This window comes from Adiantum capillus-veneris, chromosome 6, assembly GCF_014529385.1.
Source record: "Adiantum capillus-veneris isolate H3 chromosome 6, ASM1452938v2, whole genome shotgun sequence".
NCBI lineage: Eukaryota > Viridiplantae > Streptophyta > Polypodiopsida > Polypodiales > Pteridaceae > Adiantum > Adiantum capillus-veneris.
The window spans coordinates 14,032,973-14,105,061 of NC_140936.1; the positions used below are offsets into that span (position 1 = coordinate 14,032,973).

At 41.2% G+C, this 72,089-nt stretch overlaps 2 pseudogenes; one reads left to right on the forward strand and one right to left on the reverse strand.

The window, feature by feature from the left end:
- Positions 1-27,522: 27,522 nt before the first annotated feature.
- LOC147455171 (uncharacterized) lies at positions 27,523-29,858 on the forward strand (annotated as a pseudogene).
- A 1,364-nt stretch (positions 29,859-31,222) lies between these two features.
- Positions 31,223-40,656, reverse strand: LOC147455172 (uncharacterized; annotated as a pseudogene).
- Between the last annotated feature and the right edge of the window lie 31,433 nt (positions 40,657-72,089).

The window sequence follows — 72,089 nt, forward strand, 5'->3', positions numbered from 1 at the left end:
GAATTTGAGGCAGGACCTCAAGCAGATCTAGAGATGCACTCATATTGGGGAGACAAGGGATCCATGAGATATTGGGATAGCCAACCTATATCTCTAAGAACTTTGCCCTCTTATATGGCCCAGAATATGAAGCAAAGTCGGATGTGAAAGTTGTGCCGCACAGAAACTCTCAGCAACAAGGAAGGGGATGGACTCCCAGGGGTTGATAACCATCTTATCTACTCCAATGACTTGTACCATTACTCTCAACGAGCTTCTCAAAATAATACCTCATATGTGGACTACAATAGAAAAATGTCTCGAAAAGTTTGGGGTAAAGGATCCTAACTCACAAATGGAGGAAGGAATCAAAGAATCATAGAAACCTCAATTAAACATGCAACCGGTACCCTTAAACAAGGTAGGAGAATATTGTGAAGGGGAAGATGGCAATACCATGCTCCTAGTTGAATTAGAAGGTGTCACCACCATGGAAATTCTTGACAGTGGAGCTAGTGTAGCCATCGCGACAAAGGATGTATGGAAGAAATGGGAAAAACCAGCTTTGAGAACCACCAGGATGAAATTGCAACTTGTTGATGGTTATATGGAGAGACCTAGGGCTCCTAGAAAAGGTAGTGCACCTTGCAGAATTGAGTACGAGCATACCTTTGCAATAGTTGACTTTGGCAAAAAGAATAACTAGGACATAATACTTGGACGACCATTCATGTGACAACTAAAGATGGTCCAAGGTTGGGGCTATAATCATATATACCTTAGACACATGGATACTACTACGAGAATAAACCTTAAAGACCATAGCTACAAAGATGTGGAATGAGCCCCGGTAGAGGAATTTGATTCTTCTATGATAGTAGGGTCGGAACTTCCAGTTTGGCTAGGTAAACTAAAGGAGTTGTGGATGTGTGGGGCATCCAATTGTGGAAGCCTAGAGTGGGAAGAATGTATTCTAGAAAGAGCTATTGAGGATATAGAATACATTCTAGAACCTTTTTCAAAAGAGTCCTTCGAACCTTTAGAATGGATGCATATTCTAGAAACCTTAGATGTGTGCGCTATTGTGGAGGAACCAACCACTAAGTTTTGTGACCAGGATGGTTATGATGTGGTTCCATACTACATGGTTGATTTAATAGAGGATGATGAGGATAATCGAATCTTAGGACAATCAAGAAGTGAAAACAAGGAAGAAGTGTATGGGGAGTTGCTCCACGATTCTCCAGATCATCCTCTTGAACAAGATGATGATGCAGATAATGAATGCTCTGACAGCCACAGCAAGCTAGAGGAAATGATACCAGATGATAGGTTTTATGATTTTCCAAATCAAAAACCTAGACGTCAAGCACACTACAAAAAAAAAGAAGACAACAAACAAAGCTAGGATAACCGAATGCCAAAAACGACGAACCAAATGGAAATTTTATCTCTGGTAAAAGCTAAAGACTACATTAAAAATGAAATATCATGCCAATTCTCTCAAGATCTAGACTTTAGGACAAAAGAAAGTCCTAGGAACGTGAAAAAACAAACTCAAAAGTTGAACTCAAAAACTAAATCAAACAAATTGGAAACAGGACTGAACCAAATAGGAGAACCAAAATGGACAAATGTTGAACGTAAAAAGAAGTATCAAGAGCTCAAGAAAACTCAAGGGAGGTATGGACAACTGAAACAGAAAACGGGCCCTGATGAAAAAGACAAGAGCGACAACCATCTGGGTGTACCTTCCCATTACAACAAGTTCATTATTCAAGATCGGAAGATAGTCTTGACACAACCCAGATGAGAACGACCGGAGAAGGAGTCATATGACAGACCGGAGGATGCAAAGAAGATTGACCTAGCAGGACCTGAGGAGGCACCGCAACCCGTCTATAGGGCAACTGATCTGAGTCAAGAAGAGGAAGTGGAGCTTGTCAGCCTTCTTCGAGAATATAAGGATGTGCTTGCATGGTTTTCTAAGGACTTAAAGGGAGTGGATCCGACAATTGTCAGCATACTATCCCTTTAAAACCTGATGTAAAGCCTAGTAGACAAAGGCCATACACATACAATGACACCTTTGCTAAGCGTATCAAGGAAGAAATCGATAATCTAAATGAAGTAGAGTTTATCTATGAGATAGAACACACTGATTGGGTATCTCCAATCATTGTTGTGCCCAAAAAGAATGGTAAACTCCGAGTGTGTGTCAACCTCAAAAAATTCAATGCAGCCATGGTAAGGGATAATTATCCCTTACCAACAATCACAAACCATGTCCTTGAACGAATACTAGAAAATATTCTTTCTTGGATGGATTTTTTGGCTACAACCAACTTGCAATTTCACCTGAGGACCACTATAAAATGGCATTTTCCACAGAATGGGGCATATTTTCATATCGAGTCATGCCATTTGGGTTGACAAATGCACCTACAACATTTCAAAGATTGATGGCACATGATTTCAAAGAATAATTGAGGATCTTCTAGAAATCTATGTGGATGACCTATGTGTACACTCTCTCCTAAGAGAGGAACATACAAAACACCCCAAAAAAGTATTTGAGAAATGCAGGACATATAGAATTTGTCGTAATCCAAAAAAGTGTGTTTTTATGGTGAGACAAGGACAAATCTTGGGACATATTTTCTTGAAATATGGCATATCCACAAATTTGGATATGATTAAAGTGATCATCAAAATGTCTAAACCAATCAATGCAAAGCAAGTACAATGCTTTATGGGACATTGTGGTTATTATAGGAGGTTCGTACACATGTATGCAATCGTTGTCCAACCTTTGTATAGACTTATAGTGATCTTTGAATGGACAGATGAGTGTGAGGAATTATTTAAGAGATTAAAATATGCCCTCGTATTCGCTCCGGTGCTAAAGATACCTGATTGTGAATATATCTTTCATGTCCATATTGATGCGTCTTCATTTTCATAGGATGTATTATGGCTCAACCATGAGAAGGAACCATGGATTTCCTAGTCAGCTATTCCAGCCAACAACTAAATAGTGCTGAAAAGAACTACACAACCACCGAAAGAGAGGGGCTTGGAATGATTTATGCTGTTAAGAAATTTTGGCATTATCTTCTCGCAAATAAATTTGTGTATTTCACAGGCCATCAAGCCCTTTTATACCTTGTCAACAAACGATGCAACACAGGGTGAATCGTAAGATGGTTCATCATATTGCTGGTGTTTGACTTTACGGTAGTGGTTAAAAGTGGAAAGATGCATCTCAGAGCAGACCACCTTTCTCGATTACCAAATAGAGAATCTCTAGAGGGTGTGGATGATGATCTCCAAGATGCATATCTCTTCAATATAAAAATGGTATCTAAGTGGTCCCAAGATATCGTAAGCCTACTAATTACACACGGCATAGAATTTGACAAAATTGACCAAGACCATAAACGAAGAACGATCAGCAAGCTAAGAACTTTCAATTGATTGGCAGATGTTTATATAACCTATGATCTGACAGTATCCTACGCGTGTGGATAAACCCTGACGAATACAAAGCCTATTTGTTGAAAGAGCATAAATGTGATTTGACATTTCATTGTTCATCCACAAAAACTTTCCAACGCTTGCGACAATTGGGAGTGTATTGGCCAACTATGCGTGTTGATGTTCATGATTATGTAACTAGTTGTGCCAAATGTAGATCAAGCCCACCAATAGAACATGCAACATTGTTTCAAATAACAGCTATGCTCCAAGACTTGACAATCAAGAAATTAAGGGCAACACTGAGGGCTGTATGGGCAAGTGCAGGGGCACATGGTCAATTTGTGCAAGCCATGGAAGCACAAATCACCACCCTCCAAAAGGAATTATGGTTGGAGCAAAGACAACAAATGCATATGGCAGAAGGATATCTAGCCGCGGAGGAAAGAATGAAGGCTAAACACAAAGAGCTTCAAAAAGAACATGAGGATCTTAAATGACAAATGGCTACACTGCAAGAGATGTCGGTAGACCAAGCAGAAGAAGCTACTAAAAGAGATGTGCTTGCTCAACAATGACTAGTAGAATTACAAAGAGAAATAGCCGAAGCAAGGACATAAGACATGGAATCAAGGCCCAATGATCTAGGGACGAACACCAAAGATGAGCCCATGGAAGTTCCTGAGAATGCAGAAGATCTACAGCACCAAGAAGAACAGATAGAGACACAAGAACAAGAAGGGCAATTGTTGACTGCAGAGGAGGAGACACGCCTCCAAATTTTGATAGAAAAGTCCATAGTGGAGGACCAAAAGGCAGCCTTGGAATGGGAGACAATAATGTTACATTCTATAGGAGTCCAAGGGCTTTCCACAAATGTGCTTAGGGAGGATTGGATGCAACCTATGCTCGCATATCCTCTCCTAAAGTATGAAGTGATGGTGTTCAGGAAGAGGGTCGAAGTAGAAGCAACGGAGCTATTTTATGATGGAGATGTCAAAAATACAGAGACTATAAAGAAATAGTGGATCCCAACCAAGATGGAGAAAAACTTCGCTCCTCAAGTACCCAGGATTTCTAAAGTACTTGGTGGAAGCCCCAAAAATTATGAGGGATGACCTCCTATTTTGCCCAATCCCTCGTGTATGCACATGGGCAAACCATTTCAGAATCGTGAAGAGACATCCCAACTGGCTTAAGTACCCCTCTTTGCCACCACCCAAGGAAGGAGAGAGAATAAGTGTCTCTTATATGGTAAAAACCCTAAAGGGCGCCATTAAGACTTTCACTGGCTCTCCTAACTTGACGTGTGTGATGATCAAGAAAATCTGCAAAAACTTTACTAGCCAGCATTGAAGTGTTGGCAACGTCCAAAGCTATAGACTCAACACTCCTATCAACGAGTGACATTGTCACCACAATGACATATGATTTGTCAAAGTAGCTATCTCTAGAGGTATTACATCTGCTCTATCAAAGGATCATGTTCTTACCAAGCTACCACATATGCAGGCTTTTGAGGAAGCCTTCTACACCGGGTTCTTTACGTATGATAGCAAAATATTCGGCCCCACAGTCACCTTGGGAAATATAAGGTATGATTCATACTTGAAGCTGCTAAAGCCTCAAGGATTCCATTGACACAAAGACAGCTTCTACTAGAAGCAAAAGATCAAAATCCGTCATGTCAGGCATGACATGAACGCAGAAGGGGGAAATGTTGACGGGCAAACACAGAAGGAGATTTCCTAAATTTTTGTATCATTAGTTCTGAAATAGAATGACAGTTTTGTAATATTTGAGCGACCAATATTCTTTGTGGGAACAAGCCTCTAAGGAGGTGTAACATTTAATGCACTAGTAACTTGTGTGTAGCGGAAAATGATAACATAGTGAGAGTTTCATTAAGAACAAGCTCCTATTGAGCATAGAGAGAGTACTTAGTTTGAGAAAGCAACATAGCAATTTACACCTAGCTAGTTTGGCATAGACAATACTTAAAAAGAGAGAGAAATAGAACAATTGGCACCAGTTGAGGACCGAATCTACATGGAGCCGGTCCCCCCTCCATAAAGGCTTTTTATTATATCTTCTCCCATCAAAGGAGACTTTTGTACAATATAATATCTTGTGTTCCTTGACAAAACTCGTTGGTGCAATGAAGACGGAAGCTTCATGCACCAAATTATGCTTTAAAAACACACCTAGTGTCTCTAGCCTCAGTTCCAAGACCTCACACACCTTCAAAAATGGTGAGAGCTAGTAGGGAATGAGGAAAGATTGAGAGGAATAAGATGTATCTTATGAGAAAGAGGTATTTTCCTCACATAATCACTCTAATAGCATAGCTTAGCTTAGTAATTAGCAGCGGAGAGGAGATGAGCATGCCATTGAATCTTGGATCTTGGTTGGATTTACATTCCATAGCCAAGAGTTGTTGGTGTAGGCCTCTACTTCTCAATGCTTGGAGAAGGAGATGGAGTTCTTGCTCAACACATAATTTTTGTGTGTGTGTGTGTGTGTGTAGCAAAGTGCGTTTGACTAAAAATGTCAAATCTCTCTCTACTTGGTCGACCCATCTTCTAAAAAGCTCTTGCTGGCTTCTATAATGGCTATTGCCCACACAGGAGAAATAGGCAGTACGGGAATGATTACCCGCAACTACATTATATGAACATCAACGCACAGAATGACAAGAGAAGGAAGTACAAAGTACACAGACACAGAACAACCCTTGCTTCATTCATCTGTAATCCAGACACAGACTACAATAGATGATGCCCTGAATATCATAGAGATTGGTTAAGTTTTATTAAAAGACAGGTATGCCCCTCCATATACAACCGCTGCTCCAGCGCAGATCGAGAACGGTGCACACTCCTGTCCCATGATATCCTATGAAGAACTGCCGCTCCGGCTGCCGCATACCGCATGACTGTTGACTCCTGATCCACATTGTCCAGAGGACCGCAGGACCGCATGTGTGGCTAATGTCGTAACAGCTAGCATGCACGGTGGATTGCGCGAACCCACAATCAGCCCCTCCGGTTGGAAGGTTCCAGTGGTTGCTTTGCACCCTGCTCTGGTGACGAGGAAACATCAATATACCCAAAGCCCCAAAGATCTGCAGTATGGGCTCGATAGACCTCATCCAAAAGACGTGGATCTATCTCAATTTGTTCTGGCCAGGCAGCCCCAGGAATAAACTACGTTGGCAAGGAGATAGATTGAGGCGGCTGTGGCAGAGGAGCAAGAGGTGTATGCAAGGGATAATAACGAGTAAGGTAGCGATTAAGAGCAGCCCAAAATGGAGGGCAAGGTGGGAGACTGAGAGAAAAGGAATGAGCTAAGGTCTCCACCCAAAAACAGACCTTGCGCCTCTCCTTACAAAATCGATGAATCATTTTCTGCAAACGAGAGACATGAGCCTGGGCTTCAGCACAATCCTCTGTAGCTTGTGCTCAATCAACAACATCAAAACCCTCTGGAACAACACTCTTACCTCTGTCAGTGTTGGATGACTCGGGTTGGTGCACCACAACCTGCTGAGTGGGTAGCTGTGCTCCCACCTCAGCAGCCAAGTGTGTGCTCCAGCTTTGTAATTGATTATCTAAAAAAGTTCCGAGATCCTCTTGCATCTCCACTGCCAATGCATCCAAATCAGTCATGTTGATCATTACATCGCCAGGGTGCGAGGTTAAGTAAGAAGCTAGGCTATGCTATGTTCTCAACTAAAGAAGTTCTTGTTGAATAGACCTTACAAACTCAGCATTAGCCCCTCTTAATCTTTGTATTTCTGCCCCTTGCTGGCGAGTAGTGGCAGTCAGCTGTTCATTCTGAGTGTTTAACTCGTCAATCCGAGTCTGCGAAGTCGCTACCTGCGCTTCTAGCTCATTGACTCGTCCCTCTGTGGCTGGGGCTGGCCAGGCCGCACGAATAGACTCTGCAAGTCTGCTCAAAAATGTGCCGCATGCATGTAATTGGTCAGCAGGGGTCGCTGCTGCCATAGCCTCCCAAGGTAGCGCTGCGGGGAGGATACCTCCCGTCGAGGCAGCCGCATTCGTAATATCCGACGTTTTCGGTTGAGCGGGGACGTCCGCAACCGTAGAGATCATCCTCAAGGGAGTCGTAGTGCTAACTCTTTCCTGCATTTGGTGGCGCCAGCGAGCCACCGCAGAATCTTCCGCAACAGGAGATGCAGTTGCTGGAGGTGGTGTTGAAAATTGCTGCTTCTCATGGCCGCGCTTGCGGCTTGCTGAGCCTACACCTGCAATGGCCATCTCGTGGGCTCCAGAGGATACCACCACCATCGATGAACCAAGCAATTCCACAGTACCCACCTGTTGCTGATGTGTTTCCCTCTCCGCCGGCACTGCCAAGCTTTGTGTTTGTGACAGAGGAGGATTACTGCCTTGGACCACCAAGCGATCATCTTCAAAGTGGCAAAGAGGACGCAGGGCGAGAGGAAACACTTTTCTCAAAGGAAAGATCAATGTGATCAGTTGGCCCACCTTTGTATTGGTTGGGGTACCCCTCCCCAGCTGTGGCATCACTCGTTGGCACTCTGCCAACAATCGCTCTCTGACCACTGCTGCCCAAGCTACTGGCCTAAAGTTGGCCGAATGCAGCACATTTCTAGCTCGGGTCGAAATAGTATACGTTTTGGCCTGTAGCCAAATCGCCTCAAGTAACCACCGATATGCATCCCTGGTTGCCACATCTGACAACCCTGACAGTTTATACTCCCCTTTGACCTTCAAGCCAAATTCCTGCTCGACATCTGCAACATGGATCACATGGGAGGCTCGCACCACGCCATCGTTCGGTAAACAACAACATCTTGAGATTCTTTCTGCTGTCAACTGTATCTGTTGATTGTTGAGGACCACCATATCACTAGCCGCGAGTTGCTCGATCAAACGTGCTGCCTGCGGGTACACTGGGAACACACGCAGCCGCAAGTCTTGCAGCCATGCATCCACTCGTCGAAGCGCGAGCTACTGCACGGGAGTGAAAGGGACACATTGCAGAAGAGAAGCTCTCATGGTGGCGATGAGATGCAGGAGCAGAGAATAAAACACTAAGAGCGCGCGACACACGAAACTAGAGAACCACAATAAAAAACGTCTGCATGCAATAGTAACCCTTCCACAATGAGTTCCCAAAATAGGGCGATCCACGGTGTCGCAACCATCATAGATCTTTTCCCGCTTCCCAAGATTGCATGCAAAAGAATCCCCAATCATGATTAAGGCGGCTTCCGGCTCTTGTACCGCAGCAAAGGGGCACTGAATCGTGGTAGGTGAAACATAATGGCGTAGTCTGAAACCATTGACCGGCACAGAAATAACCTCCCCCCACAAATCCGCCAAATAAAAAGAAATAGGTCCGCATGCTTGAAAAATCCAAAATGGTCCTGACCACCTTAATTTAAGCTTCCCCGGCATCTTCCCGAGACGGGAATTGAAGACAAGGACCAGCTGTCCTCAAACAAATTTCCGTGCTTTCGGGCGATCCAACCATTTTTTCCGCCTAGACTGTAGATCCTGCAGCACCGCAAAGCTCTGCCGCTCTTCGCCAGTTCCTGCAAAACATCCAATCGATAAATCACGGAATCCTCCGGAAGAAGCCAATCCGCAATCAACATCTGCAAACTCGGAATCACATGCTCCATCGGAGTGATTGCCTCCATGCCAAATGCTAACTTAAAAGGAGTCAATCCTGTTGCCACTTTGTAAGTTGTCCGATAGGCCCATAAGACAGAAGGAAGTTTCACATCCCAATCCGTTCTATTCATATTCACTAACTTTGTCAAAATTTGAATCAATTGTTTATTGGTTGATTCTGCTTGCCCATTCGCTTGAGGATAATATGGAGAAGATTTCCTGTGCAATACAAAGTAAAACCGCAGCATTCTCTCCATCACCTTATTCAAAAAATGACTTCCCCGATCACTAACCAGCTCAATAGGGCAGCCATATCTAGAAAAGATATCCTTATATAAGCATCCCGACACGGAAATTGCAGTGTTATCTCTCAAAGGCCATGCCTCCACCCATTTGGTAGCGTAATCCGTGGCTGTCAAGATATACTTATTCCATGTGTGAACTGCCACTGGTTTAAAAGGACCAACAAAATCCAAACCCCACTTTTGAAAAGGCTCCAAGGGCAAGACTGGTTGAAAAGGCATTCTCGACCGTTTGGTAGGTTGCCCCAAACGCTGACACACATCACACTGTTGCACATAGTTTCTCGCATCTTGAAACAATGTGGGCCACCATAATCCTGATTGGAGAACCTTTCTAGCTCTAATTAGTGTTGCAAAGTGACCTCCGGCAATACCCGTATGTACTTCCTCTAGGACTGCTTCCTGCTCCTGTGGTAGCACACATCGGAGTAACACCTCTGCCACCGTGCGGTAATAGAGCTTCCCCTTAATGATCTTGAAATTCCTGCTTCTAATAGCCATATGTTTCCTCTGATGGATGGTCAAGAAGGAAGGCATGTTGCCGCTGTCGAGAAAATGAAACATCTCCTCATACCATGTCCATGGAATGCTCGGAATGACCCTTACGTGACTCGGGACGGTAATATCTTCTGCAGCGACTCCTGTTAGAAACAGAGATGCATCCGAAAATTCATCAGCGACCCCCGTCGGCGGCTCTCAGAGTCTAGCCGGGATAGGTAGTCAGCCACCGCATGCTGAGCCCCTGGCCTGTGTATGACCTCAAAGTCAAATTCCTGCAACAGAAGCACCCATCGGGCCAATATTCCCGTCAAATCTGTTGCCTTACCACGTATAACAGAGCCGAATGGTCCACATGGAAGAAAAACCGTCGGCCCAACAGATAGTGTTGGAATTTCTTCACTGAATAAATCATCCCTAAACATTCCCTTTCCGTTACTGAAAGGAACCATCCTTGACTTTGTTCCTGCATCAACACACTGCCAATAGCGCGATCCGAAGCATCCACGAACACATGAAAATCCTGCCCCCAATTCGGTGCCAGCATAATCCGAGCTTTGGAGAGCTGCAGTTTTAATCTTCGAAAAGCCAAATCACATTCCTGTGTCCATTTGAAATCTATAGCATGAGTTGCCTGAGTAATCGGGATTGCCAAATGCGCGACAAACCGCAAATGCCTCCCATGCCATCGGGCTTGACCCAGGAAAATCTGGCACTGTTTCTGATTCCGCGGTGCAGGCGCTTCCATAATTGCGGCAATTTTATCCGGATCCATAGAAATGCCGTCTTTAGAGATGATATGCCCCAGGAGCCTGCCACTGCGAACAGCAAATGCACACTTTAAAGGATTCAAACTGAATTTTATCTCTCTGCATTTCATAAAGCATAACCGTAATTGTTGCAAATGCTCCAATTGTGCTCCAAAAACACTGAGATCATCCAAAAAAATCCGCATAAAATCCGTCAAGTAAGGCCCAAAGATTTGAAACATATCCCATTGAAAAGTGGAAGGTGCATTCCGCAATCCAAACCACATTACTGTGCAGGCAAATACTCCCCATGCGGTAATAAAAGCTCTTTTTGGTTGATCCCGCAATGCCATTCTGATTTGATTATATCCACTAAAGCCATCCAAAAAAGTATACATCTCATGTCCTACTACATCATCCAAAATGGAATCCAAAAACGGGAGAGGAAAAGGATCTGGAACAGTAGCGGCATTCAATTTCCGATAATCCACACAAATTCGGATTTGCTTATTTTTCTTTGGTACTACCACAATTGGATAAATCCATTCCGGATTATCAATAGGGGTAATAAAACCCACTTCCAACAGGCGATCAATTTCCAATTTAACTTGCTTTGCTACATTCGGATTCATCCTGTACGAATACTGCTTCACGGGCACCACATCCGGTTTCAGATTGATCGTATGTTGATAAAACTTAGGATCCAATCCCTGCATGTCCGCATATTCCCATGCGAAAACATCCTTAAACTCTGTTAGTAATTTGATCAAATCATCTCTAAAACTTGCTTCCAACTGCTTATTAATGTATATGGGCTGCGACTCCGCTTGCTCCCCAAGAAAAACCTTCTCTAATTCATCTTCCTTAACCCTTGTAATTTTTTCCATTTGCGCATCAAATGCTCGTTCTTGCTGAATCACGTCCTCTAGTGACTCAGGACTTGGAAGCACCTATTGTTGGGGCTCCCCTATTCCTCCTGGAGTTCCTGAAACCCCCACTGAATGCCCTTTCGGAATCAGAGAAATATCCGCAAGGTATAGAGAAACTAAATCCGGATTCGCTTTGAGAAATTGTTCCTCTTCATCCTCTTCTAATCCTTCCACCATATTAATTGTTTCTGCTATCACCGGCCATGCTTCCTGAACTGGTTGTAGGCATGTTCCCAACATCACACGCACTTTTCTTTTACCCTTCTTTACTGTAAGCATATTTGCTTCCCAATTATGTTTTGCCCTCACTTGTCGTAACCAGGGTCTCCCCAAGATAATGTGATAATCCTGATTATGATCTTCAATATTCAAAACTACTAAGGAAACAGCAAAGGACAAGCCCGCTACATCCAAAACAATACCACGAAGTAAACCCACTGGTTGCACTCTTCGTTGATCTGCCATGCGGACTACAAAGGGTGCAGGCTCCCAATCACTGAGACCAAAACGCTCACATGTTGCTTGGGTGATAATGTTTACCCCCGCTCCTCCATCCAAGAGTACCTTGTCAATGTATGTGCCATGGTATCGAAATGAAAGTTCCGGAATACGGGTATCCGTGATCCTATTCGTCGGCAACGGGGCTGAATCATCATCCTCGCTTTCAACCTTCCCAATGGAGACTTCCCTCAGCTCAGTGGCCGTTTGTCGCAGCAATGAATTATGGAAATTCGGGACCAATTTCAACAATGAACCCAGAGGTACATGAATTGGTGACGTGAGAACCTCTTTCCAAACTGAATTCCACTCCTCCTGTTCTTTAATATCACCCTTAATTCCAGCTTTCCCTTCCCTTATTTCTAGGCCTACAGTGGTTGGCATAGTCGATGGTCCTACTGTCTTTACTGGTGGTGCGGATTGTGGCAACCAGGACACAGTCTTTTTTCGCACCTCTTCCTGAGCCATCCAATCTGGAATTTTCACATCGGGAGTTGGAACCACATTTTTACCCGATCGCGTGATTAATGAAACCGCTGGGTCAGACTCCTCCAATCCTTCAATCTGAACCATAGCCACACTAGGCTGTTTCCCTGCAGCACGTTCCTGCTTTTTCCGATCGTATTCCATAGCTTCAGTACACTCAGATCGCCAATGACCATCCCACAAACAGAAAAGGCATGTCTTGGGGCGATTAGGATCTCGGCCACCTCTTCCGCGGCCTCATCCTCCCCCTTGACCCCGTCCTCCTGCTTGACCTTGCAGAGGCGGCTCTGGTATATGAGCATGAGCCATCGCCACAACAGGCTCTTGTCCCTGCCCTATCTGTGGTTGTTGCCAGGTAGAAGAGTCCCCTCGTCTCCGACGACACGGCCATTGAAATAACATTCCACTGTATTATGAGTATTGGTCGTGCAAATCGCACACCACTTCTGATTCATTGCACATTCCTGAGCAGCATGGCCCGGATTCCGACATTGGGTACACCATATTTCCTTCAGACTTTTAGCCACTACAGCCGATTCCGTCGATCCGGAGGATACACCTTTCCCGTGACGCTGGGATTTTTTCCGTGGTGTCTCTTTCGATTCTTTTCCCGAATCGCTGTTGCCTGAGTCCGAGGAATCAGATCCTGCGGATTCCGACTCCGAACTATCACTGCCACTGTCCTGTGACTTCCGATGAGATTTCTTTCTATCTTTCTTCTTTGACTTCTTTGGGTGTTCTGTATCCTCTAAAGCCTCTCCTGCTACTACAGCCGTAGCAATTACAGTATCCAGTGGAGTAGTTACCGTATCCACTGTCGCCATAGCCGTTCTGAGATCCTTGTTGAGCCCCCGTAAAAAATAGTCATTCAGTACTTCTGCTGCCGGTCTTTGTGCCTGAGGTACCGTACCCTCAGCAAAAGCATCCAAAATTTTGCATCGTAATCCTCCACTGGCAATGACTTCTGCCGGAGCGTTCGAAGCTTCTCCAAATGTTGAGGGACTGTCTTTTCCGTTCGAAACCTTCGTAGAAATGCTATGGATCCATCAACATACGTCTAGAAATGATCATTAGGATATTCGGACAACCATTTTGCAGCTTTCCCTGAGAGTGTAGATTCAAATACTGACTGTTGATGGAGAGAAATCACCACCCTAGGATGATTCAATCCATAAGCTTTATTGAATTGGCGTAAATGTGCATCCGGGTCTTCACTCGAAAGACCTCAAAACCGACTATAATTAATCTAAGGATGAGCCATCACTCCTTGCCCAACTGTTCCTCCTCCCCCCGGAAAAAGTTGATGAGCACTAGGAGGTGGGGACAGTGGCGGAGATACTCCCGGACTGCTTACCGGAGACGGTGGTGGAGCAACCTGTGTGGGTGAGGGTGAACGTACGACAGGAGGACATGACTGACTGCGCGGAGTACGTCTCTCTTGCCGCAACCTCCTAGCACTCACCGGGCTTGGTGATGGAGATACAGATTCCTCAATCTACGGTGAAGAAAAAACAAATTCATCTGAACCGCCTCTCCTCCGACGTCTTCCTACAATTGGAACCACAGGGTCAGGCGGACCCTGCGACCTAGTGCGCATGCATATTCATCGCAGGCCGTTCATCATGCATCGTGGTCGCCAGATGTAATGGCTATTGCCCACACAGGAGCAATAGGCATTACAGGAATGATTACCCGCAACTACATTATATGAACATCAACGCACAGAATGACAAGAGAAGGAAGTACAAAGTACACAGACACAGAACAACCCTTGCTTCATTCATCTGTAATCCAGACACAGAGTACAATAGATGATGCCCTGAATATCATAGAGATTGGTTAAGTTTTATCAAAATACAGGTAGGCCCCTCCATATACAACCGTTGCTCCAGCGCAGATCGGGAACGGTGCACACACTCCTGTCCCATGATATCCTATGAAGAACTGTCGCTCTGGCTGCCGCATACCGCATGACTCCTGACTCCTGACCCGCAGTGTCCAGAGGACCGCAGGACCGCATGTGCGGCTAATGTCGTAACAGCTTCCCATTGGCCCCTGCAAAGCTTAGCCAATAACAATTTAGAAGCATAATTGATAGCCTTGTGACATGTGTCCCCCTTTTCCCTTTTGTGAGAGCTTAAGGTAGTTAAATAATTTATTTAAACTCTCACTGGACCTTTTTGTCTTCTGACCAATTGGAATCAAGCAAGCCATTGGGTTGTTGGATGCTCATCGACCCCTTGGTAGACTGTCCAATAGTCTTCTAGGGAGCTTAATTTCTATTGGTTCTTTTATCAAGAATTTTTGAAATTGACTAGACTAATTTTACTCTAGCCTAATCCTCATTGGTCCACCTCTATGGCCATCCAATAGGATTTGAGGGGAGACTGGGGGCAAGTGGGCTAGCAGCCTTCCATGTGTCCATTCTTTCCTTTGGGTAGAAATTGGGAGTGTGTGTGTGTGTGTGTGTGTGTGTGTGTGTGTGTGTGTGTGTGTGTGTGTGTGTGTGTGTGTGTGTGTGTGTGTTTCTCTCTCATACCCTATCATTAGGGCTCGCCCCCTCCTTCCTAGGGATGTGGGAAGACTTTTTATTCTTCCCATAACCATCCAATATTGCCCCACCTTGGGCCATTGGACTTTTAATTAGTTTTTGTAGCTTTAGCCTTGGAAGTCTTAATGGAGTTGAACCTTAGGTCGTTTAAGCTCCATTGATGCACATTTCTCTTTTGCAAACTATCCCCCTTTGGATCCCTATTGAGACCGGTCTGGCAACCTTACCAATATTCTAGCTTTTACTCCTATGTGGTACCTCCCCATATTAAATGATCAGTTTAACATGAGAAAATCATTTGGGAGAATTAGATATAAGTTTTTATGACAGGAGGAATTTTATATAAGCCAATTTTTGTAACCCTAAGCTGACTTTTGAATTAATCAAAGTTGAACTTGAATGTGCGTTGTGTTTGAGAGAGAGAGAGAGATTTCTTCTCTTACTACGTGCTCTATAGAACCCCCATTGTGAAAGCAACACCTCCACCTCGTTAGCAATAGCTAAGGATTCAATCCAATGCCAAGTTTGCACGATTTCGACATCATCACGAAGCGAGCTCCTATGAGCTTCTGGGTGATTTTTCTTGCAAACCATGTGTCCGTTTGGTGATTTTTCCATACCTAATGGTTCACGGTGAGTAGATCTACAAATTAGGATCTTAAAAATCAAAAAGTGGTGACCTATATTGTGTTGCCTGTCTTTATACATGATTATTGCACGAGGTGGTTTGAGGTGGGATGCCAAGTCACAGTCCATAGGTTATTGATCTCTTGATGAGGAGAGTGTGTCCTATGAGTTTTGTGACATTTCAAATGCGTTTGGTTTAGTTTTTGATAACATGAGCATCGTAGGTTGAGTTGCTTTCGTTAGTGCATAGAACATTTAGATTTGATTTCCTCGAGTAGACATTGTCATAGAAGGTCAAGAAGGTGCTTGACATCCATCTTCTTGTTTCCATGCGCCTATGGGTTAAGCTTCGTCCTTAAATGACATAGAGTTGTTGTTTTTGTTCTTGCTATTCTAGCATTCTCTCGCGGCGTATCTGCCAACATTGGCACCGTTGCCTATTTAGAGAGGGTTTTGGACCACTGACCAAAGTTATGAGATATCAAAATCAAAGATGCCTTGAACTATTTTTATTGGAGCTATGCAGACATAGGGAGAGCCTCTTGAGGAGACCAGACAATAGGAGACACTCAAAGAGGGAGATCATTGATTTCTTTAGACTACATACTCAATATTCAGATGAGCAAGCATCACAGCAGACTTCAAAGTTCACTTGTACCAGAGGTACACTGACTGACAGGGCCACTGAGCTTGGGGAGATCCAGATGCCCATGACTACAAGGGTCATAGCGATATCAGTGGAAGCTGCATCAGAGGGTTCGGTCTGTTCTGGCACGACATGGTAGATGCCCAGTCAAAATAGTCATTGTGGAGGACATTGATCAAGTTTGCCAAAGATTGATGCTAGATATCATAGGATAGGATCTCGATTCCACCATCTCAGTCTTTCATTTCATCCCATTTCATTTTGCTCCATTTCACTTTAGCTTAGTTCAATTTCACTGTTTCAGTTTTCATCTTTCAATCTTTTACACGGACATTGTATCAGATTCACCATTTGTAAACTCTTTTGTCTCATAGGTCACTTTGGCCATTTGAAAATGTTAATATATCATTTCATTTCATTTCTCCTTGACCAATTTAATTATATTCAAGTAATTCAATAAGCTAGAAGCAATCTTGCAAGAACATCTCTTTGTTTGATTGCAAAATAAGGTGTGGCCACCCAAATGGGGATACAAGAATTTTAAGGTCAAATATGGGCCGACTCAAGTACACATTTTTAATCAACTAGGAGCTTTCCTAGTTACTCTCTCTTCTTGGTGGAGAGTTTGGAGAATACCATGGGTGCACAATTGCTGTAGTACTTCACCTTGGAGGGATGGATTGCCCAGGGCTTGTTGAAGCCTAGAAACAAAATAGGTTACAAGCATAGGGGCATCATTGATTTTTCTATCATTAGCAAAATCAAAGCTATCAACCTTCATTTCAATCTCTTTACCCTTGTAAGCAACACTAGCAAATTTTAGGTGTAAATGTTTACTTGTACTTTGGCACTTCAAGACCTAGTTTCTACTCCTCTTTACCTTCAAAGATAAGCACTCAAGCATCTATACCCGTGGCTCAAATATTATTAGTTGCAAGGAATAGAAGAGAGGGTTTAACAGAGCCAAGACATCACCGATTCCTATTAATAAAATAATTGCTCAATAATGGTAAATCCATAGGCAATCCTCGTAGGACTCCAGCATTAAGACCATAGCTCTCACGGCATCGACATTAACTGCATAAAGTAGGCGTGCTTCAAGGATGAAAAATTCCCTATTCTACTTACTCTTTTGCAATTAATAACACCAACCATTTGTAGCAAGCTTGAAGACCTCTCTTCTTGAGCAAGAAAAGAGAAACCAATAGCTCTAATACCAATGTAGCATTTAATGCACTAGCAACTTGTGTGTAAATGATAACATAGTGAGCATTTCATTAAGAAAAAGTTCCTTATGAGCATAGAGAGAGTACTTAGTTTGAGAAAGCAACATAGCAATTTACACCTAGCTAGTTTGGCATAGACAATACTTGAAAAGAGAGAAATAGAACAATTGACAACAATTAAGGACCGGATTTACATGGAGCCGGTCCCCCTCCATAAAGGCTTTGTATCATAGCTTCTCCCATCAAAGGAAACTTTTGTACAATACAATTCTTGTGTTCCCTGACAAAACTTGTTGGTGCAATGAAGATGGAAGCTTCATGCACCAAATTATGCTTGAAAAACACACCTAGTGTCTCTAGCCTCAGTCCCAAGACCTCACACACCTTCAAAAATGGTGAGAGCTAGCAAGGAATGAGGAAAGATTGAGAGGAAGAAGATCTATCTTATGAGAAAGAAGTATTCTCCTCACATAATCACTCTAATAGCAGAGCTTAGCTTAGTAATTAGCATGGTATAGGAGATGAGCATGCCATTGATGCTTTGCTCTTGGTTGGATTTGCATTCCATAGCCAAGAGTTGTTGGTGTAGGCCTCTACTTCTCAATGCTTGGAGAAGGAAATGGAGTTCTTGCTCAACACATAAGTTGTGTGTGTGTGTAGCAAAGCGAGTTAGACTAAAAATGCTAACTCTCTCTCTACTTGGTTGACCCCTCTTCCAAAAGGCTCTTGTTGGCTTCCCATTGGCCCTTGCAAAGCGTAGACAATAACAATTTAGAAGCATAATACATAGCCTTGTGACATGTGTCCCCCTTTCCCCTTTTGTGAGAGCTTAAGGTAATTAAATAATTTATTTAAACTCTCATTGGACCTTTTTGTCTTCTTGCTAATAGGAATCAAGCAAGCCATTGGGCTGCAGGGTGCTCATTGGACCCTGTTGGACGGGAGCGACTCACACACCCATGAAGTGCATGCAAACACTACCTAGATCAACATAATGTCAATCGAGGACACAGATGACACGATACGCACACGGAGGAAATCTCTTTAACTTGTCAGGTTGAGACCATCCTACACATACAACACTCTGGAAGGCCAACTAAACCATAATCAAGAACCTCACTGCTCTCAACTACACCACCTAGCCACATACACACATACGGAAGGTAACTCACCTAATCATGCCAGATTCATACGAAACTTAAGGAACACCATCCCCTCACTAGGATACACCTGTCCCTAAGCTTCTACACTCTAAACCCTCACTCTAAACCCATCTGCGAAAAACGCGTAGGATGACATAGCAGAATTTTGAAAGTGCCCGAAACTAAAATTTATGAGTACCTATGTGTAGCTTATGTCGCCACGATTCTATAGACTACTAGCACGCAAAAAACAGACATCGTTTGATACACTTACGGCCACAAATAGCTCGTAGATGTGTCGACGTGTGCGCTTCGTCTCGCGTGGAATGCTTGGCGTTGTCGCGTAGCTCTCCTCGAGCCTAAAGCAATGGTGCAGTCAGATCTCCAATGTGTTGAGCGAGCCGGGCGTAACAAGAGGATAAAGCTCACGCTCACTCTCTTTCTCTCTCACACACAGTAGACGGCAGCGCTAAAGTTTTGATTATGATAAAAAGTCTCCTTTACAAAATGACCTAGGTACCTTATATACTAAGGCTACCTTAGGTTTAATCAAAAATGGGGTTGAAAGGGTCAAATGGCTTTGTATTTACAATCTGGAAGTGCCATTGCACCCCGGCTTCTGAAACTAGAATAACTACTCATTACAAATGATGTTTATAGCCATAATCCGCAGCATTTCATAACTCGCAAAAGATAAGACTTTGGTATGAAACTTGAGTTATGTTGTGTTGTTGACCCAACGGTCAACAGACCCCTTGGTAGACTATCCAATAGTCTTTTAGGGATCTTAATTTCTATTGGTTCTTTTAGCAAGCATTTTTAAATTGATTAGACTAATTTTACTCTATTGGTCCACCTCTATGGCCATCCAATAGAATTTGAGGGGTGATTGGGGGCAACTGGGCTAGGACCCTGCCATGTGTCTATTCTTCCCTTTGGGGAGATCTTGGGAGTGTGTGTGTGTGTGTGTGTGTTTTTCTCTCTCATCCCCTATCATTAGGGCTCTCCCCCTCTTTCCTAGGGATGTGGGAAGACTTTTAATTAATTTTTGGAACTTTAGCCTATGGAAGTCTTAATGGAGTTGAACCTTAGGTCTTTTAAGCTACATTGATGCACATTGCTCTTTTGCAGAATGTCCCCCTTTGGATCCCTATTTTCCCTCCTTTGGATCCCTTCTGAGACCGATCTAGCAGCCTTACCAATATTCTAGCTTTTACTCCTCTGTGGTACCTCTCCATATTAATTGATCAGTTAAACATGATAAAATCATTTGGGAGAATTAGATATTAGTTTTTATGATAGGAATTGTATTTAAGCCAATTTTTGTAACCCTAACCTATCTTTTGAATTAATCAAAGATAGGAATTAGTTTTTATGATAGGAATTGTATTTAAGCCAATTTTTGTAACCCTAACCTATCTTTTGAATTAATCAAAGCCGAACTTGATTATGCGATGTATTTGAGAGAGACAAAGTGTGTGTGTAAATGCGCTCTACAAAACCCCCCATTGCAAAAACGACACCGCCACCACATTAGCAACAGCTAGGGCTTCAATCCAACGCCAAGTTTGCACGATTCCAACGTCATTGTGAAGCGAGCTCGTACAAGCTTCCGGTTGAGTTTTCTTGCAAACCATGTGTCCGTTTGGTGATTTTTTCATACCCAATGGGTTCATGGTGAGTAGAGCTACGGATTAGGATCTTACAAATCAAAAAGTGGTGACCTGTATTTTGTTGCATGTCTTTACACGTGATTATTGCACGAGGTGGTTTAAGGTGGGACACAAAGTCATAGTCCATAGATTATTGATCTCTTGATGAGGAGAGTGTGTCCTATGAGTTTTGTGACATTTTGAATGAGTTTTGTTAGTTTCGGATAGCATGAGCATCGTAGGTTGAGTTGCTTTCACTAGCATAGAATGGTTAGATTTGATTTCCTCAAGTAGAGATTGTCATCGAAGGTCGATAAGGTGCTTGACATCCATCTTCTTGTTTCCATGCGCCTATTGGTTAAGCTTCATCCATGGGCGACATAGAGTTGTTGATTTTGTTCTCGCTATGCTAGAGTTCGCTCACGGCATATCCAACAACATTGGCACCGCTGCCTATTCAGGAGGGTTTTGGACCACTGACCAAAGTTAAGAGGTATCAGGATTAGAGATGCCTTGGATTGTTTTTACTAGAGCTAAGCAGACATAGGGAGAGCCTCTCGAGGAGACAAGAGAGTAGAAGACACTCACAAAGGGAGATCATTGATTTCTTCAGACTACATACGCGACATTCAGATGAGCAAGCATCACAGCGGACTTCAGAGTCCACTTGTACCAAACATACATTGACTGGCAGATCCACTGAGCTTGCCAAGATCTATACACCCATGACTACAAGGGTTATCAAGAAATTAATGGAAGTTGCATTAGAGGGTCTGGTATGTTCTGGCACAACATGACAGATGCTGAGTCAGAGTAGTCACTGTGGAGGACATTGATCAACTTTGCCAAAGATTGATGTTAGATATCATAGGATAGGATCTTGATTCCACCATCTCAGTCTTTCATTTCATTTCATTTCATCCCATTTCATTTTGTTACATTTCACTTTAGCTTAGTTCAGTTTCAGTGTTTCAGTTTTCATCTTTCAATCTTTTACACGGACATTGTATCAGATTCACCATCTGTAAACTCTTTTGTCTCATAGGTCACTTTGGCCATTTGAAAATGTTAATACATCATTTCATTTCATTTCTCCTTGACCAAGTTAACTATATTCAAGTAATTCAATCAACTAGAAGCAATCTTGCAAGAACATCTCTTCGTTTGGTTGCAAAATAAGGTGTGGCCACCCAAATGGGGATACAAGAACTTTAAAGGTCAAATATGGGCTGACTCAAGTACATATTTTTAATCAACTAGGAGCTTTCCTAGTTACTCTCTCTTCTTGGTGGAGAGTTTGAAGAATACCATGGGTGCAAAATTGTTGTAGTACTTCACCTTGGAGGGATGGATTGCCCAGGGCTTGTTGAAGCCTAGAAACAAGATAGGTTACAAGCATAGGGGCATCATTAGTTTCTCTATCATTAGCAAAATCAAAGCTATCAACATTCATTTCAATCTCTTTACCCTTGTCAGCTACACTAGCAAATTTTAGGTGTAAATGTTTACTTGTACTTTGGCACTTCAAGCCCTAGTTTCTACTCCTCTTTACCTTCAAAGATAAGCACTCAAGCATTTATACCCATGGCTCAAATATTATTAGTTGCAAGGAATAGAAGAGAGGGTTTAATAGAGCCAAGACATCACTGGTTCCTATGACGATTCTAATGGCTTAATAATGGTAAAGCCATAGGCAAGCCTCGTAGGACTCCAGTATTAAGACCATAGCTCTTGATGGCATCGTCGTTAACTACATAAAGCAGGCGTGCTTCAAGGATGAAAAATCCCTATTCTACTTACTCTTTTGCAATTAATAACACCAACCATTTTTGCAAGCTTGAGGACCTCTCTTCTTGAGCAAGAAAAGAGAAACCAATAGCTCTAATACCAATGTAAGATTTAATGCAGTAGCAACTTGTGTGTAGAGAAAAATGATAATATAGTGAGCATTTCATTAAGAACAAGTTCCTAATGAGCATAGAGAGAGAACTTAGTTTGAGAAAGCAACATAGCAATTTACATCTAGCTAGTTTGGTATAGGCAATACTTGAAAAGAGAGAGAAATAGAACAATTGACAACACTTGAGGACCGGATTTACATAGAACCGGTCCCCCCTCCATAAAGGCTTTGAATTATAGCTTCTCCCATCAAAGGAGACATTTGTACAATACAATTCTTGTGTTCCTTGACAAAACCTGTTGGTGCAATCCTTAACAAAACCCATTCGTGCAATGAAGATGGAAGCTTCTTGCACCAAATTATGCTTGAAAAACACACCTAGTTTCCCTAGCCTCAGTCCCAAGACTGCACACACCTTCAAAAATGGTGAGAGCTACCAGGGAATGAGGACAGATTGAGAGGAAGAAGATGTATCTTAAAAGAAATGAGTACTCTCCTCACATAATCACTCTAATAGCATAGCTTAGCTTAGTAATTAGCATGGTAGAGGAGATGAGCATGTCATTAGGAAAATTTTAAATCTTATAGGGGCCCTTTGGGATAAAGGTTAATTAGAGGCCAGCCAATAGGAAGAGGGTGGTGGACACACTCTATACCCTCAAGAAATTAGGGGGATAAGGTAGCCTTACACCTCTTAATGGCCTCTTACCTAGTGAGAAGGTAAGGGAGGTGGCCAGGGAAAAGGGATTGGGGGCGGGGGGGGGGACCACTTTGACCTCTTTTCCCCCACGTTTTGGCCCGAATTTAAAAATACACAAAAAAAAATTCAAATTTCAAGTTTCCCCTCCTTAAAAGGTCCCCAAACCTATTTCATGGTCAAAAAAGTATTTTTGACCTCCAAAAGTAAAAAACGTGCACTAAAAATTCCAAAAAATTGAATTTTTTCAAAAAATGTAAAACATCATTTTCCAAACCTATTCTATAGCTAAAAAGTGATTTTCTCTCTCTACAAATCCTTTTCCAAGCTCTCCATTGCTACAACAACCACATGCACCCCCTATAGTCTATCATTATCTCTTTGTTAGCTTTCTCCCACCTCCATTGTAGCACCAAGCAAGCTCCTTCCCCATCTCTTCCCCTTGCCCACCACATAGTTTCACACCAAGCTAGCTCCTCTCCCTTCTCTCACCTCCATTATAGCATGAAAGAATATTCTACTCCTTCTACTTTCATTCACTCGCACTACATGCAAACCTCTACTCCCAAAGGTGGCAAAAGTATGAGCTCACATGGATTGCATACCACAACAACAGGAGGTGTGAATAGTGTGTAAACATTGCAAGGGTTCATCTCCAACATAAAGATAGAATGGTAAGAAAACTACCCTTGTAGTTTACATTTAGAGCTTAACATCATCTCCATCTTTAAGTTTATCATGCTGGAGAGAATTAACCTCACTATGGCTTTCAATGTTTAGGCTTCACACCTCATAACACTCGGTGGTGCTATTTTGTTGATGGCTTTGGTGTGCCATCTATAGTTGTGTAGCATGTGATTGAGTCTCACAACGCAAGTAAGTTGTGTTATCTATGGAGAGTCATCAAAGATTTTTCTTATAATTTATTCTTTGTATAGTTGTCATTAGATTATTAGAATGATATCATTTTGTACTTTATAACTTTGTGCTTACATAATCTGTTGTTTACTTACAGAGTCATCTTATTAAAGTGGATCATAACCTTTGTCAAGATGTCCTCATTTGGGGATATTGAATATATATCATTACCAACGTTTCACAAGTTGAGAAAGCTAAATTCTTTCTTTCCAACATGTCATTGTTTCCATACTATGCCTATGCCAAGCTTGACTTAGAGAAATGACAACTTGAGATGGAGGTGTTGATGTATAGGGGTGACTTATTATTGATTAGTGTTTCATCATATATATATATTGTAAAGCCTTTGACTTTCCACCTTTTTAAGTAGTGTTGACAAGTTTTTGGTATCAAATTTTCTTAAATATTCCTATTCATTAACTATTGGTAGCTAGTTCTTTGGTATTGCTAAAGATGATACCAATAGTGATCATCTTGTGACCTTAACTGTAAAATTGCGGATTGATTTTTACTATGTAGCTCATTTGGATAGAGAAAGTGTAGACATAAATTATAGATACATGCATTGTTAACATAGAAGATATGTGCCACTCGAGCCTATGTAAACTCGTAATCAAGAAACCTTTGGTTGGATACTACAACAATAGGGGTCACATGTGGTTTCAAATGCCAAAGAAATGGCTTAACCAAAACATTCCCAAGAACACGAGGTGGACACAAGGAAATAAAAATTGGCTCCTTGTTTGGTTGATATCATCAAACACTACACCTCTATCTCATGGCCATGCATTAAAAAAAGCCCCTATTTGTCATTTTAAAGCCCTAGGGACCCTCAACAAGAGGGTCCACAAGGGCGCGCAAAATGGCCAAACAAGGTCCTTGTTTGGCCATTTTGCGCGCCCTTGTGGACCCTCTTGTTGAGGGTCCCTAGGGCTTTAAAATGACAAATAGGGACATATTTTAGTTGTTGGACCATGCTTTTACCAAGACATTCCCAAGAATAGGGGGTGGACACAAGGAAGTAAAAAATGGCTCCTTGTTTGGTTGATTTCTAGGGGGATTTGTGAGGCCTTTGAACATATAGCAAAAATGGGGGGGAGCTCTTGCTCTCTGTACATCTAACACCACACCTTGTATCATGCTCATACACCTAAATTTTTCATTTTTTGCCATGTAAAGACACTCGGAGCCCTCAACAAGAGTGGCCACAAGGGCGTGCGGAATGCCCATCCTGGACCCAGGCCTAAAAGTTAAAACTTCACACTTCTATCTCATGGCCATGCATCAAAAAAGACTATATTTGCCATTTTAAGGCCCTAGTGACTCTCAACAAGAGAGGCCATAAGGGCACGCAAAATGGCCGTTCTTGTGGATCCACTTGTTGAGGGTCCTTGGGGCCTTAAAATGGAAAAGAAAAGCATATTTTTGATGCATGGCCATGATTCAAGTGTTAAGTTTTTCTTGTTATTATTCTTTTTAAGTTGAACTTTTGGGTTGCTTTCAACAGCTTCTAGCTTCCAATCGGCTCCAAATCTATCTAGGCTTGTCTCATATGAATTTGTTCATCTCCTTGTGCTCTTTGACCATGGTGTGAGTTGGCAATTTCAACAAAAATGATGTAAAACAAATATTTCTTACTCTTCCCTTAATCTACGGGCTCCAACGAGCATTAAAACCATGGAATCTAAAAATACTCAAAGAACCAATGTTTTTCATTGTGTTAAGGACTATATTTTGTTCATGCAAAACTCTCCCAAAATCTCACCCTAACACCTTCAAAAGTGGCTTCCAAGGAGTGCCCTCTGTCAAAATTTGAAACTGAAGGAAAACAATCAGAATAAACTCCTACACTGTGTACAAACTTTTAAATAACCAAAATCTCCTTCAAAAAAATTCTATTTTGCTAAAACTTTGAAAATAAGCCCCCCTTGGACTTCCCACAATGATAGAAATCAAAGGGTTCAAGGAGAGGTACAGTGTCACAATTGCATGGTAGGAATCTCATCGAGGTTATTTCGTAAAGATCTCTTGTACTTTATCATGTCTTCTCATGTACAATCTTACCAAAAGAAACAAATTTACACTTTAAATGACTACAAATCTTATTTAACTTATCAAAAAACAATCTAAAATATGGTAGACCTAGAGTGCTCTTACACATCAACAAACAAAAAAGTCCAAATTTATTCTCATTAACTTTAATAAGCATACATTCATGAACAACTTCCAAGGGGTAGTACAGTCATAGTTCTTACATCCATTCCATGACATGGTATGCTCATGGGGTGACCTATCACATTAAAAAATCTTTGGTGGGGATGTCCTATTGTTAGGAAAGGGTGTGTTGCTAATGAAAAGTTCTTGTAGTGTCCTACTAGGGATCTCTCCATGTTAGCATAATGATTTTTGGTGTAGTGGGAGCCACATTGCTTAAAGATAGCTTTGTGCCACCGTAAAAGCTTTTATGTTATGCCAGTTCTGTGAGCCATTCTTCAAACAACACCACTCAACTAGTATAATAAGAGGTCACCTTGTATCATATGCGTTATAGACATGTTCTTCAAACAAAAACATGTATGAACTCAAAATTTACAAGAAGTATAATAAAGACACTTTCTGTATAAATTTGCAAGTATTTCCATGCAGCTAGGAATAAACAATCCTAAAACATACATTAGGATTAGATTACCTACCTCTAATAAGCATGAAACACCTACCTGCAAGATGTAACAAAGAAGGTTGTTTCGAGGAAAGTGGTGACACTTGAACTCTCTAACCTGAAGCCTTTCATGATTTGTGCACAACAGCAACCCTCGTCACTATGTGGCACGGTTGAATTCCAGAGGGGATCGAGGGCTGGGGGAGTAGGGGGGATGAGAGCCGTCCGATTGGCAGGGGACCTCGGTTCAGGGGATGGCGGTGCACTGAATGAAATGGGAGCGTGAGCATTCAATGCTCTGGTGAACTGCGGCCTCGGTGAACTACGCCTCGGCTCTCGGTGAACTGCGGGCCTGCTGCTTTCCGCTTTGCTTGCCTCCTTGCCTGCGTTCTCCTCCCCTATGTATCCTGCGTGCTTCTAGTTCCCCCAGCGCGAGCCCCTGCCAAGGCAGTTCGGGCCTGCAGCTCTACTGAGTCCTGTGTCCTCTTCGGCCGCCAGCTCTAGTTCACGCCACCCAGCCAATCTTGCACTACCTAGTTTAGCAAGTGTGCACAACCTTGCACCCGTAGTTCAAAAACCTGGCTTCTTCCCGCTCTCCATACTCCGGCCTTCGATGCCTGCAAGCCTCGCTTCATGCCGTGCTTATTACCTGCTTATTACCACATTTAAGCTTTACTTTATTTGAGCATTGAAGCATTGCAAATCTCTCCATAGTTTCATATGCTCGGAGCATTGAAGCATTGCGAGGCTCTCCATAGTTTCATATGCTCCGAACATTGAAGCATTGCAAATCATACCATAGTTTCATATGCTCCGGGAGCTCTGTGCATTAAGCCTAATACCATACCTTAAGCTTTACGGGGAGTGCAATCGATTAAGCGTCTCGCTTCAAGAAGCTCGCAAATAAACAATCACGAGAGATGGAAGATGCAAGACCGCTCTACATCGAGATTGTGCATGACAATGGGAGGAAAACTTGGCAATACATTGCAATGGAAGAGTGCCGAGCTAACAAAATATGTTACGAGAAGAGGGTCGATATGATGGACCATCTTCGAGATGATCATGGCACCGAGTGTGATATCCCGCTACGCAAGGGTGGTCGACCTTGAGGCATGATGAATTGGACTTTGTCAAGGGCAAACACATACGAGACGCAATCAAAGGTGCGCTTCAAGGATGCGGCTTATAAGTTCGAGAGAAACAAATCAAAGTTTTTGCGGGGGAGAGAGAAGTCCTTGCTTCGGAAATGGAATGCTTTCGATGAGAGTGAGAAGCTAGCAAATGGATCGAAAGAAGCTTTTGTAGAAAGAGAAATGGCCAATGCATTAGGGGACTACATGAGCACAAAAGATGCACGCATGACGGCTATACAAAAACGGATTGATGGTGGCTTCGAAATGAATGTAAGCATCTATATCGCAATCATCAATTTTTATTTCTTATTAGGATTAATTTTTTTTTGCTCTACGCTCTCGACTCTTTTTAGAAGCGTAACCCCGGTGGAAAAATACATAAGAAAGAGGAAAACGTAGAGGACAAAAAGCTAGAGGAGAAAGTTGATATTGAGCAAGCATGTACTCCGGTATGTCACATGTAGTGTCGTTATTTAAATGACTAATTGTATTGCATGATGTTTTGGTGTTAAATGAGTTGCATGTCTTGTAGCCAAATCTCAAATTGGATGATGGTCATGGTCCTTTACTTGCACCCGTGAAGCAAGGAAAAAAAATGAAATTCATAGAGGGTACTCCCGTACCGCTAGGTGCTTCCTTGCTTGAAAATTCGTTGTCCATTCAAAGAGGAAAACGGGTAAAACATTGTTCATGTAGTCATATAAATCATGCATATAGTAAATAATGTTACTTAGCTTCTCTTGATCTTGTCAATATACTTTAGATTCGGGTGACCATTGGCTCGTCAAAGCAAATCCAAATTAGTGACTCTCCTCTTTGCAAAGGCGACATGCCACTTTCTTTGGTGATAAACAACGGGGGGATTAACTTGGAAGCAAGTAGTAGTAATGGCAACGAGTCCATAAAAGCAAGGTGAATATTACCATCCTCTAAAGGTTTGACATTCTCTATCATTTGTTAATGTTTGAATTTGCTTTCACATATAGTTTTGAAAGTGGATCATCGATTCACTTTAGATCTCATCGATCTAATATAATTTCGGAAGTGGACATGAAAATACTTGAAGATATTTCTCATGCCAAAGCTTCCACAAAAACAAAAAAGAACTTGTTTATGATGTAAGTATAGCTTAAAGCTCATTTCTATGCTTTCAAAAATATTTCGTGTATTATGTAAGTTTTCAACACAATGTCTTTGGTTTTTATGGTGATAGTTGGATAGAAAACACATTGCCTAAAGAGATTTTAGACAAAGTCTGGTTCATGGATAGTTTATGGTATGACTATGTTACACTACGTCACCATGAAGACATTGGAGTTATCAAGAATTACTTGCAAGTTTTAGATATGTCTCAACATTGGTTACTTTTTCTACCAATAGTTAGTAGGTATGCTTTATTCACTTTCTTTTAGCTTGAATGTGATGTGATGTACCTTTGGTTGTCATGCTTAATTTGTTGCATATTTATGTCTTGTTTAAGGAACCATTGGGTCCTTTATGTCATCTTCAACAATCACTTCAAAAAGCTTGACAAATTTCCATGGGATTCACATGCTATCATGTACTTCAATTCATTGCCGGATTCAAATGGCACAACCTATCTTGCTAGTGTTTATAGGTATGTATGTGGTAAGGAATATAGAGTTTATTGGGTGAGAGTTGGATCTAAGAGCTTTCCTTGTAGGGTTCTTGAGATTCTATCTCACAATTGTTCGAACGAGGGTTTGAAAGAGTTCATGGAAAAACCAAGAAAAGGACTTTCACCACTAGAAATACCTAAGGTGTGTCAATGGCTCAAGTGTTGTACGCATGTGTTGTCATGTTGATAAGATCAATTTATATGATTTTTCACTATTGAAAATTGATGCATGTCTTTAGGTTCCTCGTCAACCAAATGCCCATGATTGTGGGTTTTATGTCATGGCTTATATGAAGCATCTTATTGCTGGGGCCTTTGGCAAACGATCAAAGAGCTGGGTATGTAAATGTTTTTCATTGAAAAAACACTTAACTTTATGTGATGGTCTATTTTTTAGTGATTTACATGGTTCACTAACTCTCTATGTTTGATGTACAGCTCACAAAGACTTGGTTTAAGCACCAATCCGTTCAAAGGCTAAAAGAGGAGGTTATAGCATGGAGCAAAAAGTCTCTAGGACTTGATGGAGTGCAAGGATAATGTGTTTTGGACACCCCATACTAGGATATCTATGTAGCACCTCATTTTTATCCCATGCGTTGGAAATCGCGTTATTATATGAAAACCTTTTGTTATGTAATTTTTGAGAGCATAGTGCAATATAATCCATCTTGGTTCCTCCAATATGTCTCTCCGCGCATCTACTCTTGCTATGTGAGAAATGATGTGTTACGATGTGAGAAATGATGTGTTATGATGTAAAAAATAATGTGTGAGCATGTAAGAAATGATGTGTTAAGATCGATTCTAATTCTCTAAGAGTGAAGATCAACCTTGCGAGAAATGGGGTGATCAACACAAAATGATAGACCGATTATTGTAGGGGTAAAAGGCTCAAATGGTAACGAAGAATTGCTACAAACTATAATGAGCCGAGTCTTGAACTAAGGTAATGCAAATTACATGATAACGATAGACCAATTATTGTAGGGGTAAAAAGCTCAAATGGTAACGAGGATATGCTACAAAATATAAGGAGCCAAGTCTTGAACTAAGGTAATGCAAATTACATGACAACCAAGCCTCCATTTGTGATACAAACTAGGCATAAGGGGTGACCCAAGGGTGAGCTAAGAGTGCACAAAGGGTGAACTAGGGGTGAACTAGGGACCATATCAAACTGCAGTAAGGTGAACTAGTGGTGAACTAGTGGTGAACTAGGGGTGAACTAGGGAGGAAATCTGAAATAATTCCCGAGAGGATGGTTTTGGGCCTAGCAGTGGTGAACTAAGGGTAAACTAGGGGTGAACTAGGGGTGACCTAGTCTAGTTGCAGAATGGTGAACTAGGGGTGAACTAGGGAGGAAATCTGAGAATAATTCCCGAGAGGATGGTTTTTGGGCATAGCAGTGGTGAACTAAGGGTGAACTAGGGGTGAACTACGGGTGACCTAGTGTAGTTGCAATATGGTGAACTAGGGGTGAACTAGGGGTAAACTAGGGAGGAAATCTGAGAATGATTCCCGAGAATATGATTTTGGGCCTTGTAGTGGTGAACTAAGGGTGAACTAGGGGTGGACTAGTCTAATTGCAGTACGGTGAACTAGGGAGGAAATCTGAGAATGATTCCCGAGAGGATGGTTTTGGCCATGTAGTGGTGAACTAAGGGTGAACTAGGAGTGAACTAGGGATAAACTAGGGACCTAATCTGAGAATGATTCCCGAGAGCATGAGCTTTTTCCTACAATGGTGAACTACGGGTGAACTAGGAATGAACTAGGGATGAGCATTGTTTTTGGCCTGACAAGGGTGAACTAGGGGTAATCTTAGGGTGAACCAAAAGTGAACTAAGAGTGAACTAGGGATTGATTTTGTGTGAGCACCATAAAAATTCCTAGAGCATACCATATTGCAAACCAAATGTAAATTCATCTATTGAATGGAAGAGTATCAAGACAACTGTAACTAGAAGTGAAATAGACATAAACCTTGATAATATACATGACCAAAATGGATCCATCATACGAGCACAAGCCTCCATTGGGATGCAAACACATTACGGAGAACTTCACCATTGTCTTGAACCATTGTAAAGTCTCTCTCATCTGTTGGGGTTCCTGTCGATGTACAAGAAATAATCTGGCATACTACATTTGTTGGGATATCACATATTCTCACATGTTTATCTATTAGGTAGGTTTCTCCATCCGGAAGGGTATGTTGTGACAATAAAGGTGTTAAGTATGGAGCCTGATTTACCCTTGTAATTTTTCTGTGGTAAAAGCGCACATTTGTAAGGCCCCCATTATGAGGAGAAGCCATCGTGCGTGAACGAAAATCACTCACCGGAAATCAAAATTTTCACGGACAAGAATTAGGGGCAACTTTAAAGGCCTCGGGGGAGGAGGCCTCCGAGACTTTTTTTTCGCCAGAATATTCTTTTTTGCCGGAATATTATGGTCGGACGGCGGCCGGAAAGTGGTCGGAAAACAACCGGTCGGTTGGCCGGTGGCCGGTAGTCAATGGCCGATGGCCGGTGGTCGGAAGTCAATGGCCGTTGGTCGGTGGCCGAATTCAAAAGCGGACTTGTCTTCTCAAGGGCGGCCACACATGGGCGGATTGGAGGGTCCGATTTGGACTTATTCGCACAAGGGCGGCTACACATGGCTGTCTCTCATATGAGAGGGCAGCCCTTTTGGCCTATAAAAGGAGGCCATTTCTACACACGTTTCATAGTGTGAAGTTGATGCAACAAGGTGAGTGTGAGGTGGTGAGAGTGAAGCAAGGCGGGAGCTCCATTAAGGGTATAATCCCTTTGTAAACTACTTCTTGTTTTGAAGTACTAAATCCATTGAGTGGCTGCTTTCCCGTGGACGTAGCCCACATTGGGTGAACCACGTATATCGTGTGTACTCTCTCTCTCTCTCTCTCTCTCTCTCTCTCTCTCTCTCTCTCTCTCTCTCTCTCTCTACTCTATAATCTCATGTATATAAATCTGTCTCTCTCCATTAAGTAATCTACTCAATTATCTATTTAGCTACGTCTTATTTCCTAACAACTGGTATCAGAGCAAGGTTTGCTCGTAGCTAAATTATCTCAAGGAAAGGATTCCTTGAATTGAGTGGGAGTTATGGCGGAGGAAGGGAAGCTCAAGATTGAGAAGTTCAACGGCAAAAACTACCAACATTGGAAGATGCAGATTGAAGACTATCTCTACCAGAAAGACCTCTATTTGCCACTAGGCGGTCTTGCGAAGAAGCCCGCAACAATGGCAGATGAAGCATGGATTGTCCTTGATTGAAAGGCAATGGGAACAATCCGGTTAAGCTTGGCGTCAACGGTGGCCTTCAATGTTTTGGAGATGAAGACCACGGAGGACTTGATGAAGTCACTTGACGACTTCTACGAGAAACCATCGGCATCCAATAAGGTATTTCTTATGAAGCGCTTGTTCAATCAAAATATGGCAGAGAATGGTTCAGTTGCAGAACACCTAAATGACTTTAACACAAACATAAGTCAACTTCGATCAGTGAAAATCAATTTTGATGACGAAGTGCGAGCTCTCCTTATACTATCATCTCTACCGGATAGTTGGGACAGCCTTGTGATGGATGTAAGTAATTCTATCTCTGGCACAAATACTCTTAAGTTTGATGATGTTGTGGGTGTTCTCCTAAGCAAGGAAATGCGAAGGAGAAGCAAAGGAGAATCATCAAGTGCTGCACTATCAGTGGAAACAAGAGGAAGGCATAAGGAGAGGTTCAAAAACCAAAAGGGTCGTGATCGCTCAAGGCGGAGCAAGTCACGCACAAAGTCAGTTCTTGAATGTTGGAACTGCGGCAAGAAGGGCCATGTCAAGAAGGATTGCTGGTCCAAGAAGAAGAAGGAGACAGAGTCTCAAGACAACAAGCCAACATCGGAGGCCAATGTGGCAGGTAAAGTAGAGCAAGATGCTCTAATTCTCTCATTATACAATGTGTCTAATTCCTGGATAGTAGATTCCGGGGCTTCATTCCATGCGACACCACACAAGCAACATTTCCAAGACTACACCAAAAGTAATTTTGGGTATGTATACTTGGGAGATGATGAAGCTTGTGAGATTGTCGGCAAAGGTACAGTTTCTTTCAAAACTGCTAACGGAAATGAATGGAAGCTTAAAGATGTTAGGCATGTTCCTTCTCTTCGCAAACAAACGGTGGAAGATCTCAAAGGGACCTTTGGTGGTTGCCAAGGGTGAAAAAGTCGGTACACTTTACTTGTGTACTGTTAGCACGCAACCTTCAGCTTGTGCAGCAACTACAGAAGTTGACAGTGCGGTGTGGCACTACCGACTTGGGCATATGAGTGCCAAAGGAATGCAAATCCTTCAAACAAAGAAGCTTCTACCAGGTTTCAAAGAAGTGGACTTACAGTTCTGTGAAGATTGTGTTTATGGTAAACAAAAGAGGGTAAAATTTCAAAAATCAATAAATGAAAGAAAAAATAAAAAACTTGAGTTGGTTCATTCTGATGTTTGGGGTCCTGCAAGTACACCATCACTTGGTGGCTCATTGTACTATGTAACATTCATAGACGATGCGACTACAAAAACATGGGTTTATGTAATGAAGAATAAATCCAATGTATTTTCCATATTTCAAAGGTGGAAATCCTTTGTGGAGAATGAAACAGGTACCTAGGTTAAATGCCTCAGATCCGACAATGGAGGCGAATATTGCATCCAAGATTTTGAAAGCTTTTGTGCTAGCAATGGCATTCGGAGGCAAAGGACAACCCCAAGGACACCTCAACAAAATGGGATTTCGGAAAGGATGAACAGGACAATCATGGAACGAGCACGAAGCATGCGGCTACATGCAGGCCTACCGCTTGAGCTTTTGGCAGAAGCTGTAAGTACGTCTGTGTACTTAATCAATCGGTCACCCTCAACGGGATTGGATGGGGGAGTTCTAGAAGAGGCATGGACAGGTAAACCGGTGAATTATGCATTTCTCAAAGTGTTTGGGTGTGAGGCTTTCATGCACATAGATAGAAGCCTAAGATCAAAGTTAGATGCAAAGTCCAAAAAGTGTTTCTTCATTGGCTATGGAGAAGGAGACTTTGGGTATCGCCTATGAATCCTGAAGATGGTAAAATCTTAAGGAGTAGGGATGTAATTTTTAACGAACAAAATATGTACAAAGATTACTTGGAAAGAAAACAAACAAAAGAAACAAGTGATGAGTACATGGAGCTTGAGGACAGTGAAGACTCAAGGACTGCAAACGGTGACAATGTGCAACAACGTCAACCAAATGAGGATCCTCAACCTATTCCCCGAAGATCTACAAGAGCAAGTAGACCTCCAGAAAGGTTTGTTCCTTCCTTCAACCATCTCTTGATCTCAGATTCTGAAGAGCCGGAATCATATGAAGAAGCTATGCAACATGAATCCAAAGAAGAATGGACAAAGAGCATGCAAGTAGAGATGGACTCACTACATCGCAACCAAACATGGGAGTTGGTTGAGTTGCCTAAAGGTAAGCGGGCACTTCAAAAAAAATGGGTGTACAAGCTAAAGGAAGAAGAAGGTGGGAAGAAAAGGTACAAGTCTAGGCTTGTGGTAAAAGGTTTTTCTCAACACAAAGGTATTGACTTCAATGAAATATTTTCTCCTGTTGTAAAAAAGAACTCAATTAAGCTTGTCTTAAGCCTTGTGGCTGCTCATGATCTAAATCTCGAGCAAATGGATGTAAATACGGCATTCCCTCACGGTGACTTAGAGGAGGAAATCTACATGCTTCAACCAAAGGGGTATGAAGTAAAAGGTAAAGAGAAAATGGTTTGCAGATTAAAGAAGAGCTTGTATGGTTTAAAGCAAGCATCAAGACAATGGTACTTGAAGTTTGATCGATGGATGTTGGATCATGGATTCACAAGATGCAACTCGGATCACTGCGTCTACACGGAGAATTTGGGAGATGGGAAATTCATCATCCTAATGTTGTATGTTGATGACATGTTGATTGCAAGTGCTAACATGCAGGACATCAAAGACCTAAAAGAGGAGCTGTCCAAATCTTTTTCAATGAAAGATTTAGGTGCTGCAAAGAGGATACTTGGTATGAAAATATCAAGGGACAGGACGAAGAAGACAATAAAGCTATCTCAAGAAGATTACATCAAGAAGGTACTAGAAAGGTTTGCAATGCAAAATGCAAAACCAGTTTCTACACCTTTGGCTGGTCATTTTAAACTAATGAAGGATATGTGTCCAAAGACACAAGAGGAGATAGCCTATATGTCTAAAGTTCCATATGCTGCAGCGGTAGGTTCTCTAATGTATGCTATGGTCTGGACAAGGCCAGACATTGCACATGCAGTGGGAGTTGTGAGTAGGTTCATGGACAACCCAGGTAAAGAGCATTGGCAAGCTGTGAAGTGGATACTTAGGTATCTAAAAGGGACAACAACAAATGCTTTGTATTTTGGAGGAACTGATATTTTTCTAGAAGGGTATGCTGATGCAAATATGGCAGGTGACAAAGATACTCGAAGGAGCACTACTGGCTATGTGTTCACGGTTGGAGGCATAGCAGTAATCTGGGCTTCAAAGCTGCAGAAAGTGGTTTCACTTTCTACCACGGAAGCAAAGTATGTAGCAATGACGGAGGCAAACAAAGAAATTCTGTGGCTTCACAGATTCTTAGAAGAGCTTGGATTCAAACAAGACAATTGTGTCTTGTACAGTGATAGCCAAAGCGCTATCCATCTTGCGAAGAACTCAGCCTTTCATTCAAGGACAAAGCACATTGAGGTGAGATATCACTTCATACGCACTCTTTTGGAAGAGGGACAACTAAAGCTAGGAAAGGTGCATACAAGTGAAAATCCTGCAGACATCTTTACAAAGGTGGTCAACAAGAAGAATTTGACCTTTTGCTCATCTTCAATCGGCATTCAAGGATAAGAAGCTAGAATGGAAAGCAGTCATAGGTTTGGTTTGGAGATCAGTCTCCAAGTAGGAGATTGTTAAGTATGGAGCCTGATTTACCCTTGTAATTTTCTATGGTAAAAGCGCACATTTGTAAGGCCCCCATTATGAGGAGAAGCCATCGTGCGTGAAGGAAAATCACTCACCGGAAACCAAAATTTTCACAGACAAGAATCAGGGGCAACTTTAAAGGCCTCGGGGGCAGAGGCCCCCGAGACTTTTTTTTTCGCCGGAATATTATGGCCGGACGGCGGCCTGAAAGTGGTCGGAAAACAACCGGTCGGTTGGCCGGTGGCCGGTAGTCAATGGCCGATGGCCGGTGGTCGGAAGTCAATGGCCATTGGCCGGTGGCCGAATTCAAAAGCGGACTTGTCTTCTCAAGGGCGGCCACACATGGGCGGATTGGAGGGTCCGATTTGGACTTATTCGCACAAGGGCGGCTACACATGGCTGTCTCTCATAAGAGAGGGCAGCCCTTTTGGCCTATAAAAGGAGGCCATTTCTACACACATTTCATAGTGTGAAGTTGATGCAACAAGGTGAGTGTGAGGTGGTGAGAGTGAAGCAAGGCAGGAGCTCCATTAAGGGTATAATCCCTTTGTAAACTACTTCTTGTTTTAAAGTACTAAAGCCATTGAGTGGCTGCTTTCCCGTGGACGTAGCCCACATTGGGTGAACCACGTATATCGTGTGTACTCTCTCTCTCTCTCTCTCTCTCTCTCTCTCTCTCTCTCTCTCTCTCTCTCTCTCTCTCTCTCTCTCTCTCTCTCTCTCGCTCTACTCTATAATCTCGTGTATATAAATCGGTCTGTCTCCATTAAGTAATCTACTCAATTATCTATTTATCTACGTCTTATTTCCTAACAAAAGGCAATAATGCATGGCAAGTTGCACATGTAATGGTAACCCTAGGGTCAACAATGAATGTTTTGGTGCAACAATGTGGACACCAAATTCGTGGTGTCTCGTGAAATCGGACTCGAGACCTGCCACGTTGATGTTTCCTTCGAAATATACCAGTTATGTGAGCTTGCTTTGTTGGTTGGGATGTCCTTGCTTCATAAGCCTCTATATTTGGCTCCACTTCTTGTGGCCTATTCCCATGCCCAAGTCTTGTTTGAGTCACATGTGCTTGTATTTGCCGTATACTTCCTCTCATAGGCATCTCAATCACCTTCGGTGGTGAGGTCTTTAGTAAGGTATCCTTGCAAATGTTGAGTTCACGTAACAAGACTGCTTTTTGAGCCGGATCATTGTCCTTCAAGCCTTCTTCAATCCTTGTAAGTATGCTTCTGACCTCGCTTACACATTTCAAGACCTCATTATCATCAACCCCATCCTCAATTGAGTCGCCTGCGAAATATTCATTGATATCTTCTGTGTTCTGGAGATCTTTATCAACAGCATGCTCATTATCCACAGTTGGAATGAAGGGATACAAGTGTGGAAAGTACTTTTTTATGATTAGGTGAAGTGCATACAGGTGTTTACACCCGCTTGCTCAATATGGGCAATCACAGTAGTTTCATTGCATGCTCACATGATGCCAGTGGCTTGTATTAGAAATACTTTGAACCTTGAATAATAGTGTCATCTCATTCACAATTTCCAAGGTGGAAGGATCACCCTCGTACAGTTGTAGTATTTTCTCCCCACCAAGTAATCGCGTAGTGTGTTTCTTTGAAGAGCCCCGGATGTTGTAGCGGCCCGAGTCAACTAGAGTAACAATACCAAATCAAGTTTAGGGTTCCTCTTTCATAACAAAGAGAGAAATCAATCCATGAGGGCTTGTCTTACCTATTTCTTGTTTTTGTTTGAAGAACTCTAATAAAGTACCACCCATTCTAGTGCCAGTTGTTGAATCACCCACAATAGCATGCAAGAGATCCACAATCGATCTATTGATCCGCGCGTCTAATAAGGTATACTTTATGTATTGCCACAATCTCTCCACTAAGTTGGTAGTGTCAACATTTCCATAGTTGAATAAACGACCAAACTTGGGCCATCTTTTGCGCCATGGGCAGTCACGTCCACACCAACCATTTGTTACATACCTCTGCACATTAACATGAGCTACATAGTGTTGAAGAAGTTCTTGGTAGTGATTCTCAAATTCTACTTTGTTGAAGGCATGCATAAGTGTTGTCATTGATGAATAAAGATGATCTTGGAGCTCCTTTGGTACCTACAAAATAAAAGAACAATTGGTTATCAAGGTGCACAAAGACCCACACATGCATTGCATTCACAAAGAAGAGTCCACAAACCTTTGGAAGAAGATTTTCCACCCATGCTTTCTTTGTGTGGAACCAACACACAATAATGTGGCAAAAACGTTGCTCTTGGGGCCCCGTTTCATAAGAATGCCAACAATATTCATCTCCATTGATGACCTTTGAGAATGCTTCAAGCTCTAAAGCAGATTTGTCAATGACAAGGGCGGTAGGTCTAACATTCCCCATTCTAGATAGGATTGTAGATAATGTTATCTCTAATGCTATCCTCTCATGGTCAGAGCCTGGGTCATTAGAGCACATCATAAACCAAATTGGAATACCCACACCATGTTGGTTTGGCAAGACATCGGCATATAGTGGTAGCCCAAACGCATTCGTCTTAAAAGTGCTATCAATAGCCCATGAGTTATGCCGAGAGAATCGCATAGCCATTTCCAACATCCATTGGTCTTGAATGATAAGAATAAAGGGCTTTTCACTGTCATTTGTTGCATGAGGATTGTAAGGTTGGTAGTAGCACACCTACATGTTTTCACAAAAAAAGATTCAATAGGGATTATGCTCAAACAACTTTTGGTCACTACAACTCTCACAAACGAGCACAATATATTATGGATACCTTTCCCTGCTTCTTCAGCATTGTATCCTCGGTCAACATACATGTCCAATCATCCCTAGAAAGTTTTCCTTGGAGCACAAAATGAGAAGTATACCTAAAATGCATTAGTTTCACCACTAGAAATTAAAAAGTGTACTTGAATCAAAGAGATAGCCCAATAAATACCTTGATTTCGTATTTGAAATGACATCATTGAAACTTACCTTTGTATCATAAAGAATCTGAATGTCACTTGATCAACGGAAGAAGACCGTTCATAATGTAATTGCTCTTTTGATAAGGACATCTTTGCAACACTTCGTGCATTGCCAACATCAAAAAGATCTTCCATACAACACTCAATCACATTTGGGTGGATAGGTAAGTGGTATAAATCCTCACGACTACCAGGGGTATGTCCTTCATGAAGAGGAAACAAAAAAATGGATGCCTTTTTGTTACCATCAAGATATTCTACTTTGACTTTGAAAGGGCATCCACACTTCTTTGTTTTTCTAAGCCTCTTTTTGGTACCTTTATTATGGGGTTGTCCACCTCTATGAAAAATGTAATCGATAGTGGTCTTAGAGATACCATGGTTCTTACTAGAACGAACCATAACAAGCCTCACTTTATGCTCAACCATAATATCCACCAAAGCTGCTTTTACTTCTGATACATCTACACTTTTGTGAGGCGGAAAACGCACATATGTATGCTTTCTTTTGGCACTATTGCATTCCTCTAAGTATTCCTTCCATCTATTACACTCACAAGCACTGAGAAGGTCCTTCACATAGTCAAGTGGAATCCCATGTCTTCTAATGTCCACACACCACTCATTGTGGTTCCCCGAATTAATCCATCCTAGGTTCTTTGTGTTTCTTAGGTTTCATCTCTTGTTTTGTCTTTTACAAAATCTTCTGCCTTTACAAGCATTATGAATTGTGTTTTACTCTTCACCCTTGACATTGGATTTTATTTGGCCATGTTCAAGGATCTTTTCTTTGTATAGCATTGTTGACTTCTAAGTTTTTGATTTGGAAATTCATAAAACTTGCCATCCGTTATGGTCTCTTCTTGGTCACTAGGGTTGTCAAAGCACTCATTGTCTACATCATTATCAAATTTGAAGTTCTCTAGAGGGCCGTAGAGCAACTCCTCCTCTCCCCTTTCATCTTGATCTCCCCTTTTCAGTTTCTTTGAGGTTTGACTCTTGCCCTCTTCATTAACTACATTGACCATGTAATATGGTATCGGATCATAGCCATCCTTGTCACAGAACTTTGTTGTGGGACCGTCTGTAATGGTGCACACATCTAAAGTTTTTAGAATGTGCTCCCATTCCAAAGGCTCTAGTGCTTCTTCTAGAAAGGGTTCTTGGATATAGTCTTTGTCATCCAAAGCCCTTTCTACAATACACTCTTCTTGTTTTAAGCTCCCGCAATCTGAAGCTCCACACATCCATAGTTGTTTGGATTGACCTAACCATGTTGCAAGTTTAGATCTGGTTAATGTAGATGAATCAAACTCTTCAACAAGTGTTCTTGTCACACTCCTTTTGTAACTATGGACTTTCAATTTTATCCTGGTTGTGGTCTTCACATTTCTTAGGTAAATATGGTCATACCCCCAATCCTAGGCCATTTTCAACTATCTTATGAATGTTCTTCCAAGTATGATGTCATAGTAGTTCTTCTTGCCAAAATAAACAATGGAAAATGTATTCTCATATTCAAATCCGCAAGAGGTGAAAACTGTTTTCTCTAGAAGTCCTAGGAGCTTCTCCATATAACCATCTGCAAGTTGTAGTTCATCTTGTTGCTCTTAAAGCAGGTTTCCCCCATTTTTTCCATGTTTCTTTTATAGCAATGGCTACCCTAGCCTCACTATCAAGAATTTCCATGGTGGCAATACCTTGAAATTCCACAAGGAAGAGTCATGTTGCCATCTTCACCTTCAAAATATTCTCCTACTTTGTTTAATGGAATATGCTTGGTATTTAGGTGAGGCTTTCAAGTTCCCAGATTCCCTCTTGATTTTGTGACGAAGGATCCTTCACTCCAAACTTTTCTAGACAATCTTTTACCATAGTCCACATGCTAGGTCGTATTTGTAATAGCTCAGCTAACGTTAATGTACATGTCCTTGATGTCGAAAAAATGTCTATTAGACCTTTAGAGTCAATGAATTTCTTGGAAAAGAGTCTCTGTGATGGGACCACGAAAACATCTGATTTGGCCTTGTGCTCTCCCATATATGATAGTAGTGTTTTTAGCGAATGGGGTTGGCTGCCTATTGATTGAACACATCCTTAGTCTCCCCAATACAATTGTATTTCTAGATTTATTTGAGATTGGACCTCAAACTCCTCTATTGATGGAAGAAACACCCCTCTCCCACCACTAGTTTGGTTTACTAGTTTGCTTAGCTCATGAGCTTTGTTGGCCTCTCTCACCTATTTCCATAGTTTATCAAGACTACCTATTTCTCTACACTCTTTTAGTATGTGGGGGTGAAATCAATCTGTAGACTGATCCATGGTGTTCAACACTATCTTTGGCCCTTGTGTTGTTTTTTTGAGATTTGGTTCATGCTTTGACTAGAATTTGGCTTTATTTGCTCCTGGTTTGGTTCCATTATTGGTGCTCATGGGATAATTATCACATCTTCTAGTTTTCCAACTGGAGTCTCTAGTAAAGCTTGGGCTGTTTGAATCATATTTTGACACATTCCAAGCCTTTTATTTTCTAGTTCCGCATATGGATATGTCATCCACCTTTTTTCTTGAGTTTGATTATTTTTGAGTCGTGCTGTATTTTTTAGTCTAATGGTTTATAACGTTTTCTACCAAAACCGATCCTCTTGAACTAGCACTCTTGGGTTCCTCAACTATGCCTGCTCTGGTATTACCTCACGGGTTTCCTTTTCCTTGTTTGTTTCTCCTTCAAGTTTCCTCAATTTATCTCTTGTTTGTTTCAGTTCCTCAGCTAAGGAAGTCTATTCTCGTTTCTTTCTAGCTTTTATGCTAGCTTTTCTAGCTTTCACAAGTTTTGTTGACTTTTACGTTCAATGCTGGGCATGCCCGTTTTTTGTTCTTCAATGATAGGTTCGGTTATTGTTTTCTAGGCACGTGCTCTTATCATCACGTGGATTGGTATCATAGTTTTATTGTAGGACCCACTACTAGATGGTATTGACTCAAGTATATTCAACGTTACTTTTGATCCTTTGTTAGGGTTCTTTGGGAAATCAAGAATTAGATGAGTGATTCCACACTATGCATTCACTCTTATGATTTTTTTGTGAGGAAAATCTATCATTAGGTGGTCACCACCACACTTATAATAGGGTCCCTTGGGTTGTTGAGGTGCTCCTTGAGCTGCTCTCTACTCATAAGAAGGTCTTGATCTCGCTAATCCTCCATTAGCTATGATTAGCAATGTGTGTTTGTCCAAAATGTATCTACCTTCTCCTGAAGCATGTGTAGCAATTTGTGCTCCAACCAATCCAATCATACTCCATGGTTTGGCGCTTTTGGTTCTTTAGGTGGATAACATACCGTACTAGTCATATATCCACTGGGCTCCTCATAATATGCAAGGATTGGCACTAGTGCTTGCTCCTTAGGCTCTTCCATAGCTAGTGTGTATCTGAATCCTACACGTCTCATTCTTGGTAGTGGAGGTTGTTTTCCTAAGACTGGTTGTGGTCTTTCAACTCCCAATGGTCGCGAAAGAAATCTTGTTGTGTATCTTGGCATTGGTGGGACTTGCACTTGTGTTCCTTGGGCTTGCGAGGTATAATGGCATTCCTTTCTGTACCCCTTGTTGTAATAGCACTCTTTAGTTGCATGATTTGTCCATTTTTTGCTCTATCACACACCACTTAGGCTACTTAACATGTGGCTTAGCAAACGGATCAATCCTCTTGAGAACTTATTCGATGAGTTGTTCTTGATTTAGTGGAGATTTGAACTTTTGTGTTGACTTGGCATACTTGGATCCACTATGACACGACAAGGAATCATCATCTAAATCCTTGTATTCTCCTTCCTTGTAGACAACACAATATCTACTAAGTAGAGGGCTTCTTTCATCAACTTGTTTAGCGTAGTGCTCTTTTTCATGTGTAGATCTTTTTGGAGATCTAAATTCCTTACTCCTTGGAGCACTAACCTTGACTAGGTTGATAGTTCTTCTACTGGACAAAACTTCACATATGTTTTCAGCCTGAAGGCTCCTTTTGTATCGATTCACCTTCTTTCTGCTTGAATTTATGGATTTGTAAACGATGTTATGAGCTATTCCTCTTTGAGAGAATTCCTCGATAAACTCATCAAACACCTCCTCAATCGACTTGAAATCCCTACGTGCTACGGAATTAAACCATGTGGCAATGTCCTCTTTGAGAGTTAGTCCAAATCTTGGGAACTGCATTGGAAAGTCTTGTACTTCCTCAGCTCTAATCACACGCACAAAGGCTACCACGTGATTGGTGGGATATTTGTTCCCAGAATATTTCTTGTTACCCACTTATGGACCTGGGATGGTCTGATCCTATGGTGATCTACCAATACCGGTTCTCCTAGTCCGTAAATCTTGGCTGGTCTTGCAAGTGGATGTTCCTCTCTTTGGACCCTTTCTACTCATTCTCGTTCTTGATGTGACACTTCTATCCTTGCTGGATTTGGCATTCTTGTTCTAATATCATCTTGGTATTACTGATAGAGTAGTGGTGGTGGTGGTGCTTCTAGCCCTGTCATGGCTTGATAACCACCTCTGTTTGCGTTCATTTTTTATGTTGCAAATTGTTGGAGCCATGCTTGCAATGACTACAGTGCTGCTTGTTGATCTTGATGGTTGGGTGATGGTTGTCTATTTGCATGCAATGTGGTGTCATAATCGTCTAAGAAAGGATTTGTGGACTTACTCGGGGTGTGTATGGGCTTTTGCTTCTCTTCAAAAGCCTGTGTCAACAAATCTAGAGTTATCACCCTTTCTACATCCCCAGGATGGATTCACTCATATTCACATCCATACTTATTTGAAAAACATGATAACTCCTATTGCCATGTCATAGGAAAACAAGTACAAGACTTTGTCTATGCTTAATTTATTCACATAGGGTTTCATGCATCGGTAGTAAGAGATGACCCTCCAATCCAAGTGCGTGTAAATCCCTATATTTTCATGAATTGTAGTCACTCTTGCCACTCTGTTGTCATGAATGGAAAAATCTCCAGGAAGGTTAAACTTAGGAGGTAGTTCTTGGGTCTCCATGACCATCTTCCCTTTTTCCATGTCGTCTCCGTATTGATTATAATTTTTTGGGTCTTTGACAATGAGCTAGTGGTTCCCTTCCTCATTGCATAATCTATCACCATCATCGTGTACTCAGAATATTTCTAATCATTGAGTAGGCTGTTCTTTAATAGAGATGTATTTGCATCCTCAAGCTTCAATGAAACTAGGGCTTTATGTGCGTTTGTTCCCTCTAGGAATATTGTTGTGTATTTTGGTGCGGTCAAAGGGGTTTGGGAGGTGCTACCTCCTATAGCCCCTTGATTTTGGAAGCCTCCTAGTTGCTGGCTAGCCATCAAGTAAAAAGATTTTTTGGAAGAGGTGTCAATATCACTATCCTCTTCTATGATTGGAGCTAAGGGATCTAACCCCGCTTGATTTACACTCTCTTCTATTGATACCAAACTTCCTTGGTCAGCCACTACTCTACCCTCTCTCAAAAGATATCTACCCGATCTCAAATATATAAAATAAGATAGACACACTCTTGCAAAAATCCCAACCTCTTACTTGTGAGGTTAGCTAAATCCTCTATCTAGCCTTTGTTATTGGGTAACTGGATACCTGTGTACACGAGATCAAGCACTTTGCCTCTTGTCCCTTTGAGTAATTACTCCAATTTTCTCTATGAAATCTTCAATGAAATTTACAAAAATTGCAAAAAATTTGAAACTTAGGTCAAAAATTTGAAAATTCAAGCCCTAACTTCCACAAGGGCTTTGAGAGTGATTTTGGTGTCATAAAATCTAATATCTAATATAACCAACCGAAATTATTTTCTCATATGAAATTGATCACTTAATGTGGGAGAATAAATGGGAACAATTGTTAAGATATAGATATGTGCTTATAGATCTATCTCAACACGGGGCCAATGGTAAAGGGGCCCAAATGAGAGATGGTCTATCAAAGAGCAAGGCTAACCAATGGAGCATAATACCTAAGGGTTAGCTTCATTGAAGACCTCCGATAATGTGTGTAAAAGTCCTTTGACCTTAGGTAAGCTAGGGCTGAGCTTGAGGCGAGAAACCGACCCAGCTCGAGGTGCTAGTCCTGCTTGTCATGCTTGATGACTCAGGTGCTTGATGATTGAGATGATTGAGATGCTTGAGGTGCTTGATGATTGAGATGCTTGAGGTTCTTGACATGCTTGAGATGCTAGGGTTGCACTTGAGGTGAGAACCCAACCCAAGCTTAAAGTGCTTAAGGGCCAAGATTGTGGTGGGAACTGGGCCTATGCATGAGGGGCTTGAGGTGTCAAAAAGTCAAATATTAAATCCCTACAAGGAGGGGGCGAGCCCTACATGAGGGGGATGAGAGAGAACACCCACACACTCACACAAGGCATGCATGGTACAAAGAAAGCAGAAGGGACACTTGTCAAGTTCCTCCTCATGTTGCCCTCATGGTGTGCCTGAAGCCTATTGGTTTGCCACCCAAGGGGTCCAATGATAATTTAGGATATTTAATTAATTGGTTTTGCATTTATCAAGTCCTCTCTCTCAAAGGGGAAAGGGGGACACTTGTCTCAAGGCTACCCTTGCTGCTTGTAATGCCTCTTGCTTGTGATTGGCTAGGCCTGGAGGGGCCCAATGAGCTTCAAGCATGAACTACAAGGGGGGGGGTCTACCCAAGCAAGCCAGGGGGTTTCTTAGAAGGTATACTCACCCACAAACACTCACAAACACTCTCATTGTGTGCTATGAAAAGTGCAAGAGCTCCCTCTCCTTCTCCAAGCAAGTAGAGGTTGAGAGCCTACGCCAACACTCTTGGCTATGGAGTGCAAATCCAACCAAGAGCCATGCTTCAATGCTGAAGCTTGCCATCTCCTTCTTCTTCATTAATATGCTATTATGTATGCTAGCAAGAAGAGTTATGATAAGTGAGGAGCTAATTCTTTCTCCTATGAAATTTTTCTTCTTCCTCTTCCCTACCCTCATTCCCTGCTAGCTCTCTCTACCATCGCAGGTGTTTGAGGTCTTGGGACTGGGGCTTGGGATAGTTAAATCTTTCTTCAAGTTTATGCTATGCTTGTGATGCATGAAGCTTTCCATCTTCATTGCATCACCTAGGTTACAAGGAACACAAAGATTGTATTGTAACAAGTCTCTCTTAATGGGAGAAATCATAATACAAATGCCTATTGGAGGGGGGACCGGCTCCACATAAATCCGGTCCTCAACTGTTGTCATGTTCTCTAAATTCTCTCTCTTGCAAAAGTATTGTTCATGCCAAGTTAACTAATTGCTATGATTATGTTGCTATCTTCAATTATGTTCACCCACTATGCTCACAAAGTCACTTCTCAAAAGTACTCTCATTAATTTCCGTTACTCTCAAGTTAAATAGGCCAATTCCATTACATTTTGGAGTCTATTTGGATCAACCAAGGTATTTTTGAAAACTTGCAGGGTGGCCTATAGGCTAGTATGGTCAAATACCCAATCTGGGCTAGGTGGCATGACCATGGTAGCTGCCACTAGTGAGCTTTTCAAGCCTAGTCACTCCTTGTTGATTGGCCACTGTTTGGTGAGTCTATATACACTCTGTAAAACATATTTGGATGATTTTTGGCATCTGTTTGGTCTAATTATCAGAATTTGGATTTGATCTTTAGTTTTTGGGTGATTGTATGGGCTTTTATTGGTCCAAATGAGTCAAGGAGGGTATATTTGGGATCCTTGTACTGCTAGGAATCAAATGGCACCAAGCAGGTCCCAATCTAACCAGTGGCAACAACGATGGTGGTTCCACTGGTAGGATTTTTGAGTTCTAACACTTCCTACAACTTCCCTATCACTTGTAGAGCCTTTTGCACCTATGGGTGACCTGACATTTGGAAGTTTGACCTGTCAAAAGGCAATTTTTTTCTCCAAGTATGGGTAACGTAGCCAATTTTGGATGATTCTACCCAGTTTTTAATCTTCTCTAACATGAGGAAAGTGGATTTGGCAAGTACAAGGCTTGAGGATCCTCTTGGTATGCTCTGGAGATGAAAATGTGTTAGTGCATCAACCACAATAGCTACCATTTGTACCATTTCTTGTCTAGTCAATTCGTGTAGGTTCCTTACATCTAGGGCTTCCCAATGACACCATGTATCACCTAAAATGACCACTTACTAACCTTTTTCCACATTTTTAAGTCCAACTTAGCCCAATAATGCAAAATCTTCTCTAATTCATATAGCTAATGAATCAAACAGCAACCATAATTTCTGGATATGTCCTTTTAAGTTACATGCAAGTGCACAAATAAGAATTTCTCAATTTGCACGTCCCATTCTCAAATTATGCACATTTCTCGCCCGTTCAATCTCTTTAACCATCAAAAGTCACATTGTGGCATTCACAAGCAACTTAGGCTAATCTATGCAACACCAAAACTAAGTCTTAACCTAAATACTACTCCTATCTCTAATCTAAAACACTAAAGTAACAAAACATAAAGCAAAATGGTATAAAATAAAGTGATAGCGGGGTAAAGGATATCGGAATTTTTGAATTTAGTCAAAACTCACCACAACTACCTACTAAACACAAACTACAACAAGACTTAAAGCATAGACTCAATGCACAATGCACTAAAACCCACAACTAAGGTCGTCCTAATCTAAAAGGCAACCAAAAGAGAACGCACGACTCCTCGGTCCACCTAAGAAAACAACATGCATCATTGAATCTCCTACCCAAAGGAAAATGTAATGAATTGTAACACTCAAGCACTCTGTAAAGAAGAACCCCACTATGACCTCCTCCGCTAGTGTAAGTTGTACATCCCCGACAACGGTGCGACCCGATGGTTTAGCCTAGCGATAACTGAAGCCAACATAAAATATGTCAATCCAAGGACATAGCTAACTTGACCTACATGGAAACATTGAATACAATGTCCTAACAACAATGCATTGAGAAGAAAGGTGTCACTCTCAAGTCAAGAAGCAGCTAAGGGGAAAACACCTAAGTCTTTCGTGTGTTCTCTCTCTCACTCTAATGGTCGTTATGGTGTCAATTGAACTCCAAATGATATGAAACTTGAGATTAGGGGTCTCTAGGCCATAGGCAATAGGTTCTCAACAACAAAACCTGCAAAATTTATTGTTGGGTAGGTGAGTAATCATGACCATTTCCACCTCTTACCTTCACCAAAAATGATGAATGAGGGGTCATTTGACTTCTCATATGACCTACTTACACCTATCCATGCTTAGTTTCACTTAAACCACCAATAACAACTCATAAAGAGCAAATAAACACACAAGGTGACCTAGAGCTAAAACCGCTCATTGCATCACACACACACACACACACTCAAACACAACACATTATACATGTACATAATGCTAAGAGTGAGAGGAAGCAACACAAAAAGTTTCATTAGCAATGCTTACCCGTACAATGAGCATGAACATGTAAGGTGTGCTCTGCACTACGTAAGCTCAATAGTTATGATCCCCCTAATAATTACAATTTTTTGGCTTATATACTCAGGATTAAAATTGGGTATTTTGTCTAGAAAGAGATTATTATCACAAAAATGTGGTGGACTTAGGATATCTATCCACTCATTGAGTACAAATTTGTTCTAATACAATCAGATTTTGTCCGGGTTTATCAATTACATTTCTAGGTTAGACAAAACATTGAATGACTAAGTGGATGAGTTTTTGTTGACCCATTAGAACTTGAGTGAGAGGGTCCCTTGCTTCAACAATGTGTTTAGCTATATTCAACTACAAATGTCTCAGACCACTAGTAGAAAAATTGGTACCACACAAAAAGAATCTCTCTTGTATGCTGGATCAAAGATCTCAATACACCTATAGCTATTAGGTGGTAGTGAATTTCCAGGTGGATGAACAAATGTGTGCAATTGTTCTCAATGAGAAAACTAATAAATAGTGCAAGGACATTCCCAAAGAAGATCTGGACTTCTTCCATAGTGGAAGCACTTCAAGGTTCCATTTGTTGAGCACTTCAAGGTTCCGTTTGTTGAGCTCAACATACCCACTATAGAAAAGATACAGACTCAAGAAGTAGAAGCATATATGGTTTGTGTCTTAACACTAGTCCTGTAAAAAACCAGCCACTTCCATAGTGGAAGCACTTCAAGGTTCCGTTTGTTGAGCTCAACATACCCACTATAGAAAAGATCCCGACTCAAGAAGTAGAAGCATATATGGTTTGTGTCTTAACACTAGTCCTGTAAAAAACCAGCCACTTTTGTGGCTTTTTGAGACTTTTGTTAAAAAATTCTCAACACTATGTTAGTTATCTAAATGGAAAATGGTTTCAGGGAATTATGACCAACACTCAATATGAGTTGATAAAAAATAGTGCATAGCTAAATAGTGCATAGCTAAATGAAGGTCTAAAGGTGTCTTTCCATTGCCATCTTCTACAACTAATTTGTATGGATGGACAAAAATTCTCTATTTTCTTTTGAAAGTATATCAAATCATCGTTAATCAGGCCCAAGATTCTTTGAAAAATCCCTCAATAGGTATGTGGTAGATGTACCAAGCTTTTTTAACCCATATACATAGACTGTCAACATTTTTTACTTATCCAAGTTAAGTGTTCAAGTGCAATTTTACGTAAAATTTACTAATTTTAGAAAAGTATTTTTTTTTTAATTTTGAGCTTTTCATGTAAATTGTGTATTTAGAAACCTTTTTCATATCTTGAACCCATAATTAAGAAGTTTCATGAAATTTTGATGTCATATACAAAAGTTATGTTTCATTTACTAGAACGTTGATGTGAGCCATTTTTGTGGCTTCAGCCAGGTTTGTGGCTCATTACAAGTCTAGTGTTAACTTGGAAAAAGTTTGTAAGAAAACACTTCTAGACATTCTTAAACTCTTTCCAAGTAGACTTTGAAATGCTCCCATCCCACACTTCAACTCCATAAAGAAGAACTTGTCCATGGTATCAACAAAGATAGATCATGCAAAAGGTGATTTGATATGATAAAGAATGCCAAGATGCTCCAAAGTCCTTGATAAAGCTTGATGCAACTATGGACAAAGAAAACTGCCAAAGTCATTTGCATACATACAAGGCGTTGATTCAAAAGAAGAGAAGATGATGGGAAGTAAAGCAACAATATTTTCAAGTCCAAGAAACGGCAATGCATGTGGATAATTTTAGAGAAACTTGAGGAAAAAGAGGGTTGAAAGTTTTGGTAACTTGAGTCTTGTGGATATGTATACAAATTGTAGGCAACTAAATGAGCAACCACATGCTGAAAAATGCCATTTTATGGTTCACTTCCATGTATCTCCTTTTTTCTTATTGTGGATACATGTGGTGGGCTTGAAAAGTTGGTCACTTGCAAAGCGGGAGATCTTCAAGGTATCCGAATCCGAAAATGATTAAATGAATGGGAAAACTTTACACATGAGTGGATGTGTGATATATTCAACCCTGCACTTCAACATAATATGCCTTATGATTGGAGTACTGATTGGGTCAAACCTTTGCATAAAGGAGGATATCTAAAGAATGTGAATATCTCAGACTATAATGATTGGGTCTCTTATGGAAAAGTTATTTGGGTGCATAATGGAGATAAAATTGAGTGATTTGATTTAAGAGAATGGAAAGCATGCAAAAGGACAAGTGGGTTTTTGTTGACGCCATAGCACCATTGATCATCTTGTCACTCTTTGTGTTCTCATGAAGGAAATTTGGTTGAAAGGCAAGAGATTGTATTGTTGCTTTGTGGAATTTAAGAAAGCCTTTGATATAATTCCATGTAATAGTTTGAGGAGAAGGATGGAAGAACTCCAAGTGCCAAGTGAGTTTATGCTTGTGGTTTCTTGAATCTATGAGAAGGTAATGTGTCAATTGCGCATGGGAAGAGGAATTTTGGAAGTTTTGCAAGCACTATTGGGGTAGCACAAACACTCTTAAGTTTGATGATGTTGTGGGTGTTCTCCTAAGCAAGGAAATACAAAGGAGAAGCACAGGAGAATCATCAAGTGCTACACTGTCAATGGAAACAAGAGGAAGGCCTAAGGAGAGGTTCAAAAAGCGAAACGGTCGTGATTGATCAAGACGGAGCAAGTCACGCACAAAGTCAATTCTTGAATGTTGGAACTGCTGCAAGAAGGGCCACGTCAAGAAGCATTCCTGGTCTAAGAAGAAGAAGGAGACAGAGTCTCAAGACAACAAGCCAACATCGGAGGCCAATGTGGCAGGTAAAGTAGAGCAGATGCTCTAATTCTCTCATTACACAATGTGTCTAATTCCTAGATAGTAGATTCTGGGGCTTCATTCCATGCGACACCACACAAGCAACATTTCCAAGATTACACCAAAGGTGATGTTGGGTATGTATACTTGGGAGATGATGAAGCTTGTGAGATTGTCGGCAAAGGTACAGTTTCTATCAAAACTGCTAATTGAAATGAATGGAAGCTTAAAGATGTTAGGCGTGTTCCTTCTCTTCGGAAAAATTTGATCTCTACAGGATAATTGGATGATGAAGGTCACAACATTGCATTCGAAAACAAACGGTAGAAGATCTCAAAGGGATCTTTGGTGGTTGCCAAGGGAGAAAAGGTCGGTACACTTTACTTGTGTACATTCAGCATGCAATCTTCATCTTGTGCAGCAACTACAGAAGTTGACGGTGCGGTGTGGCACTACCGGCTTGGGCATATGAGTGCCAAAGGAATGCAAATCCTTCAAACAAAGAAGCTTCTACAAGGTTTGAAAGAAGTGGACTTAGAGTTCTGTGAAGATTGTGTTTATGGTAAACAAAAGAGGGTAAATTTTCAAAAATCAAGAAATGAAAGAAAAACTAAAAAACTTGAGTTGGTTCATTCTGATGTTTGGCGTCCTGCAAGTACACCATCACCTCGTGGTTCATTGTACTATGTAACATTCATAGACGATGCGACTAGAAAAACATGGGTTTATGTCATGAAGAATAAGTCCGATGTATTTTCCATATTTCAAAGGTGGAAGGCCTTTGTGGACATGAAACAAGTACCAAGGTTGAATGCCTCAGATCCGACAATGGAGGCAAATATTGCAGCCAAGCTTTTGAAAGCTTTTATGCTAGCAATGGCATTCGGAGGCAAAGGACAACCCCAAGAACACCTCAAAAAAATGGGATTCGGAAAGGATGAACAGGACAATCATGGAGCGAGCACGAAGCATGCGGCTACATGCAGCAGGCCTACCGCTTGAGCTTTGGACGGAAGCTGTAAGTACATCTGTGTACTTAATCAACAGGTCACCCTCAACGGCATTGGATGAGGGAGTTCTAGAAGAGGCATGGACAGGTAAACCGGTGAATTATGCATTTCTCAAAGTGTTTCGGTGTGAGGCTTTCATGCACATAGATAGAAGCCTAAGATCAAAGATAGATGCAAAGTCCAAAAAGTGTTTATTCATTGGCTATGGAGAAGGTGACTTTGGGTATCGCCTATGGAATCCTGAAGATGGTAAAATCTTAAGGAGTAGAGATGTAATTTTTAACAAACAAAATATGTACAAAGATTACTTGGAAAGAAAACAAACAAAAGAAACAAGTGATGAGTACATGGAGCTTGAGGACGGTGAGGACTCAAGGACTGCAAACAGTGACAATATGCAACAACGTCAACCAAATGAGGAGCCTCAACATATTCCTCGAAGATCTACAAGAGCAAGTAGACATCAAGAAAGGTTTTTTCCTTCCTTCAACCATCTCTTGATCTCAGATTCTAGAGAGCCGGAATCATACGAAGAAGCTACGCAACACGAATCCAAAGAAGAATGGACGAAGAGCATGCAAGTGGAGATGGACTCACTACATCGCAACCAAACATGGGAGTTGGTTGAGTTGCCTAAAGGTAAGCGGGAACTTCAAAACAAATGGGTGTACAAGCTAAAGGAAGAAGAAGGTGGGAAGAAAAGGTACAAGTCTAGGCTTGTGGTAAAAGGGTTTTCTCAAAAGAAAGGTATTGACTTCAATGAAATATTTTCTCCTGTTGTAAAAATGAACTCAATGAGGCTTGTCTTAAGCCTTGTGGCTGCTCATGATCTAAATCTCGAGCAAATGGATGTAAATATGGCATTCCCTCACGGTGACTTAGAGGAGGAGATCTACATGCTTCAACCAAAGGAGTATGAAGTAAAAGGTAAGGAGAAAATGGTTTGTAGATTAAAGAAGAGCTTGTATGATTTAATGCAAGCATCAAGACAATGGTACTTGAAGTTTGATCGATGGATGTTGGATCATAGATTCACAAGATGCAACTCGGATCACTACGTCTACACGAAGAATTTGGGAGATGGGAAATTCATCATCCTAATGTTGTATGTTGATTGCAAGTGCTAACATGCAGGACATCAAAGACCTGAAAGAGGAGCTGTCTAAATCTTTTTCAATGAAAGATTTAGGTGCTACAAAGAGGATACTTAGTATGAAAATATCAAGGGACAGGACAAAGAAGACAATAAATATATCTCAAGAGGATTACATCAAGAAGGTACTAGAAAGGTTTGCAATGCAAAATGCAAAACCAGTTTCTACACCTTTGGCAGGTCAATTTAAACTAACGAAGGATATGTGTCCAAAGACACAAGAGGAGATAGCCTATATGTCTAAAGTTCCATATGCTACAGCGGTAGGTTCTCTAATGTATGCTATGGTCTGGACAAGGCCAGACATTGCACATGCAGTGGGAGTTGTGAGTAGGTTCATGGACAACCCAAGTAAAGAGCATTGGCAAGCTGTGAAGTGGATACTTAGGTATCTAAAAGGGACAACAACAAATGCTTTGTATTTTGGAGGAACTGATATTTTCCTTTAAGGGTATGCTGATGCAGATATGGCAGGTGACAAAGATACTCGAAGGAGCACTACGGGCTATGTCTTCACGGTTGGAGGCACAGTAGTAAGCTGGGCTTCAAAGCTGCAAAAAGTGGTCTCACTTTCTACCACGGAAGCAGAGTATGTAGCAATGACGGAGGATGGCATAGAAATTATGTGGCTTCACAGATTCTTAAAAGAGCTTGAATTCAAACAAGACAATTGTGTCATGTCCAGTGATAGCCAAAGTTCTATCCATCTTGCAAAGAACTCAGACTTTCATTCAAGGACAAAGCACATTGAGGTGAGATATCACTTCATACGCACTCTTTTGAAAGAGGGACAGCTAAATCTAGGAAAGGTGCATACAAGTGAAAATTCTGCAGACATGTTTACAAAGGTGGTCAACAAGGAGAAGTTGACCTTTTGCTCATCTTCAATCGGCATTCAAGGATAAGAAGCCCAAATGGAAAGCAGTCACATGTTTGGTTTGGATATCAGTCTCCAAGTGGGAGATTGTTAAGTATGGAGCCTGATTTACCCCTTGTAATTTTCTGTGGTAAAAACGCACATTTGTAAGGCCCCCTTATGAGGAGAAGCCATCGTGCATGAAGAAAAAAAACTCGCCGGAAAATAAAATCACTCGCCGGAAACCAAAATTTTCACGCTGGAATATTATGGCCGGACGGCGGCCGGAAAGTGGTCGAAAAACGACTGGTCGGTTGGTCGGTTGGTATTGGTCGGAAGTCAATGGCCGGCGGCCGAATTCAAAAGCGGACTTGTCTTCTCAAGGGCGGCCACACATGGGTGGATTGGAGGGTCCAATTTGGACTTATCTACACAAGGGCGGCTACACATGGTTGCCTCTCATGAGAGAGGGCAGGCCTTTTGGCCTATAAAAGGAGGCCATTTCTACACACATTTCATAGTGTGAAGTTGATGCAACAAGGTGTGTGTGAGGTGGTGAGAGTGTAGCAAGGAGGGAGCTCTATTAAGGGTATAAACCCTTTGTAAACTACTTCTTGTTTTGAAGTACTAAATCCATTGAGTGGCTGCTTTCCCGTGGACGTAGCCCACATTGGATGAACCACGTATATTGTGTGTACTCTCTCTCTCTCTCTCTACTCTATAATCTCTTGTGTGTGAAATCTATCTCTCTCCATTAACTAATTTACTCAAATATCTATTTAGCTACGTCATATTTCCTAACATAGACTACCATTTGGTTACTATTCTATTGCTATGATTGAAGTATATGATGGCAAGGCTGCTCCCCTTCCTCATGTCCCTCCAATGAACGAGGAGATGAACACCCTAAAAAAGGTGGAGAAAAGCCTCATTGCATGGCCTAAAAGCAATCTAGTGAGAGTTCTCAATCTCTCTCCTAGACATATGTTTATTTTAATTTTGCATAGGGACATTGGAGACGGGGAATGAGGAGCACACCAGCACATACAAAAAATGCATCTGTGTAGCCTAGGATATTCACAGCACCCCTATCCTCTCAAAAAACACTTTCAAACAACACACTCTCACCTAGAAAACCACCGTTTGGACACAAATTGACACACCAAGATGCTCACTAAGTCCAAACACATGCACATCCACTTCAAGAATCAACACCCACACACCATCCACACAACTTCTATCGCACAGACCACAGACACACATATAACCTCTCTCTCTCTCTCTCTCTCTCTCTCTCTCTCTCTCTCTCTCTCTCTCTCTCTCTCTCTCTCTCTCTCTCTCTCTCTCTCTCTCTCTCTCTCTATTTGCACCACAAAAATGGTCTGCAAGCACACACAATTGTTGGCACCGACACACACACAAAGAGACGTGGTAGAAGAGAAATGGGGGGTGGGGGAATAGACAAACTACCGGGCAATGCACTACTCCAGTTAACCCCAAAAAAACCTTGGGGGGTTCATCATTCAATACCCCCTATATATTGTGCATTTGTGGGGTATTAAAAAAACCCTCTTTTAACATGTCTAAATGAAGAAAATGACTTCTAATTTTAGGTATTTTTTTCAAAATTTAATATAAAAACCCCTATTTTAATGTATCTCTATTAAATTGCCTAAATCTTTTGTATTTTAAAACCCCTATATTCAAACTCACATTATACATTAACATGATTACATAGTGCACCCCCCGAGAAAAAAACTCTTTACATCAACATGAGCACCACTCTACGGCCGCCTCGGCAAACCAGACATCCATAAGGCTCCATAGTCACACACCTCTATGAAAGCGGCCTCCAAAGACCCTCCTTGGTCTTGGGAAAAGACCCCTTGGTCTCTCAAAAAAAGACCCTCAAAAATGAATAAAACCTTTGTTTCATAGAGGCTTCGGTCCATTTTAAGCACCGGACACATGACCGTCTAGTTTTGGTAACCTTGCATGATAAATCGCCCTCTGATTGGCCATGTCAGCTTTTCTCTCTTCCTCTCTCACTTTCTCTGCAACGTGGGACACATCCCCTTTCCCAAGCACTAGCATTAGTGGAGAGGGCCTCATGCTTTGTCTTCAAAAATTTCGGGGCCCAATGGGCCACGAGAACATCCCCTTAGTGGGTATCCATGTAATAACCTATCACTAACCACCATCAGACAGCTCTGTTGGTGCCCACACCTACTACGCCACCAAAATTGCGACCATCTATACGTTGGGCCACCACCACAGGCACTACATGCACGCGCATGGGGGGAGGAGGGGAGAGCTCCACAAGCCCCCTCTCCCTCTTCTCTTGCATCAAATGGGAATGGGACACCTTATCCCTTATATCCCTTGTCCAAACTCCTTGGCCTTTCCTATGGGACCATTCTAGTGACATGTGGCAACTCCTTGGCACTCAACCCCTCCAAGCTTCTCATAACTTCAAGTACAAACTCCATAAAAACCTTTTGTCCCCACCACTTTTAGACCCTTGCCATTTGATGCTCATAGGTCTGATGCCGAAGCTACAAAACTTGATCAAAATTTCATGTTGCTGACTTTGACTCAGAAAACCTAGCCACATCTTGACCTTCTTGAGACCTTGAACAAAGCGCCCAAAAAACGGGGAAAACCAGCAAGCATTGCCCCTCTGGCATTTGCACCTAACTTGAGCTAGTCGTGACTTGATGCCCATGACTCCAATTTTCACGCCATCAATCCTACCAACTTCACATGATGCATACCATCTTTTAAAACCTGGTCAAGCCCAAAAAAAACACCAAATGGTATGTCCACCAATGCAATCAAATCACCACACAACTAGCACTTGGAGCCTTCAACTGGCCATATATTGCCCGTTCTTGACAATCCAAAAAGATTGGCATGCTCCACAACTCAATTACTTTACATTTGTGCTAATGATTATATAAGCTCTAATCACCTGTCTCCACTTGCCCTGTCCGTCAAGGATCTACAAATCCTTCCATATTTGGACTCTGATATATCTCACATCATAGCTCCATTTAAGGAGCCGTCTAGACCGGCTTGTAAAGCACTTCATGCACCACATCCAAAGCTAGATCTCAACACTTTAGACATGTAGATCATTTATCCCAATTGGCCCATTTTGGAGACCTTTTGGCATTAAAAACACATCAAACATATATTTTTCTTATCACCGCCTCATTTGCTCAGGTGACATGTCAGCTGGAGTAACACAAAAACTGAAGCTCGGAGAGTAGGCTCCTTGTTATTGGTCATGGCTACAAAAACTAATTTAAAAACACATATACAATATGTTAATTAAGTTAACCATAAATGAGTCACTTAAGAAATGCAAATAACTATCAAAAGAATATGTAACACAAATCACTACCTATTCAGTATTGGACAATAATTAAAATCCATCAATCATAAGTAAACATTACAGGAGAGTTCTTAACAAAAATCACTAGTCAATCTCTCAACTTCTATGAGAGCTAATCCTCCAAAGACATCTATCTCAATCTGAACATCTTCATCCTTGTCATCAAACTCTACTTCTACATCCATCTCTGCATCTATCTCATAATTTGATCGCTCATCTCTAGGTTCAGTAGGCATCTGCTCACCAAGAGCACCAACTTCAAGCTCAATATCCTCATCCACATCATCCATAATCCACTCTTCATGAGGAACTCTGTAATCTGAATGGGTTCCCTCCAACCAATTGCTAAACCAAAACGGACACAATGAGGCTCTTCTTTGAATGCAGGCCATCTTTCTTCTATATGCTTAAGAGAATCAACACGCACCCGCATCACATCATCTGTGGATCTAGAGTTTTGATGTCATGCCATCAAAGTTGCTATAGACTTGCACCTGAACATGCTCTTTATCCTTGGAATGATTGGAAAGTGTCATGGAATCTTTGCAAGGAAAAATTTTCCTTGTGTGTCCTTTCTATACCTATTTGATCCACATTTGGGACACTGTTCCAAACTCTCATACTCATTTTGAAAGAGTACACAATCATTAGGACATGCATAGATTTTGTTATAATCCATCCCCAAGTTTGTAAGAAGCCGAACTTGGCGGTAGGTTGGGTGGGGGGCATGTGATTGCCTTCTTGCAAAAATTTTTCGTTGAGAAATTTGTCAATACCACTCAAACAATTCAAACAAGAACTTTGTGTTGAAGCTAACTTAGTATATCATATATTTATATGAAAACCTTTGTGACACTCGTGTCAAACCATCCATAAATAGACTACAGGTTAAGTATTGCCAAAATTGTATGAAGAATTAAAAAATTTGCACCATTGTAAAGCGGCATGCGAGCAAGAGTTTGCATTTACTCTCCTTCCTCTTTGTCATTGATGTGGACGAGATGATTGAGGCTAAGAGGTAGTGCTACCTTTAATTGATTTCTCCACCTTGGCTTTGAATGATGGGGTTCACATCAAAGGAAACATCTACCATTTGTTCCATCTCAACTTCTTGGAGTGTGGCATCAAGTGTTGGTGGGGTAGACTCCTTCGGTGGTGGTTCATTTGATATTTGCCTCCTCTTTTGTGTTTGTAATGAGAATGAGAATTATCTAAGAGTGGGGGTTGACCTATTGTCTCATTACCATGAGATTGATAACGTAGATCTTGTAGTTTCTCTATGCGGAAAAGACCATTCTTGTGTATATGCTGATCACAGATCCTTCGTTTTCAAAATATTTGATGCTTACACAGCACACAAGTACATGCCATCCTTTTGTTCATAATTAATCTAGAGATTACACAAAAAAATTAAAAAGTAATAGTGAGTGTGGTCTTTTATTACAATATATAACATTTAACACATTTCAATGAACAAACTTTGTTTGAATCACTATTTGGTGGTACTCACGCCTATCGTAAACTTCATGACCCAACATATTGAAGATCTTGGTAGACTTTTAGAGTACCTTAAACCAAAAGAGGTGGATTGAAACAGTGAAAGCATAAGCTGTTAACACTAAGAGGATTGAAATGTCCAAACCAACCCCACCCTTGCCCAATTTAGAGCGGCCAAACCTAAGCGGCTTTACACGGAAAACCCTAAGTAGCCAAACATGGCCAGCTATTAGCGGCCAAACCAAAAGCCACTAGCCCTAAGCGGCTAGCCCAAATGGACTGAAATAGCCAAATCAATGCGGCCATAAGCCGATTTAGAGCAAAGAACCTTAAGCAGCTTTACACGCTCAACTCCTAGCGGCCAAACTATAAGCTTCTTTACATGGCTACCCATAAGCGTCTACACACAGTCAACTCCTGGCGACCAAACCATAAGCTACTAACCCTAAGTGGCTAGCCCTAAACAGATTGGAATGGACAAACCAATGTGACCCTAAGCCGGTTTGGATCAGCTAACCTTAAGCACCTTCACATGGCCAACCCTAAGCAGATTTACCCATCCAACTCCTAGCGGCCAAAACCAAAAGCCATGAACCATAAGTGACTAGCCCTAAGAAGACTAAAATGACAAAAGCATAAGCTATTAACCCTAAGCAAGTAGCCCTAAGCGGATTGGAATGGCCAAATTAATGCAACCCTAAGCCGGTTTAGAGCAACCAACCCCAAGCACCTTTATAAGGCCAACCCTAAGTGCCTTTACAAGGCCAACTCCTAGTGGTCAAACCAAAATCCACTAACCCTAAGAATCTAGCCCTAAGTGGATTGAAATGGCCAAACCAACGCCACCCTAACCCAATTTAGAGTGGCCAAACCTAAGCGGCTTTACACGGCCAACCCTAAGTGCCTTAAGCGGCTATCCCTAAGCGGACTGAAATGGCAAACCAATACAACCCTAAGCCGGTTAGATTGGCCAACCTTAAGTAGTTTTACCTTAACAAATCCTAGCGACCAAATTAAAATCTTCTCACCCTAATCGGCCAGCCTTAAGTGGACTAAAATGGACAAATTAATGCGACCCTAAGCCGTTTTAGAGTGGCCAAACCCAAGTGCCTTTACACGACCAACCCTAAGCACCTTTACAAGGCCAACTCCTAGCAGCCAAACCAAAAGTTGTTAACCCTAAACAGCTAGCTCTAAGTGGCTAGCCCTAAACGGATTGAAATAGCCAAACCAATGCCATTGTAACCTGATTTGGATTATCCAAACCTAAATGGATTTACACATCCAACCCTAGCCAATCAAACACGACCAACTATAAATAGCCAAACCAAAAGAATATTAAAAGCCACTATCCCTAAGCGGCTAGCCATAAACAAATTTAAACAGTCAAACCAATGCGTCCATAAGCCAATTTAGAGTGGCCAACCTTAAGCAACTTTACACCGCCAACTCCTAGCGGCCAAACTAGAAGCCACTAACCCTAAGTGTGCGGCTAGCTTTAAGCCAATTGAAATAGCCAAACCAATGCGGCCCTAAGCTGGCCACCCTTGAGCAGCTTTACATGACCAACCGTAAGCGGCTTTTACACAGTCAACTCCTAGTAAGCTGTTAACCCTAAGCAGCTAGCCCTAAGCGGACTAAAATGGCCAAACGAATGTGACCCTAATCGGTCAAAAGCATAAATGTCCCTTTAGCAACTTTACACCGCCAACTCCTAGCGGCCAAACTAGAAGCCGCTAACCCTAAGTGTGCGGCTAGCTCTAAGCCAATTGAAATAGCCAAACCAATGCGACCCTAAGCTGGCCACCCTTGAGCAGCTTTACATGGCCAACCGTAAGCGGCTTTTACACAGTCAACTCCTAGTAAGCTGTTAACCCTAAGCAGCTAGCCCTAAGAGGACTAAAATGGCCAAATGAATGTGACCCTAATCGGTCGAAAGCATAAATTTCCCTTTAGAGCTTCTACATTGACACAATGTAAACTACCTCACATTCTCTAACGATGCATGATCCCTACACACCTCGGTCTAGAGGTGCACAGAGATCAAGACCACCTAGTTAGTCTTTATTGGTCAGTACCTATATTTGTGAGTGTGACATACATGCATACCCATGTCTACATGTGACAATACATGTAGTGGGCAATACTCCTTTGCCTTCTAGATTATTTCTAAACTATGCCTCTACCATAAGCCTAGACTAACTAGAATGTCAAAAATTGCATCTTATCTTGGCTATGTAGTAATATGCTAATCCTAAGTGGAAAATTATAAGCGGACTGAGATGGAAAAACCCCAATGCTCTAACTTAAAACTCTATGTCTAACCTAAAGCACCCTAACACTAACATTAACATTAAGTTTACATTTGGTGACAATAAATCTTCAACATAAACCTACGGCTAACATGACTACTAATGTCTCTACTCTATCAAACTTAAACTTAACATAAATTAAAGTAATTAAGTTTTAATGAATTTAAGCATAAACAAATTAACATTTTTTTGTTTGTTTGACTAAATATTCATGCTTTCAAGTTTCAATTACTTTGTTTAAGTAAACAATTATGTCAAAATTAATAACTGAAGAATTTAATTCAAAGTTTATTAATAATACAACAATTTATGTGTACATATGTGTATGTGCCTGTAGTGTGAATATTTATGTGAAAATATGTGTGTGTATTTATTTGTGTGTTCATGTGCATGTGTGTGCGATTGTTTCTGTGTGTGTGTGTGTGTGTGTGTGTGTGTGTGTGTATACAAAAAAACAAAAGAAAGAGCACTCAAATTTGAACAATGTGAGCACAAAAAGCCTTAAAGATTGGAGCAAAACCTGAAGAAAAAAAAACATACACTTTGTTACTCGCACCCACACACACAAACACACCTTTGCTCTAACATAAATCCAAAAAAATGCATACCTTTCTTCTCCACGAGGGTGTGTGAGTGTCGATACAAGATTGTGTGAAGCCAAACTCACCAAATCTACAAGCATGGAGAAGCGTAGAGGAGAAGAGGAGAAAAATGAGTGCAGAATGCAAAAACGAGCTTGCGGGTTCTATTTTACATCAAGGTCTCAATGCATACATTGATATCAACATCGGTATATATGTCGGTATCAGCATCAATATTAGCTTTGGAATAGAAGTCAGTATAAACGTCGATATAAGTGCCGCTATTTTAGAAATTGATTTTCTTTCAATTTGAGACTCCCTCCTATTTTATCAAAGCATATATCGATGTCTGCCATAGTGACGTCGGTAATCTAGCATCGATAATCGATTGATCTCTTGTAGTAAGGCAACTTTCTAATAATGAGGATGTTACACTACGCCAAGATATGTAATCCAAACATCTTTTAAAACTCAAGATACCTAGGTGTTTTTTAGAGTGTAATGGAGTAATATTTGTAGCAAAATATGGTTCGTAACATTGTTCAAAACATCTAGAAAGAGTGCAAGACTCCATTGTCGTGGGTTTCTCTTTGACAATTGACAAAGCTAGAGAAAGCAAGGCAAGTAAGTTGGAACCCTAAGAGATTGAAACCCTTGGCCAACACATTTGCCAAAGGGATCTTTCATAGGATGCATCGGGCCACCCGTCTATCAACATCAACGATGAAATCTTGCAGACATCCATTGTAGCAAGAATTAAATGATGATTTTGAAGCAAAGATTAAAGATAATTTTTGGGATGCCTAGTGTTGGGTTCAAGCTCCTGACCAGAGGATACAACCCCTATTTTGCAATTGATCAGAGCCACTCCTTTTAGTAGTTTGCATGGCATAGAGAAAAACTCTATATATTGTATTTGTTCTCATCAATTAAAACGAGCATTATTTTTGCAAGCCATGTTGAGTTTCTCTCTCTCTCTCTCTCTCTCTCTCTCTCTCTCTCTCTCTCTCTCTCTCTCTCTCTCTCTCTCTCTCTCTCTCTCTCTCTCTCTCTCATTTCTATACACCCTCCACGCCATGGCTACATGCCACCATCCTCCATAGGCTCACAAGCTTATCATTGGTATGAGAGCTTCTCTTCTCGGCCATAGTCTTGCAAAGAAGAAGAAGAAGCTGCCATGTGAACAATCCTGCTTGAAGAAATTGCAGAGATTCAACCTTCATCAAATAACGTCTTCTTGGTCTCATCAGAAGTGCCTAGGGAAGATAGCAAGAAAATGTTTTCTACAAGGTGCTCAAATTATTCACCAAGAGGCAAGTATAATCAAATCAAGCTAGGTGCAGAAAGCAGCACGCTGGTTTTGAAGTTTCCATGAAATATTGCCACTTTCTTTCATACCTTAGGCTTTAATTTGTCAAGTGCCATCCAATTTCTTGTCCACCCTTCCTCTCTAAGTCGTGTTTCCCACATACAAGCTCATATTGCTCCTATTTACTACACCTCTGTGCATATTTGAGTTGAGCCTCTTGTTCTAGTGTGCTACGGTTACACTATTTTGCTAGTGTGCAAAATTTTCCAGTTTGCAAAATTTTTCCAAAATTTAATCGTCATCGAATTATGGATTCCAAGTTTGATAAATTCAATGGGACTCGTTTCCACACTTGGAAAATTAAAATAAAGGGATATCTGATGCAAAAGAAACTTTGGAGCGTGGTAAAGCCTCTGTCAACTAATGAAGCGAGCACATTGGCTGCAATTACCAGAGCCTTATCTCTCGAGAAACAACGCAAGGACAAGCAAGCATTAGGTATTATTCTGACATCTCTCAAACATGGTTTTATACATTATCTGGATGACATGCAATCTGCCAACACTACTTGGATACATCTAGAGAAGGTTTTTGGTGCTAAAGCTAAGTATTCAATGATGAGTTTAAAGATGGAGTTGTACTCTCTTGCTATGCATGCTAATGAAAACATCACATCTTTAGTTCACCGACTGAAGAGTATTAAAACTCAACTTGTTTATGTCGGAGCCCCAGTGCCAAAAGAAGATCTTATAGCAAGTTTGTTCAAAAGTTTGCCTAATAAATTCCATCAAATTGTTACTGTTTTAATGGAGAAAGATCCACTGCCCTCCTTGGATGGTATCATCAATTCATTGCAAGAAGAAGAACGAAGGGCATCCCATACCAATTATCCTATTATCCCTAGTGCTTATACAGTTTCCAATGCAATATCCCCCATCCGTTCTTCTGATACTTCCATTGCCTATGTAGTCACTAATTGTGCTTCTACCTCAGCTTCATCTCGACCATCCATTGGTACCAGATCTTGTGCCATTTGTGGGAACAACAATCACCAGACAAAGGATTGTTCAAGAAGAATCCTTATGTACATTGTGGTAGAATAAATCATCCTTCAAATAGATGCTTCTAAAAGGGTAAAAATCAAATTCATGTGATTGAGGGAGACACTGAATCTCCAATATTTTATGTTGACGATGAAGCTTTTTAGATCAACTCTTTTCATGTTTTTCCTAGTCAAAATAAATTGTACGATCTATAGACACTGCCACACATGAGTGGTAAGACCTCCCAAATTATCAGTTTTTTGTTCAAATCCTATTTTGTTCTACTTCTCTTGAGGTTACTCTGGGTACATCTTAAACCCAAGGTTTGGCAGTGAACCAAAAACTCCACTCATTGGTAGCTAATTTTTGACCTACACCCTATCTATTCAAGGGGGGGGTTTACTATCATAGCACCACATTATGAATACACCAGAATCCTTGGTTGTGAGAGAACCTAGAACTCATGAGTGGTTTGTCTAGTTCGGGCTTGAGGGGGGATTGTTGGGTTCAAGCCCCTGACCATAGGATACAACCCCTATTTTACAACTGATCACACAGGCACTCCTTTTAGCAGTTTGCATGGCAAAGAGAAAAATCTATATATTATAAAGGTCCTCATCAATTAAAAACAAGCGTTATTTTTGCAAGTCGTGTTGAGTCTCTCTCTCTCTCTCTCTCTCTCTCTCTCTCTCTCTCTCTCTCTCTCTCTCTCTCTCTCTCTCTCTCTCTCTCTCTCTCTCTCTCTCTCACATTTCTCTACACCCTCCATGCCATGGTTACACACCACCATCCTCCATAGGCTCACAAGCTTATCAGTTATTCTAGTAAAATGTTATATACATGGGATAAAAACCACATAGGAAAGATAGTAGGTTTTGTTATATTGTGAGATATTGATGAGATATGTGTACAATACGCATATGGTTGGTCTATTTATTTGATTTTGGGTGTCTCTTATGAGAAAGACATCAATCAGCACCCCAGAGTTTGAGTCAAGATGATGACTAAGACTCCTTGAACGAGGCAGATATGTTAAGTATAGCGATGCATATAAACAAGTATGTCTTCTTCTATTGTTAAGACATTGTTCGCATATATGAAAATATATTCTTTTGCCTTTGTTTTCCATAATTTTGTAAGTTAAACAACACAGCTTATGTTGCCACATCTTACACAGGCATGTTGTGGATGGTGCAAGCAATGGGACATGCTTCCAAAGAAGCTATCGTGGCTAAGCTATTGTGTGTTGTCTATAGTTGGAGCAAGTTGACATTGACAAATGAGTCAGAGAAAGGCATGGTACAATGTTTGTGTGGCTCTGATGTCACAGTTATATCTGTTACTACATCATTTTGACTATATTTGAACCCTAGAACCATGTTGCATCTAATGGTTATTAAAAGAAACATTGATATATGTCGTGCAAGACAAGTATTCTCTTTCCCTAAAGAAGATTATGGCCAAAAAGGAGTCAATGCTACCCTTAGAGTTCCAAGCCCATTACAAAAAAAAATCTTTGAAGTAGACGGGTCCTCTAGAATAATGACAAAACACGCTTTGGCCATTGTTGACCCAGCTCTAGGATCTGATTGGCGGATAGGTTTATAGTGTCCACATACTGTCATGGGGTTTGGGTTTTAATTTGGATTTGCAGGACTTTGTGAACAATTGAGTGGAACACCCGACCAAAATGGGTTCAAAAAGAGCGATTGTACGGATTGGCTTGCGTGGGCCTCCTTGCAAGGAAGAAGAGATACTTCCTTTGGGCTATGGCTTCAAGTGATCCTATTGATGTGAAGAGTTTGGACATCCCTCAGACTGGTAAGTGCATTGGACCTTAGTTCTAGTTAAGTAGCTGCATTTTAAGCATTCAATAAGGCTAAAGGGTTTTTTACTCTTTGGGGTCTTTTTACCTTTAGCACCTGCAATCCTCTCCCTAAATCACTCCAAGCTTAGCCGTAGCCTTACAGCTTCCTTGTTTTTCATTGGTAGACACCTTAACCTCCTTTCTTATTCGACCACTTTCCCATATCATTACAATCTCTCCCTAGATATATGAGTTAATGAGGCTACAAGACCTTGTTTGTTCTCTCTATATGAAGGGACATTGGTTTGTATCTTTTGCTACTTGTAGAAGCTTAATACAGTGTTAATCAATTTCATGTCTTGAATCATTACTACTTTATTAACACTACTAATCTAACATGGTATCACAGTGTTGATTAATCTAGCTACAAATTGGTGGAGTGCTTTTGAGTATTCCTTAATGAAAACTCTTCAAAGCTTGCAGAAAATAAATGAAAGGAAATAATTAAGACTCTCCAAATTCTTCAAATTGCAGAACTACAAGCCTTGATTTTGGAATTCAAATGCTTTGGTGTTCAACTATAGCATGCACGAGCACTAGATTAAGCTTTAAGTGAATGCAAAAAGCTTCTAAGCTCTTAACTACTTCATCAAACTCTGCAATGCTTCTACTAGCAATTTTCAACAAACAAGTAATGCGAGTTATCAAAGTTGTTTGATCTTCAAATTGCAGAACTACAAGCCTTGATTTTGGAATTCAAATGCTTTGGTGTTCAACTTTAGCATGCACGAGCACTAGATTAAGCTTTAAGTGAATGCAAAAAGCTTCTAAGCTCTTAACTACTTCATCAAACTCTGCAATGCTTCTACTAGCAATTTTCAACAAACAAGTAATGTGAGTTATCAAAGTTGTTTGATCTTCAATTTGTGCTCTTACGAGCTCTTACACACAATTTATTTTGCAAGCAATGCATCATAGCTCTCAATCACTACTAACGGTGGTGCTAGCATCTGGTTGCATCCTTGCATAGGAGCTATCTTGATCATTTTCCATGGTATCAATGCTCAATCAAGCCCTCATCATTTTCTCACACACAAATGGTTTTTAAAACGGTCCAACACTGCATCCATTTCTTGTCAACGGTAACTCTTTGCCCAACTAAAGGTCTTCTTGTGCAGTCTCCTTGGCAAAATCTAATCGTATGATGTGCTATCATGGCCATGGCGAGTCCACACACACTCCTCATTCATCGTCTTGAAGCTCATGGCCTTCACATGCAAGCAATGGTTGTTGTTGGCCCCTACAACCTCGTAGCTCAAAGTTTTTATTTTCTTGTTTATTAAAAAAGGTTGTATGGTTACTCAAGAGTCATATCCCATAGGGATTTAGCTTAAGTAACACAAACTCAAATCGTAGGTTTCATAAAACTGTCTTGCATTATAATCATCATAAAAATCAAAAATCTTGACAGGGGTTACTCAACTCCATAAATCTAACAAAGAAGTTTTTTTTTTTTCTTTCAACCTTTGTAAGAGAATATACACTGCCCTTGACATAGTCAAGAGGTAAGACCTTCTCAATCAAGTAATTCTAATGAGTGAGAGCTCATCTTTGTCAAGCACTATCACACACTAAACCAAAGCACCAATCATTTGTGACAAAGAGGTAACTTCCCGAGCTACACGTATACATCGTCCTAGAATGTATAGGATGGCCAAAAGGAAATTTTTCCCATCTTGTAAAAGATGATATGTTGAACCACAGCAACCTAAAAGAATTTTTGTTCAAGAAGCATTTGCTAACTACAATTAAAACCTTTCTTTGTACAGAGCTTAGACACTAGTAGAGTAGTACTCTACTAAGACCACTCCTAACATGGAAGTCAGTGACAAACTACACATATCTTAGTTCAGGTAGAAGCCTCTCTCTTAGAAGAAGAGAGAAGAATCAATTAAAAAATGAACATTTTGAAATACAAGGAGCATACCTTAATCAAAGCAACAAGGGCAACAAAAGTCAACGACCATTTACAAAGGAAGCAACTCAAACGAACCTCAAAAGAACACATCATTCAAGGACTCCAAGAAAGGCACTATATGCACATTTCGTGGAAAAGGCAATCAAACAGAGGAATCATGTTTCCTTAAACAATGGATAAGAGCGATGTACATTGGAGAGTCATATTTGAAAGATGAAGATGAGAAGAAGATTGTCTTGATGAGGCAAACCTTGTGCATGTGGATGAAGAATGGGCCTTTTAAGGTCTATATAAGCTAGGCAAAAGTGTTTTTTTGTATCTCAAACACCTTCTTTTTAGTCTACCTAGTATCTCTCTAAGTTGGATGAACCCTCATGTTGTATCTGGATACCTAAGTGAACCACGCAGTTATAAGTGTGTTGTCTCCTAGGAGTGAACCTTGAGTAGGTGTATCACAAGGCTTTGTCTTGTTATGCTAGGTTATCAACTTGAAGGAGGGTTTGTTGGAGATCAAGTTTATGACCTAGCCTAGGAGTACCTTAGTCCTAGTTAAGTAGCTGCAATTTAATCATTCAATCAGGGTAAAGGGTTTTTTACTCTTTTGGGTCTTTTTACCTTTAGCACCCTCAATCCTCTCCCTAAATCACTCCAAGCTTAGTTGTAGCCTTGCAACTTCCTTCTTTTTCATTGGTACCGACCTTTTATGGGACCACTCTCCCATATCACTACAATCTCTCCCTAGATATAGGAGTTAATGAGGCTACGAGACCTTGTTTGTTCTCCCTATATGAAGGGACACTAGTTTGTATCTTTTGATGCTTGTAGAAGCTTAATACATTGGTAATTAGTTTCATGATTATTGCTTTATCAACACTACTAATCTAACAAAGTGATATAGCTCATGTGTCCTGCAAAGATTTAATTGGAGTTTAAGAACGCATACACCCTGAGATGTTTTGTGAAACAGGAGAATTGGTTGCCTTCCAAGAGTGGTTACGGATCACGGTTTTGTGGTGATCTATTGAAAGGGAGGCTAAAAGAATCTATGACTCTATCAAGAGCCTTCATTTGAATCCGATAGATGGTTTGGACCTTGACTCATTCTTTGAAGATTCCAAATAGCTATTGGTGACTACTATATAAAAACTTGATTCCAATTTGATTGTGAAAATTTATCTTGACGATGCAGCAATTTTGGTTTTACAGGTAGAGAGAACTAGAGGAGCTAGAGACTTAGAGCTACGTAATCACATTAAGAAAAAAATAAGGTTGTGATGCTTGTATTATTGATTAAATATTTGTAGAAAATTTGGCAAGGTTTCTCAATATGTATGATTTCTATGTTTAAAATTTTGTTTTAGGAGAAAAGTTTAGATTGACTATGAAGGACATGATTGACTTTGCTAGAAGTCTTTAACAAAGATATTGGATGTGTTGGACTTGCCAACAGTGATGTTCTCATCATCTAGTGGGTATCTCCTAAAAAAGTAGTTGTAAATGTTTGAGAGGGATACAACGGGGCTTGAACTGCATGATTTGTTTTGATAATTTATTTTTGAGAATTCCCAAGATGCTGACAAAGTGTGATCTTTGTGTTTTTTTAGATAGTAATGAAAGTCGTATTCAGATTGCACACTTCAATTCAGATAAGACAGAGGAAAACACAAGGAATGTCTTGTTGAGCATTGTCGAGCCACGTATTGTAGAGAAATGTCTAATGGGATATCATTTGAATTTGTACTAAATGCATCGATTTTATTTTTGCCTACCAATACTCATATGCATGGACTTTTAGAATCTAAGGTCCCAAAGTGGAACAAAATGGATGTATGCTAGTTCAAACAACTAGCTCAATTCGTGCATGTAATGGCCAATGACAAAGTCATGTTGGTGGTTGTGTGTGTTAAGCTGATGATTATGCCATGGTTTGTGATATCTCAAGTGCTACCAGATGGCATGAGGACCACGCAAACGTAGTGGTCTGCAAGACACCAATCTGCAAGAAGCATACTAGGATTGTGCACTCATTATTAGTCTCTATAATGAGGAAATATCATCCATTGCTAACCCAAGCCATAGAATTGCCACAAGAAGACACCTGGTGTTGCAATTGGATGGCCAATTGCCTCCCATTGACCATACACTTGCCTTATTCATGTATATACACCCACATAGTGCTTCTCCCCTTCCCCACACACAATGCACCGCACCATGCACACATGCATCTGCACAGTGCACTCACAACTGGTATCAGAGTCATGGTGGCAATTGCACTGGTGCTAATCCCCCCTCCCCCTCTCTTGTGAGCTCTTAGCAACTAGGATGAAACTTGGTCATTGATGGTAGTAGATCCGACACATAGGAGTCGGATAGGAGGAGATTTGGGTAGATCTTGGAGCACAAAACTCTGGTGTGTGCAGCCCTCCCAAGCAAGAGATAGAATCTTGAGGGAGATTTTGGCATCTTGGTAGAAATGGGGATCTGTAGGGTAGGGCAGGGGCAAAGTATGTAGATCTAGAAAGCTTGGACATTGAGGGAAGATGAGGAAATTAAGCAACAAGAGCAAGCATCTTGAATCTTGGAAGCAATTGAAGTTGTGAGCATTGGAAGCTTCAGCAAGTGGAATCAAAGAGGTTCAACAGAAAATCAAGAAGGAAAGCCCCTTGCAATTGCAAGGGGAAGAAAATTGAGTGATTCTCAAGTCAATTCAAAGTAGCACTACAAGAAGATGAAGAAGATGGCAAGCTTAAGCATTGAAGCATGGCTCTTGGTTGGCTTTGCATTCCATAGCCAAGAGTGTTGGTGTAGGCTCTCCACTTCTCAACAAACTTAAGGAAGGAGATGGAGCTCTTGCATTTTTCACTCCACACAATAAGAGAATGTGTGTGTGTGTGTGTGGGAGACTATAGCCCCTCTCATTCTTGGTCCACACATCTCTCTCTCTCTCTCTCTCTCTCTCTCTCTCTCTCTCTCTCTCTCTCTCTCTCTCTCTCTCTCTCTCTCTCTGATTCACTCAACAATGAATTGGCTTCTTTGGCATTGATCCTGCATAGAGTGAGGAGATCAAGAGAGAGCGATCTAGGAAGTTCATACTTGGTAGTGATGGCTCTCAACATCTATGGCATCTTTTTCTAAGATTTTGGCTCGGCATCGGTGATTTGGCTAGAAACTTTTTCTGCTAGTGTTGGAAGGTAGTATCAATCGTTTTACTTTCTTTGAGTGAGAGCAAGAGAGATCAGTCCAGCTCTCCTCCAGCATAGCTTTGCCATCGATTATCCTCCCAGGTGCTCATTTGGAGCAGTTTGGCTTCGACGGTTCACCCCAGCATCCCAACATCTTTAGCACTCTACAATCAAGCAAGAGTGGCATTGGCTCTCCTCTAGCCCTACATCCGGAGTGGCTCAGCTCCACAATGTCTCCTCGGTGACCCCCCTCGATGGCATTTTGTCCTT